General features: G+C 34.5%; 10 protein-coding genes across 14 annotated transcripts; 5 read left to right on the top strand and 5 right to left on the bottom strand.

The window, feature by feature from the left end:
- Positions 1–484: 484 nt before the first annotated feature.
- LOC133688351 (protein GAST1) lies at positions 485–1,412 on the bottom strand. The gene is made up of 4 exons (XM_062107815.1): positions 1,238–1,412; positions 1,052–1,114; positions 897–930; positions 485–794 (listed from the first exon to the last, which is right to left on the bottom strand). The coding sequence occupies exons 1-4, from the start codon at positions 1,307–1,309 to the stop codon at positions 613–615; spliced, it is 351 nt and encodes a 116-aa protein (XP_061963799.1). The 5' UTR covers positions 1,310–1,412; the 3' UTR covers positions 485–612.
- A 1,411-nt stretch (positions 1,413–2,823) lies between these two features.
- Positions 2,824–7,609, bottom strand: LOC133687789 (N-acetylglucosaminyl-phosphatidylinositol biosynthetic protein gpi1). Of its 2 annotated transcripts, XM_062107112.1 has the most exons (9): positions 7,294–7,609; positions 6,620–7,015; positions 6,376–6,516; positions 6,189–6,295; positions 5,887–6,108; positions 4,980–5,474; positions 4,040–4,461; positions 3,281–3,371; positions 2,824–3,140 (listed from the first exon to the last, which is right to left on the bottom strand). In XM_062107112.1, exons 1-9 carry the CDS (start codon positions 7,474–7,476, stop codon positions 3,005–3,007), a joined length of 2,193 nt encoding a protein of 730 aa, XP_061963096.1. In that variant the 5' UTR covers positions 7,477–7,609; the 3' UTR covers positions 2,824–3,004. The 2 variants fall into 2 exon arrangements, with proteins under 2 accessions (XP_061963096.1, XP_061963097.1); XM_062107113.1 differs by lacking the exon at positions 7,294–7,609 and having other exon boundaries at positions 6,616–6,763.
- A 3,387-nt stretch (positions 7,610–10,996) lies between these two features.
- On the top strand, positions 10,997–12,696 carry LOC133689377 (protein EARLY RESPONSIVE TO DEHYDRATION 15-like). Of its 2 annotated transcripts, none has more exons than XM_062109218.1 (3): positions 10,997–11,156; positions 11,891–12,280; positions 12,398–12,696. In XM_062109218.1, the coding sequence occupies exons 2-3, from the start codon at positions 11,908–11,910 to the stop codon at positions 12,454–12,456; spliced, it is 432 nt and encodes a 143-aa protein (XP_061965202.1). In that variant the 5' UTR covers positions 10,997–11,156; positions 11,891–11,907; the 3' UTR covers positions 12,457–12,696. The 2 variants fall into 2 exon arrangements, with proteins under 2 accessions (XP_061965202.1, XP_061965203.1); XM_062109219.1 differs by lacking the exon at positions 10,997–11,156 and adding an exon at positions 11,172–11,373.
- A 604-nt stretch (positions 12,697–13,300) lies between these two features.
- LOC133689376 (GTP-binding protein BRASSINAZOLE INSENSITIVE PALE GREEN 2, chloroplastic) lies at positions 13,301–16,849 on the bottom strand. The gene is made up of 4 exons (XM_062109217.1): positions 16,668–16,849; positions 15,198–16,567; positions 14,591–14,758; positions 13,301–14,127 (listed from the first exon to the last, which is right to left on the bottom strand). The coding sequence occupies exons 1-4, from the start codon at positions 16,846–16,848 to the stop codon at positions 13,774–13,776; spliced, it is 2,073 nt and encodes a 690-aa protein (XP_061965201.1). The 5' UTR covers position 16,849; the 3' UTR covers positions 13,301–13,773.
- Positions 16,850–18,360: 1,511 nt separating this feature from the next.
- On the top strand, positions 18,361–19,242 carry LOC133689471 (probable F-box protein At5g04010). Its single transcript, XM_062109329.1, has one exon. The coding sequence runs from the start codon at positions 18,361–18,363 to the stop codon at positions 19,240–19,242; it is 882 nt and encodes a 293-aa protein (XP_061965313.1).
- Positions 19,243–25,865: 6,623 nt separating this feature from the next.
- On the top strand, positions 25,866–31,746 carry LOC133689470 (uncharacterized). Its single transcript, XM_062109328.1, has 14 exons — positions 25,866–25,899; positions 26,010–26,114; positions 26,202–26,252; positions 26,348–26,424; positions 26,540–26,637; positions 26,724–26,775; positions 28,021–28,113; positions 28,233–28,343; positions 28,607–28,952; positions 29,193–29,686; positions 30,356–30,465; positions 30,669–30,727; positions 30,814–31,001; positions 31,248–31,746. The coding sequence occupies exons 1-14, from the start codon at positions 25,866–25,868 to the stop codon at positions 31,434–31,436; spliced, it is 2,007 nt and encodes a 668-aa protein (XP_061965312.1). The 3' UTR covers positions 31,437–31,746.
- A 718-nt stretch (positions 31,747–32,464) lies between these two features.
- On the top strand, positions 32,465–36,514 carry LOC133690300 (peptide chain release factor PrfB3, chloroplastic). Of its 3 annotated transcripts, none has more exons than XM_062110540.1 (6): positions 32,465–32,779; positions 33,884–34,101; positions 34,346–34,519; positions 34,608–34,817; positions 35,247–35,427; positions 36,218–36,514. In XM_062110540.1, the coding sequence occupies exons 1-6, from the start codon at positions 32,608–32,610 to the stop codon at positions 36,496–36,498; spliced, it is 1,236 nt and encodes a 411-aa protein (XP_061966524.1). In that variant the 5' UTR covers positions 32,465–32,607; the 3' UTR covers positions 36,499–36,514. The 3 variants fall into 3 exon arrangements, with proteins under 3 accessions (XP_061966524.1, XP_061966523.1, XP_061966526.1); XM_062110539.1 differs by having other exon boundaries at positions 34,319–34,519; XM_062110542.1 differs by having other exon boundaries at positions 32,646–32,779; positions 33,904–34,101; positions 34,319–34,519.
- A 9,238-nt stretch (positions 36,515–45,752) lies between these two features.
- On the bottom strand, positions 45,753–47,346 carry LOC133688430 (polyubiquitin 9-like). The gene is made up of 3 exons (XM_062107911.1): positions 46,738–47,346; positions 46,474–46,616; positions 45,753–46,038 (listed from the first exon to the last, which is right to left on the bottom strand). The coding sequence occupies exons 1-3, from the start codon at positions 47,086–47,088 to the stop codon at positions 46,014–46,016; spliced, it is 519 nt and encodes a 172-aa protein (XP_061963895.1). The 5' UTR covers positions 47,089–47,346; the 3' UTR covers positions 45,753–46,013.
- An 11,258-nt stretch (positions 47,347–58,604) lies between these two features.
- Positions 58,605–59,051, top strand: LOC133689469 (uncharacterized). The gene is made up of 2 exons (XM_062109327.1): positions 58,605–58,713; positions 58,804–59,051. Exons 1-2 carry the CDS (start codon positions 58,605–58,607, stop codon positions 59,049–59,051), a joined length of 357 nt encoding a protein of 118 aa, XP_061965311.1.
- Positions 59,052–59,501: 450 nt separating this feature from the next.
- LOC133688429 (pheromone-processing carboxypeptidase KEX1-like) lies at positions 59,502–61,095 on the bottom strand. Its single transcript, XM_062107910.1, has 4 exons — positions 60,609–61,095; positions 60,418–60,543; positions 60,164–60,303; positions 59,502–59,714 (listed from the first exon to the last, which is right to left on the bottom strand). Exons 1-4 carry the CDS (start codon positions 60,840–60,842, stop codon positions 59,693–59,695), a joined length of 522 nt encoding a protein of 173 aa, XP_061963894.1. The 5' UTR covers positions 60,843–61,095; the 3' UTR covers positions 59,502–59,692.
- Between the last annotated feature and the right edge of the window lie 8,127 nt (positions 61,096–69,222).

Raw genomic sequence — 69,222 nt, 5'->3', positions numbered from 1 at the left:
GTTGAGATCTGATTTAATATAACTGAATAATCTATATATATATAAACTTAAATCGTTAAAGTTTATCATTAATTTTTAAATTCCTTGTAAGAAGCCCGGAGGCCTCCGTCATCAGATTTGGCTTAAGAGATTGAATGGCCTGCATTTTCTTATGCTTCTTCCCGCATGCCTGCCTGCGTATGCTGTAGTATTAGTTTATTATCGATCATCTCGTACGGGGAAAAAAGCAGAACTTCTTGAAGTCGGTCGCACTTGACGAGTTATTTCAATTAAGTTTTTAATAACATGATTTATCCAATTAAATTTAATATAGAATAACTGGGTCAACATCAAAAACCTTTTTTAAAAAAAGATGAAACTATATAATTTTAATAAAAATAATTTATCTATGTTGACAACTCAGTGACCGATGTAAAAGCAAAAATAAATAAATAAGAAAACTATATTTTAAACCATTTTTTTTAAAAAATAAAAACTATATAAATTTTGGGTTAAACATTTTTAATGGGTGAGAGATTTATTGCTATTTTTGTTTAAACCCAGTTGGAACAATATAAATGAACAGAGGAAGTGAGGCAGAAAAGGGAGAGAGAGAATCGATTAATTAGGTCTTCAAGGGCACTTGGGGCCTCCCCTCTTGGTCTTCCAGTTGTTGTAGCAGGGACAAGATTGCTTGTTCCCATAAGTTCCAGCAGGCACACACAAGCACTTGGCACAGCACTTCTGGCAGAAGAACATGCATGGCTTCTTGAAGGCTGTCTTGGAGCATCTACCAGTGCAACGAGGTCCGCACTCTGCAAGTGAGCCAACACAGCATTTTATGTCACTTGGTTTGAAATGCGTAGTTTTTTTTTATTCAATCTGTGGAGATCATTCAGCAATAGAACCTTGATTACCTTGAGGATTAAGGCTCCCTTGAGTGGTGCCATACTAGAATTATCCACGAGAAGTTTAGATTATTAGCTCATGATTAAGACAATTAATCACACAATTTGGCCAATTAAGTTGATAAACAAATAGCATTTGAAATTATTAATTGTAGAAATCTAACCGATGGAAGGTTGCTATTTGTATTTGGTTGGGGCTGAGGGGTTGGAGCCTCTGTGATGTTAGCCTGAAAAGGTTGGCAAGGTGTGCATGATTAGTCACAAGAAGATTATGAGATAGAAATGATGTTGCCATCTTGCGCCCATTGATGAAGAAATAGAGGACATGAGACAGAAATGAGAGAGCTTACATAATTCTCTACAATCAAAAGAAGCAGCAAAACAAGGGAGAGGATCACATTAATGCTTGGCTTCCTCGACATCTTGTTTGTAAGCTGAGAGAGCTAGTACTGTAACCACACTCGAGAGCAGAGAGAGAGAGAGAGAGAGAGAGAGAGGTTTTGGTTTAATGGGAATTAGTTGTTGTCCAGGAATGGATGGATTCAAGGGTATTTAGAGGCAGTTAGATGACCATAAATCAATTCTCTGAGCAAAACTTTAGTGCTGCCTTGTACGCATGGAAAAGTGCTACATGACACAGCAGATTAAGATTCCATAATTCAGAAAAAAACAAGAAATGTAACAAAATTAATTTAGTTTATAAGTTGATTTGTATTCTTATAACCTTAGAAAAGTTCATATAGTTTAATTAGCAAGTCCATTTCTGAATTTGTTTACTCTCTAATCATCTACTTGAGATCATGGCAATAAATGAGAAAAACACAGATTTCTTCATGAATTGGATTAGTACGTGTCGTGAAACCCTCTGGCTATTTTCTATTTTTTTTTTAGAATAATATGAAAGTATCTAGTGAGTGTTAAGAGTATAAATAGCAAATCCAAATCACGGGAAAAAATTTATCAACTCGAGATTTTTAACTGATCGCATATTTATATATGATTCGAAAAATACAAGTGATAAAATTCGAATCAAGTATATTATCTCTTTCTAGTTGGCTCTTTACCACCACTTAACTATTGACAAATGAGCTACCTGCTCACTTGTATATCTAGCAGGAGAGAGAATTCATTCCCAAATCTTCTTATGATTCTGTATCCATGTGAGAAGTGCTAACATGATTGGGATATAGGAGTCTACCTTGCTTGCATGTGCATTCACATGTAAGAACATACCAAGTTTCGCGAAAGGGGCCATCGAATTCCCAACATAAACAAGTCATACAACAGATATGACAGTGATTGAAGAACTTGCAGATACCATACACACGTCTGTCGACTGTCTTCATGGGAAGGCAAAGACAGTGTAAGAGACGTTTCTGGTATTAGTCTATCCTTTTTCCCGTGACTAAGTTTGTTTGTTATACTCTTCTTTTTGTAATCTTGGAAATGTAAGACAGTGAGAGATTCTGTCTCGGCCGCCCATCCAGGCCATTTAGGTTAGGTATTTTATCTGTTGGTTATGTTAGTGTTCTCTCGTGATCTTTGCTGCTTGTTTGCTTCCAAAGTGGACACTACGTACTTGGTTCTAACATGCACGTGTGGCCAGTGTTCAGTGGCATGTATGGGGTAGCATCATGGCTTCAGTAATTGTTGAGAAATTCGTATCCCTTAACTCCTCCTCTTGCCTGAGGTAGGACCTAAATAGGCCTCGGGTTGATGAATCACCGAGTCAACTTGTCGGGTTAAACTGGCTCCTAACTATGCTTTTTACCAGTAAGATTAAACAATCAGAGATTACTATCTTGATAATTATCCTGGCCGTTGATGCAAGCGGTCTAGTCAATTAATTACAGGGTTTTATCCATCGCTAACCAAGATAAGTTCTTGCTGCTGTAGAATGTTTCTGTGGTTGGGAGTAGGACAAGAAGGCAACACATTCATTGATAATCTTAATCTTCTTCTTTCTTTCTTTTTTCATCTAATAGAACACATCTATCCTTTCCCTCGCAGAATGCACATTAGGATGAGAAAGGCTATCCGCACAACTTTTCCACACCACGGGAAAAAAAGGCAAGGAAACGATGCAGGATTCTGAGACTCAAATTAGGTAAAACAAATCATTGACATTCATTGCAATCACGTTCTTCCATGCATGCAAGAACTGAATTGCGGCAGAGGCACCAATACTCTCTTGCCGGGATAGACAACCATGGCATTGTTGAAGGCAGGCAGGTCCCCAAAGTAGATACGGTTCTGTGAAACAAATGGAAATGCGAGGAGATGAGAGAATAAAGTCTACAAGTAGATTGACATAAGCAGACAGAATGCCAGCTATTAGAAACCTGAGAGATGAGATGGATATGAATATGAATATGAACAAGAAAGTAACTCACCTTTTACCAGTAAGAGCTCCATGAGCTGATGTAATGGCAAAATCAGAAACTCCAGAGAAAACCTTTCTATAGTGAGGCAAAACTACTTGTCCTGCAACATTTTTCTCATTACAGTTGGCCCAATATAAATCATAACAAAGGCACCAAGAATTAAAGTGCCAGGTGAATGTATTTTCATCTGAGGATTTTTTTTGTTAAGTAGTTTCTACTTGAAACTTATGACCAAGTTTGTAAAATGTTAAGATCTGTAGGTTCACCCCCTTCAACTGGAGATTAATACCTGAATTTGTTGGCAAGCGAAGAAACAATGAGGCATATTCAAAAGTGGGAAGAAAAGAACTGAGAGGAAAAGAGTAGATGATACCTAAAATGAAGTGAATGGTGATTGAAATTCACATGGTTACCTAATTTTCCAGGAATATCTTAGGCTAAATGATGTACTTGGGAGAAATCCATGCCTGAATTAGGAATAACGTTCTAAATTCATGGTCATGTCATTGCAGATTACACCCTTGCTGACTTATTTACTGATTTCCACTTCCCCAACTTGGTTCAGCTACTAGACAGCTCATACAGAGTACTAACTTCTGAGAGAGCAACTCTGTCTTGAATAGAATGACCACGCATCTCTCAAAATAAGCCCAAAATATTCAGCGTGCCAATCTACTCCTACCACAACCGGAAATGCAAAGACATCCCTGCTGCTACCATGCATTAGGTGATAGTAAAAACAATTGAACAAAAAATAGACTGACTCACCTATACTTAAAAAGTTGCTGTGGAGAAATGAGACCATAATGCTGGATCTGTTTTTGCCTCTGTCGTTGTTTCGATAAGACTTCTTGGAGGAAGAACATACTTTGTCATGACGTGCAAACTCCAGAGAATCATTCTGACAAGATGCAATTTCAAACCAAATCCCAGAGGGAAATCTTCTCCGTCTCATCAACCAAAGGAAAATTTTAATATATGGTGTGCTATGAATCATGGATATTGTGACTTCAATCAATATACAAGTAAGAGCAATGGTTGTGCTCAAAATGGTGAAGAACATGTAGAAAACAGAAGTTGTTGGTAACAGAAGGAGAAGTGGAGTGAACAGAAGGGAACCCACAATATGTTGCTTCACAGTGTAGTCATAGCTATCTAATCTCTGACGCAAAGGATTCCACTTTCGACCCCTGTCAACAGTTAGAGGAACTCTGTGAGCAACATGAATCAAAGAAACAGCACAACCATAGACATATTATCAATTACATTGAGAGTCCACTGATTAAAGTATCTAAATACACAGATAAATAAACGAGATTTTCCTTCTCAGTTCCGTTGCAAAGAGTATTGGACCATAACAAGGTTATCTAGAATGATCTATTTCAATCAAATATAGCATCCACTAACCAATCTCAAATTTACTACTCTTGTTACATGTTGCATTGGAAGCTAATCAACGGCCTTTCATTGAAACCCAAGGTCAGTAACATCACATATATAACAAAGACATCAATTGCTTGCATCTGGGAATGTGCACGCATGAGAATGTGGAGATCAAGGATGCAGAGCACCTTCGCTATCGACCACATGACATGCCCCATAAGTTACGCCATCACAAATTACAGAAAACAGACAATGGTTTATTTAACAGTAACTACTTTTGGTTGACAATTGCAGATAGAATCTTCAGGGGATGGTCAAGTTTTACCTGAAAAGACGCCACAGAGCTGCTAAAGCCTGAATTTGCCAGGAATACAAAAGTGAGATTACCCAATGAAGAGTTGACACATGCAATGTTGCTATGGAAACCATATCTATGATCAAAGCAGCAGGAATAGTTGCCCCAAAAAGAATCCCCAGTAGAGCAAGTCCTTTGATGAAATAAATGAAGAGAAAACCAATAAAGATCCAAAGGGTGGACCAAATTTGTATTGCATTAAGAGAAATCATGCCAAGAACTCCTGCCAGTTCTGTATTCAACTTGAAACCTGCTGGCACTCCCATCAACCACACAGAACCTGAGCGCAATAACTCATTGGTAATGACATTGGCAAAGGTCAAAATCCATTGGCAAACAGATTCAGCATGAACTAAGAGTGCCAAGCCCATCAAATTTCCCACAAGAAGATCAACAGCTAAACTTGACCACATAGAATTCCTATGTAACGCAGCATTCTCCTTATATTCCACGCATGACTGTGACCTTCAGAGTAAAATTAAAAAAAAAATCAGAATGATGAGGAATGAATAATAAAACTTGTTCCAAAAACTCATGACAACAGGAGGTTCAGAATATCAGGTGTAAAGAGCATCAATTGCAGCCCCGGTTTCGAAAAGAAACTTTACATGCAGGTTCAACAGGTTACTTGTTCATTAAAATTCCACAAGCAAGTCAAGCAGAGGACAACTCAAGAGTGTATGAAATCAGGCCATGAGGAGGAAGATCCAACATTTATTTCCCATTAAAGAAGCAAATAATTCTTACAATTCTATATTGATTGATAAAATTGCTATTAAACTAAAAAATGTCACACCATATTCCATTTCACAAAATGGTAAAATCTTATGAGTCATGGCATTTGAAACTTAATATGACTAAAGAACTCTGCCATCACCTAAGGCCATTATCTTGAAGTACGATGGGCCAGTACAAAATCTGACAACAGCGGATTTGAATTTGTGTCCATGTAGTGCAGAACACCATCGCTGATGTAGTGTATATCCGTGTTTTTGATCCAAAACTTGAAAAATTATGGAATAACTGGAGAACAATGTAGAATAGAGTGGAAATTGTTGCCACAAAAATGGCCAATACTTGCCACATGAAAGCAATAGACCTGAAAAGACACAGCAAACTTCATAAAAAAAATGCAACCAGAGCGGGAGGTGGTGGGCAACAAAGTTTGCTAGACAGTACCTGCTGATGATGATGAAAAACCTAGAAACAGATCTCTTAAAGCCTACATGTGTCTCAAGAGCTAATTTAGCAGCTGCAGCACTGTTGATAGCCAGAATGACTGTATCCTGTTCATGAAACATGGAAATCAACTTAAGAAGCACACAAATGAACCATTTTCACAAAATGAATCTGGGAACTAGATTACCAAGTCCAATAGAGGCTGATTTTTCTCAAGTTCATTAACCCACTTGGGTTTCTTGACAGGATCTTTCACTGGCTTGGAAGACTTCCAAAGATTCAGTGAGAAATGGTGCACCCCATACACAGGAATTTCATAAACGACAACCTAAATTTGGTCAAACAATAAGAAACAAGAGACAATTAACATCACTACCAACTACAGACGAAAACAGAATGTCGCGTAGTAGAAGTAAGCATGACTTACATACGTGAACATTGCAATGAGAAACTATCTGCCCATTCCAATGCAAGTGATGCAGTTTTGGAACCCGGTGAACGTCTTTACCATATCCTTCACAAGAATCATACACCAACCCAATCCAAAGCCCGTTTTCAACACACTCTTTCCTGCATTGTTCATGCGACCCATCAAGTTCATTGCACCCACAACTACTCCCTCCATCCTTTCCATCGGACAGATCCCGGCTATTCATCACCGAATCAAAACCATCAGTAAATGAATTCCTCCAATCACCACCTTCCATTCCATCCCTCAACATTTTCCCATTACCTCTTCCATACAAAACACACTGACCCAAAAGCGAAAAGGCCGCTCTCTCCTGTAAAAACACAGGCATTTTCCCATTTACGCCGCGGAGAATCTCCTGTTTAGATAAATAACAACCCAATTAAATTTCTTTCGCACAAACCACTTCGCTACCGCTAAAATCTAACCTTTTAGTAGGATTACAACAGCTTCCAATACTACATTGACTGGAAAAAAATCAAACCTAAACCATAACTTCCTAGGCAAAAAGTTGATAACTAGCATTATTTAAATTGTTCCACAATGAAAACAAAAAAGAAGCAAAACCCAGTAAAATTTAACGTGTGTTTCATAAAAAGATACCGAGAAAAAAGACCAAAATCACTTCTTTTTTACCTGGAGAGTAGAATTGGAGTGAGAAAATGAAGCTTCGTTGCAAGCAAAGGCCACTACAACATCAACAGAAACAGAAGAACAGGAAGCAAACCAACCGAGCAAGAGATTATTCTTATTCAAAGGTGTTGCTGGTTCAGATGAAGCTAGTTGATTTGGCCACCAAATTCTTAACTTGGTTCTCATTTTTGTGAAATCGCTGCTGCGGCTACTGGGATATCATAGAAGAAGCCGAAAAGCCCCGTTGCGAAGCAATCATGCAAGTGGAGGCATGATGGGCCTCGACTCCTTTTATAACGGGCCAAACTTGATAATAATCTATCTGCATTTTCTTTGCCCAGAAACATTCTAAGCTTTAATTTTACCTCTTAGAAAAAGGTTTGGTTCCGATGATGAGAAGTCTAGCTGTCAAATTCCATTAGAGAACGGGTTTGGGTTTTGAAAAAGGATTTGGATTGTTGAATTAATTTATGATTTATCAGCTTAATTATTTTTTTATTATATTAAAAAGTTTTATCAATATAATATTTTATCATATTCAATTAAAATTTCATTCCAGGTTATATTTCATATCTTGAATTTCTCGACTTAATTTATTAAAATGAGGGTTTAAGTATGTATTTAATAATGTAATGTGTTTTTAATTAAAATAATATTTAAAAAATTTAATCGAATTTAAATGTGTATTTGATAAAGTGACGCAAAGTATTTTAAAATTAAAAATATATTAAAATAATTTTTTATTTTTTACATCAACACATTAAAATTATCAAAAAAAACTTAAAAATACATCAATTTAATATTTTTTAAAACAAAAAATAATTTAAAAATCACTTTAAAAAATAAAAATTACTAAATATCAAATAGGGAGGATAACAATTATGAAAAAAAAAATCTCAGATCTTAGATTTGATTTTTTTGTTACGTGTGTGCACGTGTGAATTTCATGAGGAGGAAACAAGAACATACTTGATTTCTTACATCTATGGCAAAAAATTACCTTAATTTTGTGTTCATAGATCATGAACTAATAACAATCCATCATCAGGAGACAAGCCTTGTTTATTGTTCTAGCAGCATAGTTAGGTTAGGTTAGATGGATCCACACATCAAGACTTGACTATGATCCACAAGCATGGTTAAAAAATAAAAAATAAAAGTTTGTTTCGTAGTATATTTTTAATTTTCTAATACAGTATAATACGTCACCGTTGTAGCTATCAATATTTTTTTTTTTCCATCATAGATGTAATGCATGGATGTTACATTTTAGAATTTTCATTTTTTTATATAATTATTTCTTAAATCATGCTATTTATTGATGGCCAGCATATACAACCGTGTAAAAATTACATAATCAATTATGATAATTTAAGCTGGGAATTTTGCTAAAATAATATATTAGAAACGATAAAATTAGCTTGATCAGAACTATAATAACAAGTTAAAGAGTTTTTTCTGTTGTGCAAAACCAGATCAAGTCAGTACTTGTATTTATCAATATTAAGTTTTTTTTTTAATAATGGTGGGTGTCCGGTTAATTTATGCACATCTTAACTAATCCCATAAATTCTGGAGTTAACGACCATGTAAGTCTCTAGTAATCATCATATTAATAATTATAGGACTTTAACATGAGAGCACAAGAGAAATAAATTTTTTAATTTCAAACACTTATTATTGTGCCACCTGTTATATGATTAATATTAAGTTTTAACATGCATCAAGGCTTGTAGCCCAGCGGCAGAGGCAAAACCTTGCCTCTGTCACCTGGGTTCGAACCCTAGCGTGCACGCCTGTCACCCCCACGGTGTTTTACATGTCTACTGGGCTTGCAGGGTGTTCAGTGGATCCGGAAATTAGTTGTGGTGCGTGTAAGCTGGCCCGGACACTCCGAGTTAAAAAAAACAAATTAAGTTTTAACATATACTGCACGTGGTAATCATGATTGTTGAGTCTTCGTGGCTTTTAAGCAACAAAAACATAGCTATTACTTTGTTTTTCTGAACAAATATGATAAGCGGGGCCGCAAGATGCATTATTTTTCTAATTAAAATACGATGGAAAAATCTTTTATCATTGATCTTTAAACCCTTAATATGGCATAATTAAATGTTGTTGTGAACATGAAATACATATTATTTCACAGACAATGATTTAATCAAATGATAAAAAAGAAAAAAAAAACAAAGGATGTGGAATCTGGACAGACATGAATTTTTTATATATTTAATTATTAGGACACCCTTTTGGATGGCATGGCGGGATCTGTAAGGTGTCATTGTAAGATCATGTTTTTATCTTACCGACCAGCAAGCCACGTGTTAAACGCGCCCAGCGGGGTGTTGGTTTACCTAATGTGGTCCCACATCCAAAGACGCGTCATCATCAAATTCCATGATCCTGGCCATTGATGATTTCAAAATTACATCGCAGCCGTTTTGAGTAGGTATCTTTTTCAACGCAACTCAATAATTGCTCACGTGGGTGGGTCCATGATTCATGTATTCTTTCTTTTTTTTCCTTGTATTTTAATTGAAAAATATACTAAATTCTTTAGATTTCTTTTATATTCTTTATATTAATATATTAAAAACTCATACAAAAAATAGTTTGGAAAACATTTATTCTATTTTAAAACACAAAATACATACTATTTGTTTTTATTATCACAGTTTTTTTAATTTTAATATAATAATTAAACGCTATCTAATATCAGTATACATACTAAAGTAGGGGAAAATAAAAGGAAAAAAATAAATATTTACACTTAACCCCAAAACAAATACTATATATTGTTTCCATGTCCCACTAGATTGACACTTAAGGCCTTAATTACCTCCCGTGTTGTTAACTTCCTTGACATTTCCTCTCCTGTCCCCATCCCCCACTAGATTGATATTTAATAGTAATTTTAATCCAAATTTTATGCATAAAAATTCAACTAAAAACATGTAAAAAAGGATTTTAAAAAATAAAAATAAAAATAAAAACAAACCTACTTATGATTTAAAATTAGACACTGTTATTGACTAACTCTGGATTACATTTAATTAGTGTTTTAAAATAAAAAAACAAATATAAAAATAATATACTGTATTTTCAAATAAAAAAATACATCTCATATTTTCTTACATTAGGACTATCCAAATTATTTTTTATTAGTAAATAATTATTATATTGATAAAATCCAATTTATTAATTAAGACTTTAAAATTTAATTCCTACAAAATCAAATAATTCCTTTATCACAAACAACTTTACACCACAATAGTCAAATTTTATTTTTTTTCTAACTTGTTTAAAGGATGTTTAAAAATGTGATATTAATTATTTTTTAAAATAATTTTACTTGAAAATATATTAAAATATTTTTTTATTTTTTATAAATTATTTTTAATATCAGCCTATTATAATAATTTAAAATATTAAAAAAATATTAATTTAAAATAACAAATAAAAAAACCTTAATTTTTTTTAAATATTTTTAAAATATAAAAACAAATTACAGGACGAGTGATACAAAGCTCGATGATGCTGCCACAGGAACCATCCTTATCTTTAAAAGTCAAAGGTCAAAAACAAACACCTGGAAACTCCGTGTTTACAACCCATTACCGGATAATAACCGGCTATTTTAAAACAATGCTGTCCAGTTAAAACCCAATCAAATCAAAATAATAAAAAAACAACAGGCTGTTTCGGTAATTCCGCACCTAAGGCTCGTAAGACCCGCACCAATCAGGTTCGGTCTAACCCGCCCTATAAATACCAACTCATTTGGCGTTTTCATCCTAACACACCCGTATCATTCGCTGTTTGGTCCTTAAGAGAAACATATATTTTCTTCTTCGTCCTCGCTTAAGGTAAGAAAAAAAAAAAAAACAATCAGGCTTTTAATTGCCCGGATCTGTTTTGATTCGCTTCTTTTTTTGCTTTCTATAGTGATTTTTTGTTTGTTTGCTGAGAAAACTGAAGGAAAATGAAGGATAAAGTAAAACAGAAGGAAATGAGAGGCTAATCGGTTTTCGAAATTTAAGATTTTGAATTTCCGTAGAGGAAAAACAGTTTTTATTTTCCTCGGTAATCAAATAGAGCTTTGCCTGGTTCATCTGTAAGATCTTGTGGTTGATTGATGTGATGTGATTATAAAGTTTGAATTTTTTTCTTGTTAGTTAGTGTTTTATTGCGTGATTAACATTTCTAATTTTGAAAAATCTTGATTGAGCTGGGTGTTAATTAGTCAATTTAACGTTGGCTTGACTTGAATTACTAGAACAGATTAATAATGGTTTTTGTTTATTCTGAGCGGACTGTAAAGGTTTTTAACTCGTTTATTGCTGCTGGATAACCTTTTTTTTTCTTTTGCTGGGTTATCATTGATTATGACAATTTTCTGTATAAATGTTGAATCTTGGCTTGGATTTTGAATGATTTGAAATTATCAATAAGTAAACAATTTTGAATGATTCTCAAATAGAAAAAGAAGTTGGTTAATGAGTTGATTAGTGTTAATAACAAGTTAGAACTTGCTTACAATAGGATAATTTGAGAGGTTGCATTGAATTGAATCTCATTTTTTTATCTTAATTTGGAGTAGAGAGCTGCAGATTTTGGATGGGAGGATTTGATTGTGGTTTGAAAAGGATGGCACTAGTTTCAGGAGGAAGATCAACACTGAACCCAGATGCACCTCTTTTTGTTCCTGCTGCTTACAGACAAGTGGAGGATTTCTCTCCTGAATGGTGGCAATTGGTTACAACGACAACCTGGTTCAGGGATTACTGGCTAAGTCAGCATCAAGATGAGAATGGATTTTATGACAATGCTGAAAATGATTTCGGATTTGATGGGAACGATGTAGCTGATTTGTTACCGGATACATTTGATCTTGATGCTGGTGATTATTTTACTAGTTTGGAAGCTCAATTTGCAGATTTCATCGAAGAAAGCTTTTCTCCTTTACCTTCCGATGGGATACTTGAAAATGGTATGTCTTGAGAATGTTGTGAAATGGAATAGGGTTAAATTTAGCATGATTACTTTGTAGAAAATTGAGAAGTTGGGATGCTGGGGCTGATAGTTTGTTTTTGCTCTATTTTTACAGGTTTTATGTTGGAAGTGGAGGCACCAAAGAAGGACACAGGTCTGAAACCCAGCGCTTGATTCATCAATCCAGATAGGCCATGACTTCGAGTTGGAGTTATCCCCAATCAGAATAGATTAATGTAGCTACTACCTTTTTTAATTCTGTATAGAGCAAGGTTGGAGCTCTTGTATTACTCCTTGTTCATTCTCGTTGTCTTTCTCTTAGTTTAATCCAAGAAACTGCTCAGAAATGTAAAAAAAGAAAATGTAAAATTTAGTCAGAAATGCAAAAAAGAAAAGGTGTTTCTTTTTGCTTCATATTTTGCTCCCAATATGTTTTACACTAGTGGTTTTGATGCTCAAGCAATTTGCGAGAACCTAATTTCAAGATGGCAATTTGGTGGACCTTGTGCTCATCAATGCTTCACAGGGGACACATGGTTAGTTCGCTGTACCAATGGCACTACTGGTTAACACGGGTGGGAAAGCAACTTGCAATAATCTTGCCAAGCACTACTTGCCTCCTGTCTCTTTCTCGGATGTATGGCCTGTGGGTAAGCAGTCAGGAACGCGGTGCCTCTTGACTGACCTAACACTTCTAATCGCGCATCACAGGGAGGGATAACTAGATAAGACAATCACTGAAATTCTAAGCATAGCAAACATTATTAAACTTACAATCTTGCAATGACGTAAAATAAGATTCGTGAGAATTTCCCCTGAAACTTGCAAATGAGATAACCTAAACCTTCAAGATGAAGGGCTTGCTTCATTGCCTGTCTAGTTCATTCATTGAACCTGACCGCAATTCTAGGGATTACACTGGCAAAAAAGGAGAGAGTGCAATATCATTACATTTGCTTGATAATCAGGAGGCGGCAAATATGGAAACTACAATTCGCTGACAAACGAGATCCACGAGTGTCGAACAAGCAAAATGTAAACTAACTTGCATTCACTGACAAGATCAAGGAGTGTGGAGTGAACAATGAGCTACAATGCCCTTTACGGACTGTAAATTGTAATTATTCAATTGACTCTAAATATGTCTCTATTTTATAAACAAAAATGTATTAATATTGTATATGCAAACGCTACCATTTTGTTTGTAAGTTACACATTTGATCCAAATGACACATTTTCACACTTCGTTCCCCTGGCTCTTCACCCATCAAGTCAAGAAAGAAACTGTCATCTAAAGCAATCTTTGCTGTACTAATCCCGGCTGCCAAAATCATGATTTGCCCAGATGGGAAGTTAACCTTACTATCAACCCATTTTCCTTCAAATACACGTCTCCCATTCCAAAAGTTGCTTTGGGAAGAGAAACAAACTGATCTTCTTTCCTACTTGAGCAGGCAACTTTGAAAGGGACATTGATCATCTCCTTCCCGTTTAAGCAGAAACCTCGGATAGAAAATCCAGACTCGATTCTTGAAGCTTTTTCCTAATTTTGGCTTCTAGTTTGGTTTGGTTGCCAATAGCATCGGATATTGCCTTAGGCAACAAAAATCCAGGTCTCTCAAGGAATGGTGCTCGGTCAAGGACCAAAGGTTCTCTCAAAGTGATCTCAATGCCATTATATGTCCACAAAGTCAGGGTTGCTTCCCCTTTGAGGCCAACAGAAAACCAGCCTAAACCAGCTATAGAAATATCAATGCTATTGGCATCCCAGCTTGTTCCACTTACTTTGATTTCCCTCTCTTCCCATTTTCCTAACTCAGAAGCTCGATCTTCGCCAGTTGGTGGCTGCAAGAGAAAGCCAGATACAGTTAGGCAGGCTGCAAAATTTATATGAGATGCAAGCCATCTTAATTTGTTAAAAACTAACAAGAAAAATAAGAAAATAAAACCCCGGCGAGTGAAATGAAATGTGCTAGTTTGAGAGTGCTTCGATAGACTGGCAGCCTGTTAATGCACTAAACTTTAAAGGGGATCAAGGCACAATTTCCCCTACAGAGAAGGAATTGCATGGTGAACTGACATCCTTTCTTTTTCTTTCCTCCAGAATCTGACCATTTGAATTTTCTACTACAAATGAAAAAACAAGCACTCTTCCATAGGAGAGTAGCAATTCTCTGCTCATAAAGAAACTGTGCAAACAATATTCTATGTGCATGAAAGCCACATGACATCCACCACCCATTGCTACATATAACCAAATTAGCAAAGTTCTATATTTGTATAATTATTGAAGAATACATAAATTTACCTGCAAACGAACACCAAAATGGTTCTTCCAAAACTCATCAGCATTTTCCATCTTCCCCATGTGCAGAGAAACATTTGGTGACGCCCAAACTGTGACATAGATTGTTTGCACAGATGCTTGATTGAGATCCAGTCGCAACAAGCCACCAACATGTATTGTCTGTCCTGCCTGCAAAAGGTCCATTGCTCTTAAGAACTCAAAGAAAAAGTATATCTGCACCCTAGGAACTATAACAGGAGCCTCAACATAGAATGCATCGAAGCCTCAGAACAGTGAGCAAATGACAAATTGAGAACGTTCAACAATATAAAGATAAGCCATTTCACCTTACAAAAAGGAACTTTAGAGCAAAAAAAATTTAAAGCTGTTCAATTTAGGAGACGAAATCCTGTAAATAAAAGTTTTGGTACTTGAATCATTACATATCAGAGTAAAAATACACACTCGTGTACCAAAACATTATTTCAGTTCATTTCCTAGGTTCACACAAACAGGCACACAGATATTGACCAGAGCAACATGATCGAATTGGTCTTAGTATGCAGAGTGCCAAGTCACACCATGATATTGAACCAAAGAGATTACAAGAAATGAGAGGAAAGCTTACCTTCACTCTATATGTTCGAGGTTGTAGCTCCTTTCGTATTTCAACCATTTTCTGCTCATCCCTATTCAATCTCATGGACATTAGATATGGATGTAGAAGACCTGGAGTGTCATACATCTTTGCCTTAGCTGATAGAATCCCTCCAATTCTCAAAATTCCAACTGTCGTCCCAGGAACTGGAGCTTCTGTAAGCTTTGTGACTTTAGCACCTCCTTTCTTGGCTAATGCATTGATTAGAGTAGACTTGCCTGCATTCTGAGCCCCAATAACCCACACATTCCCTCGAGGACCAGCCAATTCCTTAATGAATGATAACAAGTTTCTCACACCCACATCCTTACAAGAACTAACTAAGTAAACCCCACTAAGCTTAGGTGCCCCTCCAGCCCTCGCACGTTGCCTAACCCATCTATCTAATCTGGTAGGTGAAATTTGAGAAGGGAGGAGATCAACCTTTGTACCCACGAGAACAAGCTTAGGCAACTTTTTACTAGCTCTAGGGTCATCCTTGACTCCTTCCAATGCCTTGAACAAGGACTGTGCTGCCCGCTTAGGAAATGAGCCATCAAAGTCAACACAATCAACAACCATAACAACAACAGTAACATTACCACTGCCACTAGGTTTCATCAACCTAGTTGTGATCAACCTATCGAAATCGAAATCAGGTATCAAATTTTCAGCTGTTTGGTTCTTGACCTGCCCATAATTCCTCAAAGAATGACATCGAGCACACACTGTAACCTCGTCCTTTTCCTTCTTAGACTCCCTAGCCAACCTCTTCCTCTCTGCTTTGGACACCTTTTTCTGCTCCTTTTTCCTCCTTTGTTTCTCTATTATCTCCTCTGTAATGTTACCATATCCAACCCCAGCTGGACTAAAACCATCCATGTCAGAATCATCACCCTCTTCATCTTCTAAAAAGGGTTCAAATTCGTCAGAATCCAAATCAAAACCGGCCCATGTTTCCAAATTACCTTCCTTTCCATCACTTTTCTCAAGTTTACCCTCAACGGCATCCTCTAACTTCTCTTCATCACCTTCAAAACCATCTTCAAATTCATCTACAACATACTCCTCCTCACCCCCCTCTTCCACTACTTCATCTCTTTCAACAATAACTTCTCTTTTCTTATAATATCCAGGAAGGTTTGGGTCTTTATCTTGCATGAAGACCCCACAACCAGGACAAATAGGTCCGTAATTCTCATCTTCTTCTCTTCCTTCACTCAAAACTAAGTCTTTACCTCCTCTTCTAGGTCCTATTTTAGCATGACCTCTTTGTTTTGTTTCAATGCTTGTTTGATTCTTAGCAACAAAATTTACAAAACATAATCTCTTCTTGTGTTTCTTGTTCTCTAAACTCAATCCTAAACAAAAAAAAAGGGTGCCTTAAAAACATGCTTTACCGGTTAAACATTGCAAGGAAAGGAATTAAAAAGCTGCAGAAAAAGTAAAAGAAGGACTTACCAGTGAAAATATTAATTGGGATTGAAGATATTTCTTGTGTAATGCCATTGTTATTAAAAAGCTTCAATCTTGGCTTGGTCACTGCTACTGTTGACAACAAAACTGCCATTTCCTTCGAGCAAAGCTCTAAAGCAGCCAAGTTGCTCGCAGGAAAGAGTGAGCACGAGCAATGAAAGATCATGTTCTAAAGGCATCGTTTCTTGTTTCTAGAATAACTATCTTTGGGCCTCTAATTGGGCCTTCTGTTATTAACCCATCTTAAACAGTTGTATTTGTACCATTGAAGTGGGCCACTATGAAAACTATGAGCTCAGTCAATTTGTTAGAAAATGATTTATTAGATTTAGATTTCGTTTGGATCGCTCTCCTTAATTGTAAATTCAATTCAAGATTTTTTTAAAAGTTGTTTTAAAAGTTAAAATAGGATTGTTTTGATTTTTTTTTTAAATCAAATTAAATTTCATCTGATTTTTAACTTAGTTTCACTTAGGTTTTATATTAATTTATCTAATTAACCCGGTTAATTTTCAATTTAATTTAATATAAAACTTGATTCATTCTAAATTTTATAATTATGATTTTAATATGATATAAATTTATAATCTATTTATTTATAAATTTTTTCAACCACCTGAAACATGGTATTTTACTTAGGTGTATTGTTTGTTTTGTATTTAGATTGAAAAAATTATTAAATTAATATTTTTTAAGTAATTTTTGATTTTTTTATGTGTTAATATTAAAAATAAAAATATATATATAAAAAATTTCAACATATTTGTAAGTGAAGAATATTTTTTAAAAGCACTCTGTATTACAATAGCAAACACACATTTAGGGAGGTGTTTGCGAATATAGTAATGATTACCTTTTAAAATACTTTTCACTTGTAAATACATCAAAATAAAATTTTTTTAAAATTATTTTTGACTTCAGCATATTGAAATTATAAAAAAATATAAAAAAATTAATTTTAAATAAAAAGATTTAATTTTAATAAAAAACATGTTGAATCATCCAACCAAACACACCCTTGTAAGCATATTCAAGTATATTGCCTTCATTCCCTGTACTAAAAATAAATGATTACGTGATATATATAAATAATATAGAAATTTAACCATAGACAGACTTTGCCCCATCATTTTTTCGAATAAACTAAGAAATTAATTTTTCTATTAAAAAAAGCTAAATTCGATCCCAACATTCCAACATCTATTTTTTTTCTATAAATTTGTAATTTGTATTTCCTTAAAATTATTATTAATTAATTTATTTTCCAAAGAGATTAATTTATAATTAAAAAAAACTTGACAGTAAAAAATATTATCAAATCAGTTTATATATCAATTAACTCTTCCGAGGTTAGATTAATTTATACTTCTAAAATTAAATGGTGTGGTTTGTTGATTTCTTAAGAATATATGAACTCATTTATAAAAAAAGTAAATAATACAGGGGCAATTATAATTTGCTTATCTTAAAAAAAAAAAGCACCGGATTTGCCACGTAATACGTGCAACCGTATAACCTCTAGTACTCAGCGTGTGTGCAAGCTATCACGCACGTGTTAACCACAGAGGTGACGCACCCATGTAAACGTGTCCAATAAGATCCATGCGAAAAACAACCTTAAAACACGTGTTTCATTGTCTTAACCACAACGTGATTAAAACACCTCCAAATTTAACGCATGCCAGATATTGATGCAAACAATATAATATTAGGGAATCAGAAACTACGAAAACTTAGTTTGAAAATGCAACGCCAAAAGAGATTACAAGTCCAAGCTATGTCAATTAGATCTCCCAAATCTTCATCGCCGCCACCGTGGGGGGTTCTTGTTCTTCTTGCTCACCATCTTGACCCTAAATCTTTAGGGGTGGCTTCATGTGTGTCCAAGTCATGGTACTTGTCCATGGCGTCTGACCATATTTGGCAACCTTTGTGTTCGAGTCATTACCCTTCTCTTTCTAACCTTAAGATGACACATCCTTCTGTTTCTTACCACCGTTTGTATGCCATTGCATACGTTGCTGCCAAACGCAGGGTGAGAGGTCCCTCCATGCCTCAATTTTCCATGGACAGTCTCATCTTTGATATCCATATTCTGGGCACCAAGGACAATCATCCTATCGTCAAAATAGCAAAGCTTGGTAATGAATTTTGTTTTGATCATAATGGGGTGTTTAGATTTGATTTTGGAGTGAATAATTATGAGTGCTTGACGTCGTCAATGAATGAGATGCCAGAGGATGTAAAAATCACATGGAATGTGGTGTTGAAAGATTGGAGTGCGGTTTTTACCATGATGGATTATGAAGGGAAAGTGAGATATTCTCCTGGGTCCGAAGGTTGGTTTTCGCAGGAGTTACCACCACCACGGTGTTGCTCTAGTGATTCCACAAGTGGGATCGTGGCAGATTTGAAGTTGGTGTTCTATCGTAGGAAAGATGGTGGTGACAAAGTTAGGGTTGACAAGGTAAGTGTGGGAATATTGAATGTTGTTAATTGGAGATACGTGATTGTTGAGGATGGTATCAGGTACTTGCAACATTTCCTATTTCCATGTTGATTTGTATATTTTATAGCCCTTGTATGCTGGAGACTTTATTTTTTATTTCTAAGCTCATTTTATGTTCTTCAACAAGTCCACGGGTAGCTTGGTTGAAGTTCTTAATCTGCACGTCACACCTGCTGTCGCCAAGCTCTGCATTATGTATACGTTTTCGAGTACCATGTATATTTTTTTAACTGAGAAACAAAGAGATATTACATGTGTGTGTTACAATTTAGATTGCGCCTCTTCATCTGGGAAGAAATCCAGGTCTGATTATATATATTCTTTAAATTTAGATAACTTGAAAGAATAAAAAGAATTAATAGTTGAGAAACCATCTATCTGTGTCTCTATTGGTATAATTTTTGAAAGAATGAATGAGAGAATCTACTGACTGATTAGAATTCGAAGTCTATAATTGTATTTAAGGAATATTAATGTAATAAATTATGTTTATGCAGAGATTATGATATAAGAGAGCACTGATGCTTTCGATACTGTTGTTATACATCTAAGGTGGGTTCTGAGTATCTGTTGGGACTTCCCTTTTTAATTAGAAATCTCTAGCTTAAGTACAGAACATGAAAATACAGACAGCTCCAAAAGCCCAAAGTGTTTGGTAAAGTGCCATGGTCGGGCCTTTACCAGTTTTTATTCAAAAGCAAGGGTTGACATGCTTTTGCATCAAAACAAGAATACCATTGCTTTCGGCAAAACAAGGGAAAAAACCCGGACCCATTAGGCTGTTGACTTGTCTAAAATTAGGGGTAGACATGGGTGGATCTTCTCTGCCTGTAATTTTAGCCTTACCAGAGCCTTTACATCGTTTATGCGTGGGTTAATCTAGGTTTAATTAAAAAAAGATCTCTTGATTTTTTGAATTTGATCAGTTTAAAAAAAACTAGAACTTGAATTTGATCATATCAAACTTTGCTCCAGTCAAGTTTCAAGCTTCGTAATATGAAGGTAAGAAACCAGGGCAAATCGGGGACGAGAAGAGAGTAGAAAGAAGAAGAGAATTAATTTAAGAACGAAAAAAACACTTTGATTATTATCTTTTGCCTGTAGCCATACTAAAAGAAATCTAATCTGCTAATATACGCAGCTGCAAGGCATGATCCATGAAATATATGCGACCGATCGAGTATACATATAATTAGCGCACAGCCTAGTCTCGCCACATTAACGACATCATGAAGATTAATGATTACAAGCAATAAACCTCCAAACTCCTGATAACAAATTCCCCAAACGAGACTTGTCTTCAGCACTGGGCCTTTTCAACAAAAGCTGAGATTTGAGGACTTTTTCTTGGAGTGAAATACCCTCTTGGACTCTTTAAGATATTCGATGAAATCCTTAACATTCTTGAGCAGCTTCAATCTCTTGAGGTCGGGCTTGAATTCCTTATGCGCCATTCTGTACTCAGCTTCCAAGCATCCCATATCGTTTTCGAATGCATAAATCCGCTCCATGAGATTTTCCATACCATCAAGGTTTTTGCTTTTGTATTCGTTAGAGAGCAAGGTTTCAAGGTATGTGATTTGAGATTGAACGTAGACCCTATCGTTTTCGATCTTTTCGGTTACGATTTTGTAAAGGTCAGAATCGGTGTATTTGCTGTCGGCGAGGTCATGATGGGGTGGTTGAAGCTGAGATTTGAAGACTTTTTTCTTGGAGTGAAATACCATCTTGGAATCTGTAAGATATTCGATGAAATCCTTAACATTCTTGAACAGCTTCAATCTCTTGAGGTCAGGCTTGAATTCCTTATGCGCCATTCTGTACTCAGCTTCCAAGTATCCCATATCGTTTTCGACTGCATCAATCCGCTCCATGAGAATTTCCATACCATCAAGGTTTTTGCTTTTGTTTTCGTTAGAGAGCAAGGTTTCAAGGTATGTGATTTGAGATTGAACGTAGACCCTATCGTTTTCGATCTTTTCGGTTACGAGTTTGTAAAGGTCAGAATCGGTGTATTTGCTTCCGGCGAGGTCACGATGGGGTGATTGAAGCTGAGATTTGAGGACTTTTTTCTTGGAGTGAAATACCATCTTGGACTCTTTAAGATATTCGATGAAATCCTTAACATTCTTGAGCAGCTTCAATCTCTTGAGGTCGGGCTTGAATTCCTTATGCGCCATTCTGTACTCAGCTTCCAAGCATCCCATATCGTTTTCGACTGCATCAATCCGCTCCATGAGAATTTCCATACCATCAAGGTTTTTGCTTTTGTTTTCGTTAGAGAGCAAGGTTTCAAGGTATGTGATTTGAGATTGAACGTAGACCCTATCGTTTTCGATCTTTTCGGTTACGAGTTTGTAAAGGTCAGAATCGGTGTATTTGCTGCCGGCGAGGTCATGATGGGGTGATTGATCAGAAAGATAATTAGAGGATAACTTTCTGTGATAATTTGGAAGGTAAGAAACGCAGACCGAGTTAGGATTGCAAAGATTACTGCTGCTATTAGGCATCGAGCAGCGTAACTCTTGAGTCTTGCCTTCTTGCATGGAAGTATTTCTGGGGTCCGCCATTGATAGTGGTCGGGATATGCTGGTTAATTTTCTCTAAGTTTCGTTCAATCAGCCATGTATATATATATATAGGGAAAGCTTGCAGCAAATCCGTTTGCAAATAAAATTCTAATTTCACTACGAAGAGGATATTAGCTAGGTATTTTAGTTCCCTTAGAAAACGATCAAATCCCAAACTAGAAGTATTTTTGAGGTTATATATATAAAATTAGTCCAACTCACAAAAGGATTTATATTCTTACATAATATTTTAAATTTATTGACATAATTTAGTTTGATAAACTTAAATAATTTAATTTCTTTTTCCTTGTAACTAATTAATGATACATTAACTTTTAAATAACTTGAATAATATGCATGCGCCGAAATGACATGTTAGCATAGCAGGCACCACGTTATCTTAATGTATGCTTGTTCTACGTGTTGTTCTTGTATGGGCTTTTTACAATTTTCTTCTCTACGATATTAAGTTGTTTCTGTCTGCATATACTGGCTGTTAATTGTAACCCTTTTTTTTTTTCCTTCTGAGGGTGGTGGGTTCATATTTGCCTTGGGTTCCTGAGCTGTTTATCTCCCTCAGATCTTAACCAATGAAAATTCAATCGACTTTGGCACGACACAGTTGAGTGGAGATTAAGCTCGGTATGTTAACTGACATGTTTTAGTGAAGTAAATGAAATTCAAAGTTACAGAGTTGAAATTTTTACTTTGATTAAATGCTTTTTTTCAGATTCTGTCAAATTTCTTATTGGGGCTGAAAATGCTACTGATTTTATTCATAAGCATCGGATGCATGGCTATTCAAAGTTAGTATGTATCTGCACATTTGCATGAATGGAATATTTATCCTGTGTTCGGGTAAGATTTGAGCAAACTTGTTCGATTTCACCAGCAATGTCCTCATGTTTCGTTATTTGCAATATTCTTATTATCTTCCTCAGGAAAAAGAATTAATTTATATGCAATTTAACTCTGGGATTTTCATTTGAACTGTTTAATGAATTGGATCATGAAGCTGTAAGCAACGTGGTAAAGAAGATGTAAGTACAGCAAACAATGTTTTCTTTTACATCACCTATGAAGGGGCGGTTTATATTGGCAAATCCAGCATGGGAGCTCTATTTTTATTATTTTTCTATAATAATCGAGTGTATTAATTAAAAAGTAATTATTTAGAAGATGATTTTTAAAAGTTGGATGGTTATTTATAGAAAAATAAAATGGCTGTGTTATAAATAAGATAAAAAAAATATAATAGAAAAAAACAACCAAATTACTATTAGTAATGTGTATTTGTCCATATATAAATACTCAAATGCACTACAAAGGAGGAGCTCTACTATCCTCTGTTGTTTGTTAAATCATGGTTTTGTTTCTTATTTCTTGTTGTTATACTTTGGACAGACAACTTCTGACTGTTCCTCGCTTGAAGAGGATGCCCTTAGCTGATGTTCTTCATTTGCAGCAGGCGTGAATTCGCGCAGCTGTTTAAGTCTGATACAGTTGTGGAAGCCTGTAATTCTCTTATGAGCATGTATAAGTTCAAGTTCTTGTTTCAGTTCATTTTCTACTTAAACCTGTTTTAGAAACAGGAACTAGCTAGTATCTTCTAAACTCTAATAACATCAAATACAGACAACACTTGAATATGTGATGGGTCCTCTAAACTAGTATCTTCAGAACATTCTGACATTGACATCTTCATCTTCTTCATAAACTTAAATCACGTACAGTGCATCCATTGAAGGGTCCTCTAAACAAAAAAGGAAAATTGTTTTGTAGGTGTTTATCCTTCTTCTTTAACCACAGCACTGCTCATTTATCTATCATTAAAAATCCCAATCGAATAAGGTTTGCTTCAAGCTTTGTCAACTTGGATGTAGGAAATTAACCTAGGCAAATTAGAGACGAGAAGAGAGAAGAAGAAATAGAGTAGAAAGAAAAGGAGAAATAATTTAAGAATGAAAAAAATTACTATCTTCTACCTTTTTCAAAACTAATCTACTACTGCAGGACATGATCATTAATACATGCGATCAAGTTTGCATATAATTAGCGCACACAGTCTTTCCACAATAACGATATCATTAGGGTTAATGATTACAAGCAATGAACCTCCAAACTCCTGATAACGAATTCCCCACACGAGACTTTTCTTCAGCACTGGGCCTTTTCAATCCCAAAAGCTGAGATTTGAGGACTTTTTTCTTGGAGTGAAATACCCTCTTGGACTCTTTAAGATATTCGATGAAATCCTTAACATTCTTGAGCAGCTTCAATCTCTTGAGGTCGGGCTTGAATTCCTTATGCGCACTTCTGTACTCAGCTTCCAAGTATCCCATATCGTTTTCAACGACATCAGTCCGCTCCATGAGAGTTTCCGTACCATCAGGGTTTTTGCTTTTGTTTTCGTTAGAGAGCAAGGTTTCAAGGTATGTGATTTGAGATTGAACGTAGAGCCTATCGTTTTCGATCTTTTCGGTTATGAGTTTGTAAAGGTCAGAATCGGTGTATTTGCTGGGGAGGTCATGGGGTGATTGATCAGAGAGACAATTAGACGAGAACTTTCTGTGATAATTTGGAAGGTAAGAAAAGTAGACCGAGTTAGGGCTACAGGGATTACTGCTGCCATTAGGCATCGAACGACATAACTCTGGAGTCTTGCCATCTTCTTGCATGAAAGTATTTCTTGGGTCAGCCATTGATAGGGGTCCAGATATGCTGGTTAATTTTCTTTAAGTTTTGTTCAATTAGCCATGTATATATACAGGGAAAGCTTGCAGCAAATCCGTTTACAAGTAGAATTCTAGTTCCAGTACGAAAAGGAATCGCTGGGTATTTTAGTTCCAAACTACAAGTATTGGTGAGGTTATATATATATATATATATATATATATATATATATATATATAACTCCAAAATATTTGGGTATTTTAAACTCTTATAGTACTCTTCAATCGCAGATCGACAAAAAACCTCAATAATTTGTATATAAGTGCCTTTATATCTCTAATATATAATTATTTCATTCACTGAAAACAAATGCAACACTATCGATTTATATGAAAAATAAAAAAAAAACAATAAAAAAAAAAATTCACATAATCAACTATTAACAAAATGACAGGTTATTTAATTGAGATTGCAATAACTCAATGAAAAACCATAAAAAATTATGAAAATCAATAAAAAATAAATTAGATTTTAAAAGATAAAATTAAAAAAAAAACCACAAAAAAAAAACATAAGCAAACGGACCAGTGTTGCCTAGCATGCCTGTTCTTTAATAAAAAAAATAAAGGTCAATGGATCTGTTAGCGTAGGTCCATGCACCCATGCTTTCATTAAATTTTTTTATATATTTTAAGGGGTGTCACCCTAACCTTTCTTGAATGAAAAAAAATAATAGGCGATGCACCATTTACTGAGACGGATGGCATGTTGTATATTATGTCCAGGTTCTACTGATAAAAGGTCATTGGAAAGTCAAAGCAAAAGTATTTTACATCTAAAAATATATATTTTTAATTATTTTGGTTCTTTAAATATCTAAAAAAACACTTTAAATTTTTTTAAAAAATTCGCTTATACCTTTAAATAATCCAAAAAAGATTCAAAAAAAAAAAATCATTTAAAAGAGAAAATATTCAATGATGAAAAAACATTATGGATTCTTATTCTTTTAGTTTTTTTTTTTTGCAATTGTAAAGTAACAATAGGGGTAAAAATCTTCAATGATGATTGATAATAGTAGCTTGGGTAAAAATAAAGTCTAAGACACTATGTATTTTTGTATTTGAATTTGTTTTTAAGTATGTTTTAAAAATGTATTTTATTTGAAAAAATATCAAATTAATTTTTTAATACTTTTTAATGATTTTAATATATTATGTTAAAAATAAAACAAAAATATAAAAATCATTTTTAAGCCAGAGACATTTCTAAAAAGCATATGCAATGTAATGTCAAACTAAATTAACCAAGAAAATAAAACACACCAAAAGAACAAAAAAGGCCATTCGCTTTTAAACAAAATTACGAAAGCACCCTCTTCCCGCCTCTTTAAATACCCTCCCTTCCCTCTTTTCACTTCCAAAATAAATCATGGCGCCAAAAAGATCTTCTACAATCCAAATCGGTAAAAGATGAAACAATTCACAAAACCTTAATTTTCCATCAATCAAATCTTCAAATTAACGATTTCTAGCCTTGATTTTTCCAACATTCTTTTGTTTTTGTGTTTTACAGGTAATTGTGAAGTTGCTGTGGAAGCAAACAAATTTGTTATTAACGATTCAGAACCAAACAGTCTGCACATCTCAATCAATCGAAATGCAAACGTTAAAATTTCAGGTATTTTTTTATTTGAATTTCTTAGTCTAATTATTATAAGGTTTATTATTATGTGTTTAAATTGAGTCAATAATAACTTTGAAACAGTGAAGGATGAGCTTAATAATGATTTTTTGCTATCAAATATCGAAAAAAGAGGTAAATCTTTTGTTCAATTTAGATGAGAGATTAATTAGGACTAAAAATTTTGTGGCTTTCTTTGGGTTGTTGATGAATTTTTTTTTGTGCATTAGTGAAATTCGAGGATGATTATGCTTTTTTCGTCGTGAATTCAAAGGATAAAGATAGTAATAGCAAATGTTATCTTGAGGTATGTTATTGCATACTGGGTATGATTTATTTTTGATGCATTCGTGTGTTTGTGTTTGGCTGTTTGGTGAATATATTTATATGATGGGTTCTTGTTTATTAATTGATTTTTTTAGGAAGTTTTAAAGATTTATACAAGAGAACTACCTGCAATGAATTATGCTGCTAATACTGGAAAACAATCAATGTTTCTTGAAAAATGTATCTCCAAGGGGTATTGATTGCTTTTTCTCTTGTCTATTTTAGTTGTACGCCCTTCGTTGTTCTGAAATGCTTTATGTACTAACACTAATCTTGCAGGAAATACTGTACACTGCTTTTGAAATCCAAGTCAACAGAAGGTCCTGGTGAGGTAATCCTGCTTTGTCCCTCTAAGCAAAGAATCAAAAAAACAGCATACCCTGAAATCTTCTCATGCATTGCAAATGGTTTCCATGTTGAGGTGTTGCATCTTATACACGTGCTTTAGGTGGTAAACTCTAATCTACATGTTAGCTTAAAAAAACAATTTGTTATCTTGACTAGTGATGAAGTATAAACATCAGATATATTTATGGAACAAGGTTTTTTCGTGGTTGGAATATGGATTGGTTAAGTATCTCTTTAAGTAGCTCTCTCCTCTAATGTCAAGGAAAACTTTCTTGATGAATGTTTTTGAGTGCCCGCAAAAAATCCTCTTTTAGGGTGTTTGAGGACTCTCTGATGGTAAAGCCAGTAAAATTATAGAGAAAAAGGGTGATAAATGTGCTTAAAGAGCTTCAAAATTATGAAATTTAGGTTGTTTTTGTGTTGAAATTATATGCTTTTATTGTAGAAAAACTTGAATCTCTTATCTGGTAGTTCAAGGGGTATTTATAGCCATTGATCCTTGTCTTTTTCTTCGGTGGAGGGACTGAAGAGTGATTTCACCATAATAACATTTATAAGGGATAAATATCCCTTACACAAGCATTAATGAGCTTCAATGATGGATAATTATTCCTTACATAAGTATTAATGAGCATTAATGGAAATGAATATCTCTTATACAAGCGTTAATAAGGGATAGATGTTCCTTACATAAACATGAAAGAGGAAAGAAGAAAAAAGGACCGAGGTCATGTCTTTGGGCTTAAAAGGAGGTCAATATCTACCTTTTAGGGCTGGGCTCGGGTGGTGCGCTTGAGTTCACAAGGAGGGGGTTGGGCGGATGCCCAACACCTGGGCTCATGCATGCCTATCCCACTATCTGGGCTCGGGTACTCTACCCGAGCCCAGTACCCGAGCCCCTCAAAGGTGTCTTGGAAATGGATTGAAAAAAAATAGTCCCATGATTTTTATGGGTTTTGTGTAAAGAAAAAAGGGATAAAATCTTGATCCATCAACTAGGGTGCATTGTTATTAGAGAATATAGGTGGTCCTAACTTAGTTTTCCTGCTTTCCTGCCTATTTTGACTTTTGTCTCAATTGTGTGATTTCTTTAACATCCAAGCACTTCATGAAAGTGCAAGAATTTGCATTTGCATACTGTGAACAATGAATTGCATCAACGAAGAAATTTAGCTAGCATTTTTTTACAATGGCCTTGTAACTCAACTTTTTTATGTTACTAATGCAGGTCATAGCTGCAATTACGTATCAGATTATCCCTGCTGACATGCAGTATGCTGAGGTTCCTCTTGCTGCTGTTAGTGCAGTCTATCAACACAAGGTTTATTGTCTGCTTATTTACTGCTGAAACACATTGCTACTCTTCTGAACCAATGATTGATGATATGAGTCTGTTCAGGAAATTTTGCTCTGAACTTTACTGCTACTTCAATTACTCAGGGTTTTGGTCACTTCTTGTACATGGAATTGAGGAAGAGACTTCAGAATGTTGGTGTTCATACAATATACTGCTGGGGTGATAAGGGATCTGAAGGTTTCTGGGTTAAACAGGTAATGCTCAATTGAGAATGTCTTCGGATTGGAGCATGATATGTTCTTATTGATTTGAGTTACTATTCCAGATGTCTTTCCGCAATGTATAAAATTTATATAGTGAGAACAGGCCTTCTGTTTTTCCTCAACAGTAGGATTATGCAAGATGGAGTTTTCCAATAGCTAGTTAATCCAAAACAACAGTGTTTTTGTCCATGTCTTGCAGAAGTCACAATGTGATTTAAGTTTGAACTTTTGTAATATAATGAAAACGAATGCAGGGTTTTGCATCAATAGCAGAAGTGGATAAAAAAGGCAGACCTCGCAGGCTGCCTATTAAGCCCACCATCCGTAGAGCATTATGCTTTCCTGGCAGTTCGACTCTTATGGTTTCTCATCTAAACGAGGGGAATTCAGCTACCCCTGAGGCCTCTCTGCAGTTTTGTTTTCCACTAAAGCCTTGTAATAATTCCTCATCAGCTGTTTATAGATCTGCCGAGTCTGGCTTTATTGCAGAGGATTACACTACTTTGAAGTCACAAAACCAAATAACTTCCAGGATAGAAAATTCTCAACATGAAAGATTTGCAAAGGATGAATTTTCTGGAGCAGATGCCAATCCAAGTGGTAAGACGAATTCTATTTATTTATTTTTCAAACATGTGCTGCTTTTAATGCATAGTGATGTTTTTCATATTTCATTATTCTGCTTAAGCCCTGCATAAATGCTTTAGAAATATTTGAAGTGAAACATCTCTTCTATTTCTGCATCTTCAGATCCCAACTTTCCACTCCTACCCTTTCTAGCAAATTTCCATAGGTTACTAGGATAGGCTTCTACCTTCTTTTTAAATTTTTTTTCAACAGGCCTTCCTCAGAGTCCGGATTGTGGTGACTTAGCTCCTTCTGAGAGAGGGGAATGCAGCAAGATGACAACTGCTGCAGAATTAGCCAAGACTAGAGCTGATGCTGATGTCAAATGCAATTATAGCTATATACAAGGTACTAAGAGGAGGGCTTGGGAAGCTTCATTGTCATCATTGAAGACTAAAAAGGTGAAGGGAAGCCATCAAACTGACTATGAATCACATTCTGGCTGCGGTTCAGATTCAGAAAGATTCACAACTGATCCATGTTTTAGGGGGTGCTCCTTGGGAATTTCAAAAAATAACTCTTTTGGAAAAGCTACTTCTATGGATCCTTTGACTCGTAACTGCATGGAAAATAATGTGAAAGAGGACAAATCAAGTAATAGAACATCAGAGGTTCTTGTCAGCAAAGAATTTCAGTCTAAAGGAGAATGCTTTAGAATCATGTTGATGAATATTGCTGATGATGATAAGAAGACGCATCTAACGAAGGTATATCCAATGTCTGATTCCTGTTCCACATATCATATATAAACATCACCATGAATTTCTTTGTTTGGCACTTTTAGTGCTGTGATTGAAAATTGAGATATTCTGGGGTTCAGGTTATGAATCCATGTGAATGCTTTGACATCTTACTAAATCAGGACATTTTCATCCTTTCCCATTTACTTTATGATTTTACAGCGAAATGCTTTCCATGTTTTATTCCTCCCAGAAATTGTGTACAGGTGCCATGCATGTAGCTATCTTGATTAATAGCTACATAATGAGTTGTTGCTGAATATGGAATTTGAAGTGCTTCTGTGGTGCACTCAGTTAACTCCTATACAAATCATTTGTATTGGCGCTTTGCCAAATGACTTCTAAAGGATTTTGTCCCTCTTTTGTTATGAAAAGCAGATAAGGTTGAGCATGCACAAATCAATTGTGTTGGTCACTGATTTTTCTCCCAGACATAACTAGTTATTTATTTAGAATCATACGTCACTGAGTCTGAAGATAAGGTTTTGAGCCACAAGAATTATTCTTTCTAGCTTGAATACTTGATTTGATTGTTCATTCCCCTGCTAAAATGCCCATTCCTCGTGAGTTAATTGTATTGTATGGAATGTGGTTATATTTATGTGTCTTTGTTGAGAATTAGTACCTTTTGTATAGGTAATTGAAAGTCTTGGTGGTGCCGTTACTCCTGATGGAAGTGTAAGCACTCATGTTGTCACAGGGAAAGTGAGAACAACTTTGAATTTCTGCACTGCTTTGTCTTCAGGGTTAGTCTTTTCTTGATCTACCATTTTTTTTTAAAAAATTTGGATATTCTGCAATCTGTATATGCAATTGCGATGTCAAAATAGCTCAACGCTCTAGTTTAAAAACTCTCCCCATTGTTGACATACATACATTTTTGAACACGCATACATTATTATTGCTTAAATTATTTTATGCTGACCTGGACGTATCGCCCCTTAAGCAGAGCTTGGATAGTCTCATCAAAATGGTTAAAGGAAAGCTTTCGCAAAGGCAGATTTGTGGGTGAGTTGAAAACAGATTAAAGCTTGAGTGTTTTAACACACGTCTAGACAATTCTCGTTTCTCCTTTTAACCAGTCTGATGTACAGACGAATTGCCTTATATACTGTACGATGAAGATTATGTGCTGAAGCACAAAGCTGAGTTAAAAGATGCTGTTCTCAGAGCGAGAGCAAGACCCCAAGCTCTTCTCAAAGGGTATAACGTATGCATAGCAAAGCATGTCCAGCCTCCTTTTCAAACTCTATCTGCCATTGTTGAGTCTGCTGGTGGAAATGTAAGTTTAGAATCTCATCTAGTTTGACTATATGTGGTGCACATTTGTGAATGATAATTTTGTTTTTCATGGCCAATTTTTATCATCTATATCAATGTACAGGTGAGATGGGTTACAATGTGAAAACTGAAACACAGAGAATCACCATTTGTTGTAGTGGATTTTGTATAATGCGGATATAGGGACCGGTTCTGCTTCTTGATGAGAACCCTTTAATATCTGCTAACCATGGTGAAACAAATACAGGTAATTTCTGGACTAGATAAAGAAAATGAAGCATCAAAAACAATCTTTGTTGCCTGTGAAGAAGACATTGAAGAAGCATTATCAGCTGCAAAGAAAGGAATGCGGACTTTCAGCAGTGACTGGCTGATGAGCTGCATCACGAGGCAAGAACTGGACCTGGAGGCACAACAATTTGCAGAGTCCTTGTGAGGAGACTAATTTATACTCACGTATTAAGTTTGGACGCCCCTTTTTAGTTCTTGCATTTGTAAGTAGGAGGAAATTACGGTCTCAGAAAAGCAAGTGCAAGTATTTATCCACGGAGTTCTTTTTGAATCTTTCAGGTGATTACTTGAATCCTGTATATTGAACTGTTGTTATGAAACTTTACCTAGCAGGGGAGGTCAACTGCTGACCTGCAAACCTTAGTACCTGAACTATTGTTCTTTGAGTTTTGACAGTTAAAATTAGGAACCTGCCAGAGAAAATAATTCTTGTCTTTGGGTTTTTAGCCCTTCAATTTTTGAAAACCTACAACTTAATCCCTCAACTCTTGCTGACTGTTATTTTATTAGAACATCTACTGGTTTTTTCTTAGTTGCAAACCTAACATTTGACAATTCTTAGAGACAAACCAACATGGTAAAAGCTCAGAGAATAATGTTTTCAAAAGACAATGGCCAGCAATGGTCAGGAGATTGATTCAATGGTTTTCAAACACAAAGAATTAAGTCATAGACGGATTTAAATCTAGGGTTTACTCTAATTTACTCCATCTAACAATTTAAACGTCACTCGTGCACAAAAACGACATTCTTTGTCTTTGTTGTGAACAAATCCAAGTATCTGAAATTATAAATTTCATTTCGCACCCTCACTAATCCATCAACCATCAATTTTCCATTTTTATACTTAAAGCTATATTTCTCTTGATCTTACCACTATAGTCCCTGAAAAGTTTCAATAACACCGCTCACCCATAAAACTAACAAGAAATTCTATTTTTCATTTTCTTTTATCTTTCTACTCAAATCTCATAAATAAAAATCTAAAAGAAACTCAAAAATGGGAAAAAAATTCATAGGTGGGTTACTGTTAAACTTTATTAGCTGAACCATGGGGATGAGGTTGAAATATTTTAAGCTATAATGGGCTAAATGAAAGATTAATGAATATTTGGAGGCAAATATTTAATTTTTAAAACAACAAAACACAAACTCAAAGGATAAGAAAAGAGTATTTGGAGATAAGGCAGTGGACAGTGAATCCCGGAGAGAGGAGACACACATATAATAGTCCCACAGACAGAATCTCATCTCCCTTCCCAATTGACTATAGATACATACCTGGGCACTTCATTCCAGTTTCTCGAGCCAAGAAAATGGCAGCAGAACCTGTATTTGTAAGTGGAGCTACTGCTATTCCCTCAAAGTTTCAGTCTTTTACAAGAAACATCAATGACAAGTCACAAGCCAAGCTTCTTTTATACTCGAGAGTCAGAGCTTCACAAAAACATTCTATGGATGACAAAAACAATGTCTACAAACAACTGGGTTAGTTTGTTTCTCTCTGTTCTTTAGTTCTCTCTCTCTGTTTATATATATACATCTCTTGGTGTTCGTAGTTGTTAGAGGGTCTTAACCCATTAATGAAAATGAATTGGTTAGAGCTTAAATTTGGAATTTTCTGTGGTCAAATGTAGGAGAAATCGAAAGGGTTTATGTTAAAATGTCTAATTTAACTGTTTGGGATTGATTTTTCAGTTTATTTTATGTATTTTGTGGTTGGTTTTCCAAAAAAGCTCAGTTTTTTTCAGCTTTTGTAATGAAATTTTGAAAACAAGGCCATGAAGGTAAGTGCTTTTAGCATTCTGGAACTGCTTTGTTTTAGTTTTCCTGGATAAAGTTGATTTCTTTACTTGTTGTTATCTCTTGGCAAGAAAAGTAGTTTGAAAATGCTAATAAATAGCTCATTGGAAATTCAAAAACTCAACTTCAAGCATCACAATATTTGTTAAAATCTCAGGTTAGCGAGCTGATTATCCAGTAATTTTGACGACCATGTTCTTGTATTTATCCTTTTTGTTTGTGTTTAACATAATTCATCAGGTGTCAAGCTGAATCTTAGTTTCATCTCTGTTCACAAGTTTCGTTGTTGTTCACATTACCATGTGTTGAGGTTTTTTATTCTGTCATGATCGATCTTCATAGTAAAAATGTGGTGCTCGTGACGCTTGTTGAGGCTGTCTAATGACTTTAATTATTTGTTTTTCTTGACAATCTGAAGAATGGTCTAAATGAATTTTAGGAGAATAATGCAGTAGGCTAAAGCTGTAATATATTCAAGGATGAAGATTTTAAGACATGGAATTGAAATTCAGGTTAATTTGTTCTGTCATATTATATATTACTGGAGCACAGCTCATTGATGTCATGGTGTATTTTCACGTCTTGGAATGTTTGTGCCTGCTTTCAGTTGTACTAATTACCAGAGGATAGAGTTATATAAATGTAGAAGCAATTGAAATATGATCTTGAATCAGCCTTATCAGATGGTGATTGCTATTTTCCAAATGCATGTATGTCTTGGTGTATGCTGTTTCATCTGGTGCTTTCTCATAGCTGTAGTTTTCACTTCTAAGTGGTAAGTTTTTTTAGGTTTGTTTTCTTTGAAAAAGAATATTGAAGATACGGTTCTCCGTGCTGAGATGTTAGCACCAACAGCACTGGAACATGAGGAAGCAAGACGAATCAAGCAGGAAGAAATGATACATGAGTGCAACTTATGGGAAGACCCTGCTAAATCCAATGAAATCCTCATCAAATTGGGTGGTAGTGCCAAAGCGATTGATGCTCTCAAAGACTTGAAATACAAGGTGATACACGTGGAGATCATTTTCTATGAGTTTTATCTATAGAATTGACATTTATGTTTACAGGAAGCATACAACAAGACTAGGTTTTGGCTAGCCATGGGACTAAAAGCTTAGTGTAAAGCCTGCATAGGGCCATCATGAAGCATTATATTTTTCTCTGTACTAAATACTCAGACTTTTTACAGCCAAGATATTTGTAATTGTATATATTTCTTAGGCTGAAGAGGCAAAGCTGATCTCGCAGTTGGTGGAGATGGAAGCTATCAATTACCGGCTTTTTAAGCAGGCTTATACTGCATCTTTAGACGTGAGGAAGCTCTTAGATCAGTATGAGATGTCACGGCTCCTCAAGGGACCATATGACAAGCAGGGAGCTTGTGTAGTTATTAGAGCTGGATCTAAAGGACTTAACCATGAGGTTTGGTTGTGTTATTACTGTTCTGTCTGTGGTTTGAACATCGTAGCGCTCTCTGTCTAACAAAAGTATTACAAATTTCCTCACTCAGATATGGAGAGAAGAACTTCTGAATATGTATGTCAAATGGGCTGAAAAGCTAGGTTATAAAGGCAGGCTGGTTGAGAAGCATACTTCCATGCATGGAGGTATCGAGTCAGCGACTATTGAATTCGAATTTGAGTGTGCTTATGGTTATCTTTCCGGGGAGAGAGGCATTCACCATAAGATAAATTCTCAAAATGGATCTGTTCACCATGAAGTAAGCCATCCAAACTGCTCTCATCTGCCTAAATTTAAGAAAAGGACCACTTGTATTTCCTTGAAAATAATTCTTCTGATTTTTCAATTCCTGATAAGAATTAACCATTTTTTCTGACACCTGAAAATGTTGTTTTTTGTAAAATTTATACTCTCTGTTTTAAGCCCATGGCCTGAAAACTCTATTTAGTTTCTTTGATTGTTGGATTGTTTCAGCTGTGCATGTCTACTAGTATATTTGCTTGTTAGTTTGTGCAAGGTTACAAATACAATTCTGCTTCTTCTGGTTTTCCTTTTGGACATGGCCATATTATAACGTACCATGTTATACTGCTATTTCCACTAAACATATTAATCACCACCATGTTTTACAAATTGTTGTTTCTCTGGTATGCTGTAACTATTTGTTTGAAAATTGGAAACTATGCAGGTTACCACAGCATGTGTAGACGTTGTTCCTCTATTTCTTGGAACAAGTTTTGACTTTCAAATAGATGATGAGGAATTGATTGTCTCGTGTTCTCCCTCATTGCTAAGAGATGGGAAGAGCCGAACTGAACTGACAGTTTGCCTGCAGCACATTCCTACTGGCATAAGTGTTCAGTCTTCAGGTACTCAATTTTGTACCAGAATCTTGTGCATTTTATTCTAGGGCTTGAAATTACTCTGTTTGATATGGAAAACTTTCAAAGTGGAAACTTTTAGCAGCTTTGCAGTTGAAGTTTTTTTTTAGTGAAACAGGCACCGCCTGTGTTAGGGTAAAAGCTGAGATGAAAAATTCAAATGTTGAAAGGAATGCATTCTAGTTATTTTAATTTCCCTCGCTTTAAATTTTCATGGAAAAAAATGAAAAGAAAGGTTTTAAAATCCGTTGTCCAGTTAATGTGATTTTTCAGATCTTGGTCCTTATTCCTAGTTACCTGTGTGCAAACGAATAACATACAAGTGGTAACAATAATGTTTACCAGACCTCAAGATATGATTTTAATTACCAGGTTGTAGGCACAGGAAATTATGATATTCTGCTCATTTGCACTTGACATGCTAATTAATGATATAAAAAAAGAGAGAGGCGTGTGTATTGGAGGCACATATAAAACTAGTTCAAGCTTTGTCTTGAGCTCACTTTTGAAAGTGTAAGAGCTCATGATTGAAGAATTAATCACTTCTAAACCGCCTTAACCTCTGTCTTCTCTTCCAGACTTTCTCTGATGGGCACGGTTCAATTCGTGAAGTGATATTGTCGTGTTCATTTTCACATGCAAATGCCAACCAGCCAGTTCAACCTTTCTCAATGCAATACTATATATTTTGTAATTGTCTTTATTTGTTTCAGTGTGCTCTATAATTATTTAAATTAGCTTATAAGAAGGGATTAAAAATGGTTATTTTTATCTGCAGGTGAGAGGAGCCATTTTGCAAATAAGGTGAAGGCTCACAACAGATTGAAAGCCAAGCTTCTTGTGATTGCAGAGGAGCAAAAGGTCTGCGATGTGAGTAGCATCAGGAGAGCTGACATTGTGGATGAGTGGCAAAAAGAGACCAGGAGGTATGTGTCTCAACCGTACAAGCTAGTACAAGATGTAAGAACGGGCATTGAACTGCCTGACCTAAACTCTATTTTGGATGGAAATATTAATACTCTTATCGGAGCCCATATTAATATTAGACATACAGAATAATTTTGCATTGCTGTCATAGCTTTGTACTTCAATGAGACCATTTTTGTTACCTATCATGTGATTTTGATTCTTTCAAACTCTAAAATTGAGCAATATCCCCTGCCCATTTTAGGCATTGAAACAAAAAAATGGCAATCAAATATCACTGAGGATCTTTTAAGCCCGTAATTGTAAACTGCAAATTAAGGGAGAAGGGGCTTTAGTTTACAAATATTACATTGCATATCCAACAATAAAATGATCCATATGATTTGCCAACTTCATCAGATAGAAAATACTGTATTTCAAGTTTTAGCAGGATGCCTGTTAATCAACAATGAACAGCATCATGCAGTTGTTTCATAGTATATGCTTACAAGAGGAGGCAATTCGATCAAATCAAGCGTCTTTGATCTGTTAAGAAATTATGGAAGGAGCAAATTGAGAAGAAAATTACATCTCAGATGTATTTTTCAAAAGAGCCTTACATTTAGTTGTGCCCCTATGGAAAGGTTTGATGGCCCAAACCACTTTTTAGCAGTGTTATGAAATCGCTTCATATGCATAGTGAATGTGCATTTTTTTCAGGAAAAAAGACACAGTGAATCCGGTCAATTACTGTAATTGGGAACTGGTCCGTTACAGTAATATGATTCACTCTTCTATACTCTACACACATTCTCCATGATGCATCTTTCTTTTTAACCAAAATAACCGGGGAAGAGAAGGGACTGTTACTGGGTTGCACAATGCCAATATTTAACGTTCTTGCTCGAGGTTTTCGATCACATCCTTTTGACCAGGGGGGTATCGATAGGGTTTCATGTTAACCGGTTCAGAACCTTAAATACAATTCTATGATCATGATTTCTTGTAGGGGGAAATCTTCATGGTTCTTGTGATAATGTGGTCACGCAACTCATAATTAATATTAAAATCTGATTCCAAAAAACCGAAAGAAATTTGATAGGAGTGTGATACAATTATTAACATATTTCAAGACACCAGTACTATTGTAATTAAATCGTTGTAATTAAATTGAATGATGCTACAAAGCGAGTTAATATAGTTTTCTTAAGAACTAAATGATGCAAGTATCATTCTTATACGTTAAGTTGAGAAAACTTTAGAATTATTATTGATCAAAAGTTGCGGAAACTTAGGCTTATAAGAGTTTAAGTACTTTTAAAAAATTAACCATAATGGATCTATCATTGTAAGCTGAATTGAATCACTTATAAAATTAATCCAAAACTTATACTAGCAAGCCCAAATCTTGATCCAAACCAGCATTGGATCTTAACTGAAAATAAAATATTAATTAAACCCACACAAGCCTCGTGTTGCAGTTGATGTAAAAGAAATAAAATCCACAAGTCTGATTCCTATGCAACCGTGACAAGACAATAAGAAAAGAAAATGTTGCAGGTATGATATAAGACTTATTTATATCCTATAATGCTACCCTATAATCCTAGAAATAAAAGGAGAAGTTGCTGCCAAGTAGTTTCCTAGATAGAAGAGGATTTTAATTATAGCCTTGTATTTATTATTTTTTTAAAAGAAACTAGTTGTTGTCCTTAACTTTCCTTGTAGGATTAGAAAACTCCCCAAAATAACTAACAAATCTATTATTAAATACCATCAACTATTCTTTCCTTGTGTACTTAAGATGAATAATGAATCCTTATAAAAAAAGGATTTTTGAACATTAATGAGTCTTTGCCACAATTGAAAATTATGTTGTAATCCATTAAAAATCCTTATAGAATTAAATTTTTTTCAAAACAAGATGTCACATTCTTGCAAGAAAAGAATCATTACTAAGGGTATGTTTGTTTCCCGGAAAGTGATTTCCGGAAAATTACTTTCCAAATTTTTCTGTGTTTGTTTGTCATTAGAAAAGTTGGTCAACGGAAAACACTTTCTGGTCAAAGAAAAATTTGGCTTGGTTTTCAGGAAAGTGTTTTTCTTTTATTTTGGGCGGAAAACACTTTCCGGAAGTTGTGAAAAATTTAGAAATGTCATATTATTTGCTGATTATATCAAATCTGGTCCTCAAACTTTTGATTGCTATATATATTTTGTTTTGAATATTTATTTTTCAATTTCATCCCTGAGAATTTAATTTTTATATTAACTTTGATCCTTATTTTTATAATTGTTATTTGCTTTTCCCTTATTATTTTTTAATTGAAATTTTTTATTTATCAAATTTGGTCCTCATTCTTTTGATTGTTACTTATTTTATTTGAAATAATTTATAAAATGTTTATTATTATTATTTTAATTTCTTCATCTTTTAATTTTTTGTATTTTTTAGATTTGATCTGTATTATTTTTTTTATTATTTTTTTTATTTGAAATAATTTATGAAATTATATATTTTTTTCAATTTCATTCTCATTCAACTTTTTAATTTGTAAGATTTGTTCCTCATTATTTTAATAAACTTGAAAAAAATAAAACATTAATAAGTTATTTTCCAGTTTATTTTCCATGACATAACCAAACACTGGAAAATATTTTCCAACTTATTTTCCATTACACTATCAAACATCGGAAAATAATTCACTTTCCAGGAATTTATTTTTCTGGAATTCACTTTCTAAAAAAAAACTACTTTCTAGCAAACAAACAGAGCTTAAATAGAAAGTCCATAAGTTAAAAGTAAGTAAATAACAAAACTTGTACAACTTGTTCTAACCTATACCATAAGGCCTGCCTAAACTCCGTTGACCTGAAATTTTATCCCAATGTAGAATAATCTTTCGGGGAATTCTAGGTAAATTTTAAACCCCATCCAATAGTTGGATTGAAAATTATAATTGTTTCGTAAAGTTGGATAGAAGATATAATTACGCTAGAATTGAATTTTATTATTCAACCTTTTTTTGGATTGTATCAGCAGGTATAGTCTCAGTAACTTCCAGTTCAAAGCAACTCCATTTCTTCATCCCGAAGATTTAACAATTTGATTCATCTGCAACCAGTTTAGCTGTCCTGGCATACAAATTACCCTCCCTATCTCTTTATCTTCCCGAGTTCCGAACTTCTTGATATATTTTCCTTGTAATGCAAACAGCTCGTGCAAAAACCTGATGCCACTCTAACGCTTCCCCTTCTGAATGGACTGAAGCTAAATTTACTCTGGCTTCTTCAGGAGTTCTGTCAAGATCAAAGAACCTTTCGCATCTAAACACCCAGTATTCTTCTAGATCATCCCCATTAAATGTTGGAAATTCTACCCTAGATAGCCTAGTTTTAGCTTGAAATCCAAGATCTGTTCATGCCATGCTTCTACTCCATTAACATTCACATATCTACCATCTTTTTACCCGGAGCAAGGGTTTCGATTGACTCTTCCGCCTTCAAATCTCCATTTCCTTTCGCCATTGCAATCTTGTTATTTCAATCTTAAACAGGTTCCGAGTTTGCTCCGCTATTTGTTACCGGTAATAATTAAAGATCTGAAGCACACAGAGATGAATCAATGAATCTGACTTTTATAAATGACTTATGATTACAAGAAGGATAGCAGAAAGAATGAAAGGAACACAGAAGATATAAAACAGAGAGAAGTTTTACAAAATGATCCAATCCAAGACACTCTAGCTGCACAATTCTCTTCTTATACAATCTGTTACCTACTCAACTAACTCATAAAAGATTTCACAAGTACTTTTCCCGCTAATTCCTCCATCTTCACGGCTCACACGTTCACTCATTCCACACCAGCACTGTCATCTGCAACACTGCCACCTGTGCATGCCATGCCACCAGTTTGATTCTCCAGAATTTGCTCTGTATCATAGAAGTGGAAGGAGAGAGTGGCATCCTGGTGCTTTATAACTTTATAAGGGATAGTAAGGAAAGTTCCGTGTGCTTGGAATTTTCGAAAGGAGAAAGGTTGTCCCAAAGCCTGCCTGCAAGATCCATCCTGAATCCTGCTTAATGCTTGCTAGAAATGCCAGAATCAAGTCTGTAATTCCCATTAATATTTGGGTCCCCTCCCCTTAATTCGCAAGGTTACCCCTAATCCTAATCTCATAATCACCAGCCATTAGCCAATCAAAGTGTAACCATATGTATTTTTTTTTAAGAAAAAAATATCTTCCTCCTGTTTTCTCATCATATTTTTTTTTTAAAGAATTTTAATAAGCGCATGGAACACACATGAAAATCATCATTGGGTTTTTTGTGATTCAATCAATTACTTTTTGAATTATAAAATTTCGAAGTCAATAGAGATTGGTCAAAATATAGAGAAATTTAATTGGGTGTGGAAAAGGTAATACTTTTATGCCATAGTCATTGAACTTGGCTTGGCCTATCATGTTTAACTAGGAAAACTCAGGATTTGAAGCCTTACCCGAACAATTTTTCTAATTGAATTAGATAAGTTATTATCCTGGCTAAATTTATTTAATTTATCCGACCAATGCCGCGCCCACGACCACGCCCACGCACAGGTCTTGGCCCGTGATATTGATGAATATTCTGTAAAAGAAGTCATAGTTTATAAAATTGTTAGCTCAATGTTTACATCCATAGAAGCTAAAAAACTGGTCTATAATGTTCATGGGCAGGATTATACCATTAACTCTGCCCCTAGCGACGGTGATATGTCTATAATAGGAGGTTGTCTACCATTATCATCTCCCTCATCATCATCTTCCTCCTGCAAAACAGCTTGTTATAAGTAGTCAGTAAGTTATAGATTATTGTTCGGATGAGGCCAAGTACTGATCACCCGTTCGAGCCCCTCAAGTTTGACTAGACGAAGTGTATCATCGTTCTTGACCCCGCAATGTTCGAGGATATCCGTGTCGTGCAGCAACCGGCTATCAGAATATAAAGCTTGCTGCTCAATAGGTATCCCTTCTGTTTCTTTGATTTTGGCCTTGACGCTCGAGATGTTATCTGTGCTCGCCACGTCCAGAGTGATTCGTTTGCCTCCAGGTATGATTTCCACGATGATCTGCATAGCTGCTAGGAGCCTTAGAACAAAGACCAAATATAGATAGTAAATCCTGATGATTATTAGAGTAATTAGCAAATGATTTGGTTTAAATATCTCTTTTCTTGAAGAGGGATTTTAGTGCTCATGAGCTAATTTGATTGATAGAATGGATTCAGAGGCATGGTTTTTGTAGGTAGTCTGAGTATTTTCCTTGTGCTTAAGCTAGCTTGAAAAAAAAAAGAGAATTTTTAGGTCAAAAGCAATGGCATCCGATTCAAAAGAAAAGAAAAAGTTGAATCATGGCATGGAAGATACTACTCCTGATCATGTGAACAATTTCCAGTATAAATTCCTCACGTAAAATCGGGGTTCCTTTCGAAGGTTATTTGATTGATTGTATTATAGTGCACTACTAAAAAAATTATAGTAATTAGCAACTAACTACTCGTTGCAAATAACATTAAAATCCGTTGCTAAAACAATTTAGCAATGGAATCAGCAACAGCAAATATCAAAAGCAGATTTGTCGTTGCTGATTTTTAAACAACGGATTTGTTCGTTGCTGATTTCGCAGCAACGAAAATTCTGTTGCTGATTTTGTGAATGAGCAACGGATTGTCTGTTGCTGACTATATTATTTTTATTAAATTAATTTTTTTTTATTTATCAAAATGACTTTTAATTTGTTTAATTAATTATTTATGGATATTTTAAACATTGTGGAATATATATATATATAACCAACATAAATTAATATTAAAAATAATAATATCACTAATAAAAAATGGAATAAAAATAATATTCATATTATAAAAATTTAGTTAAACTTGCATTAACACAAATAAGTCGAAATACAATAAAAAGAAACAACAAAAGATACAATCATGGTGCTGGTCACGGAGACAAACCATGATATTGTGGATTGGCACAAGATGAATCAGGATATAGTGGTTGAGGTGCAGGTCGATAAATTGGTTGAGATGTGGGACCCATAGGTGTCATTATCTGGGGAGCCATAGGTGACAACGTTGATGGAGTCAAAGGTGGTGGCATACCTTAGCCAATATTTGATGTCCCACCATGGTATCTAAGATTGTTCACAAGATATTCTTTCATGGAATCCATCTGCCGTTTCATTTCAAGAATAAAATCATCTTTTTTTCTTTATCTCCTCTTCTTTATTCTTTATCTCCTTTTGCAATGCTTGATACGATGAACTGGGATATGATGACTCCACCGAGTAGGAATGTGATGAAGAGCTTGTACTAACTATATATTTTGGCATACGAGGTGCGTCATATACCCTGCCCTTTGTAACTCCTCCTGAAGCCACACACCAAGCTGCTTCATCAAATGAAGGATGATTTTCCCGATTAATTCCATACTTTGAAATCATCTCCATTTTATAATTTTCCTACAAATAAAATACATGCAATTATAAATTCATTTGAATGTTAAATAATACTTAAGTTAAATAAATAAATAATCAAATAAATACATACAACCACTTTTTTAGACTTGTTGTCAACGAAGTTACCAGACTGCTTAGTACTTTGATGCAAAACTGAAAAGACATCATCCCATGGAGGTTCTCTTCCACTAGCTTCCTCTTGCTTTCAAGATTAATAAATATTATAAAAGATAAATTTAAAAATTTTAATTCATTATCTTAAGCATAAAAAAAATAATCCTTACCATGTTAGCTTGATATGATGCAAATGACACTGTTTCTCCAGAATGAGTGCTTATTTTGCCATCTGTTTTGGTTAATCGATTTCTCCTAGCAGATTCAGACCTCCTTTGAAATTCAGGGGTGGACTAAACATCTTTGATCATTTGATTACAGTCGTCATTGTTTATCCAAGCAAGACCTTTATCAAGGCAATCTATAATATGTGTAGTGTTTTCTTTTGACATGGCTTTCTTGCGAGCTCGTGTCAATTGTTGATTCAAAGCTATCCTAGCCTTATCTTCCCAAATATTACGAACAACCGACTCATCTTCCTCAGGAAAGGAATATTTTTTCTACCAAATAATATATATACCAAGTAAAAAGAGTGCACAAAATTTCAAAGTATAGAAATAATTAATCATACTGTGTTATCTTGTTCAAAATTTGCAAGATGATGTAATAACTAAAGAAATTAAATGATATTAAAGAGTAAACAAGAAATAAGAACAAATTATAACACAAATCAGTCCCTGCTATTCAGTTGATAATTTATGGTTACAAATAACAAGGCAATTACCAGCACACTTCTATAGCTATTCAGTTGATAATTTTCATAATGCTACATTAAAGTGATCAAAATTGAAAGGAATATGGCAATTAGTGTTGGTTCTTACCTTAAACTCTTTAAAGAGTTCATCCCTGTACATTGAATCTACTTTTTCCCAAGAGTGTCATGCTCCTTTAAAATTGGACCTCAAAATATCTCCGATTGCATGTCCACACGATGCGTTATTGAACCTGAAAGTATATAATAACAAACTTTTATTAAACAAGTAATTACACAATAATAAGTAATTTTTTTCATACCTGAAAATATAACTTTAATAAGTTAGTTTTTAAAAGTTTCAACTTACTCTGTTGTTCCATATAAACAAAGCTCTTTTTTTCTTGTAATTGGATCATAGGTGTGTCAAAACCCTTCCTTTTAACACTTTGACCATAATTATATGGAGAAGATGTTGAACCGTGGTTTGATGGAACGCTATCTTGATCCTCATCACATACACCTCTCTCATTACTACCGTCTTCCTCATCTTCATCTCTAATGTTCACATCATCACCATCAACTCTCTCATAACTCCTATATGAATTATGTCCTCCATAAACAAGTTAGTTATCTTGAGAGAACCTCTTTGAGTTTGAAGCAAATCTTGAAAATAAAAGCCCTCACAATATTGATATGCTTAAACCCTTCCATAATCATGTTGAGGAGGATGTGTACTCCCCAAAGTAGGTATATAATATTCATTTGCGTTCTGATACACAAGTTAATGAAATGTGGATCCTTTGTTATTATGTCTTGATGGAGTTTGAAATGATTTAGATAAAGTGGACCTGTCACTCCTTGAAGTGGACCTGTCACTCCTAGAATCTAATATGGATCCTCGTGGAGGCATGCTAAAAACCAGAAAAAAATATATACATTATCATATGAATATATACAACATAACAATATATTAACTTATAGTTAAAGTATCAAGAACAAAAAATTCACAGATATTTTTTCAAGAGTGCCTTAACTAGAATAAAAACAAACTGTTAAATCTCTTTTTTTTTTCTAATTCAAATACATGTCTTTCAATTACTGGTGATCAATTTTTTTAAACTAACTTTATCAAAAAGTCAACCAAAAGCTCCTTTACAAGGGATAGTAATGGTTTGGAAATTAGTTCTGTATGCTTGGATTTTCAGAAAGGAGAAGCATGTTTTTCCCTGGAAAGGTGTCTGTTGATCATGGGGCTGGCTCAGGTCTGCTTTGAGAAAACGCATGGTTTATAGCTTCTGATTTGGAAAGAAAAGTACAGTCGTCCCCAAGCCTGCAAGATCCACCATGAATCTTGCTTGATGCTTGCTAGAATTGCCACTGTCAATTCTTTAATTCCAATGAACACGGACATACTATTTGGGTCCCCTCCCCTTGATTCGCAACGCAGGGTTCATTACCCCTAATCCCAACTCCATAATCACCAGCCATTAGCCAATCAATTCTCATCATTTTCTTTAAAATAATTTAACAAGCGCCTGGGATACATATGAAAAATATCCTTGGTTTTTGTCTTTGTTTTTGTTTCTGTGATTCAATCAATTATTTCTTGAATCATGAAATTTCAAATTCAATATAAAGATTAGTTAAAATATAGAGGAAGTTAATTGATCGCGGAAGAAGTAATTTTTCATATCATAGTTATTAAATTTTATCGGCCAATAAATCTAACTAGAAAAACCAATTTTTTTTTCCAGGTTAGTCCTTGGATCGGTTTTTACAACTAATTAAACCCAATAAACTCGGTTTCCATTTTTCTTTTTTTTTTTAGTTTAACGTGGGTGTTCGGGCCAGCTTGCGCGCACCTCGACTAATCCCACGGGCCCTGAAGTTAACGACCATGTAAGCCTCCAGTGACCATCATATGAGCAACCACAGGGCTGGAACCTGAGACCACAGAGGGAGCAAACCTCTTGGTCCCAAACTCTTACCACTGGGCCACCATCTAGATGGTTACTCGGTTTCCATCTTCCTGGGTAAAAACAAGGAAAAAACTCTCAACATTCATTTTACCAAATTAATTTAAGAACCGGTACTTGGGCAAATTAGAATGGCATACATATAATATATTTATTTATTGGATTCTTTTCGTTTCATAGATTAGGAATAACAAAACACACAATCTATCATTATCTCTTAATTAATCCCCCCCCCCCCCCCCCCACACACACACACACACACACACACACACACACACACACACACACACCATCTGGACTAGCTTCAGATGGCTCTTCCTGTAGCATTCCAGTACTTGAGGATATTGTTGTCCAAGCATCGGCATGCTAGTCTCTTCTTTATTGACATTTGCATTCTGGTGATCTACAAGGGAAAAAAAAAGAATTGAGCATAGAAAGCTAGTTAATTACTCAATAAATAATAATTAATATGCTTTTTTTCTCAATTTCTATTCCATGACAACCATCCCTATTTTACTAATTATAAAATACAAAAAGATACGTCCTTGGGAATTTTGTTTTATTAAGAAAATGCAAAAATATCAATTTCTTTGGGATTTTTTCTTTTCGGAACCATTTATTTGGAGCCTATTCGGTATCAATTGCTTTTTAAATTTTTCATTTATTTAGAAATGTATTGAAATTATATATTGTTTTATTTTAAATTTTTATTTTTAATATCAACTGATCAAAATAATTTTAAAATATAAAAAAATAATAATAAATAACCTATTTAGTTGGGGTCAAACAACTAGCGTAATACTAATAATTGTAGTCTAGGGAAATTCATAAAACTCACGGTGGGGGCGGCGGTGGCATTGGCGGATAAACAATTATAACATCATCTTGACGACGAGGACGAGAACGACGACGACGACGACGACGACGAGGGACACCAGTAGGGACACCAGTAGGGACACCAGTTCTCATTAGCAACACACCCTGTAAAAGAAGTCATAGTTTATCGAATTGCTAGCTCAATGCTTACATCCATAGAAGCTAAAAAACAGGTCTATATTGTTCATGGGCAGGATTATAACTCTGATCCATGCAATGACTTAACTGTAAAATGATCTTCTCTCCCATGGTCGTTGTCATCATCGTCGTCGTAGTCCTCCTCGTCGTCGTCGTCGTCGTCGTCGTTATAGATTGTTGTTGGGATGAGGCCTAAGTGATTCACCTGTTCGAGCCCCTCAAGGTTGACTAGACGAAGTGTATCATCGTTCTTGACCCCGCAATGTTCGAGGATATCCGTGCCGTGCAGCAACCGGCTATCATAATATAAATCTTGCTGCTCAATAGGAATCCCTTCTGTTTCTTTGATTTTGGCCTTGACGCTCGAGATGTTATCTGTGCTCGCCACGTCCAGAGTGATTCGTTTGCCTCCAGGTATGATTTCCACGATGATCTGCATAGCTGCTAGGAGCCTTAGAACAAAGACCAAATATAGATAGTAAAATCCTGATGATTATTAGAGTAATTAGCAAATGATTTGGATTAAATATCTCTTTTCTTGAAGAGGGATTTTAGTGCTTATGAGCTAATTTGATTGACAGAATGGATTCAGAGGCATGGTTTTTGTAGGTAGTCTGAGTATTTTCCTTGTGCTTAAGCTAGCTTGAACAAAAAAAGAGAGAATTTTTAGGTCAAAAGCAATGGCATCCGATTCAAAAGAAAAAAAATGTTAAATCATGGCATGGAAGATATATACTACTCCTGATCTGTGAAAAATTTCGAGTATAAATTCTTCACGTAAAATCGGGGTTCCTTTCCAAGGTTATTTGATTGATTGTATTATAGTGGCGAATAAAAAGCTTCTATCGGCGAGGCGATGTCTGATGGGAAAATCTATCAAATAATCATAAAAAAATTATTGTTAGGTGCAGCTGGTCACTAATGGATTTTTATATATCAGCACACTCTCGTGAGCAAACTTGATATTTAAATGGTTGAATATCTTACAGGTTTTTTTTTTTTTTTAAAAAAGTAGATTTGAGTTTTAATTAAAAGAAAAGAGATCCTATAATAGATTTTAAAAAGCTTAGTGCATAGGTAAAACTAGATACACCACACTACCTTTTTTCTACAATTAATTTTGCATAAAAACAAATAATTTGAGATATCTGAATAAATTTTTATATAAATTTTTAGATTGTTAGATATATTGGTGTTAAAAATAATTTTAAAAATTAAAAAAATTATTTTAATATATTTTTAAATAAAAAATACTTTAAATTACCATTACTATTACAATGTCAAACATAATTATAATTGCATGGAACGGATGTTAACATGCACTTCGTTTTCTTGATATTCTTGGCCGGGGATTCTCAGTCCTTGGATACTTCTTAGTGCTATATCGATATGCATGCATGTTAGCAGCTGGCTAATAAACCTCTCTTATAGGTAGTCTGAGTATTTTCCTTGTGCTTAAAGCTAGCTTGAACAAAAAACAAAGAATTTTTACGTCAAAAGCAATGGCATCTGATTCAAAAGAAAAGGAAAAAAGGCCTATCATGGCATGGAAGATACTCCTGATCATTTGAAAATTTTCTAGTATGAATTCTTAACGTAAAATCGGGGTTCCTTGCCAATTTTATTTGATTGATTGTATTAAGAGCTTCTATCTTCTGATCAGGCGATGCAAATAAGAGTTTAATAATCTTAATGGACATGCATGTCAACTACTAGAAATTCGCTATATACCAACGGATTTACCGATGGAATATTTCTGTCGGTAATTTGAGCTTGAAATTACCGACGGACACTTTTCCGTCCGTAATTCAGTCGGTAAATACCGACGGATCATTTTCCGTCCGTAATTCAGTCGGTAACTACCGACTGAACTATGGACGGAAAAGTTTACGAATTAAAAAAAAACGGGTCGCTGACGTGGAGGTTTTGGCGGGTTATTTTTTGCCGACGGATTCAAAATAACATCCCGTACAGTGCCCGTACAGTGACGTGGCCGGTTCGCCATTTAAATTGCCGACGGACTCACCGAGGGATTTGAAATGGCAGATCCGTACGGTGACATGTCGATTTTTTCGTCAGAATCACTGACGTACTCACCGACGGATTGTCCGTCGGTGAAACCGTCGGAAAAAGTTAATATATGTCAGCTCTGCCGACCCTCTCCTCCCCTATTTCTCCTTCTTCTTCCTCATCCTAACTCTCCCCATCTGCAAACAACCAGCCCCCCCTCCCCCCCCAAAAAAAATCTTCCTCATATCAGCACAACAAGTTATATTTCTTGAAGTTTTGTGGTCACAGCATTCGTGTTCTGATTTACCGATGGATTTTATCAATTTTTGTAAGTAATTTCTATCTTTTTAAATTTTAACCTTTAATTAAATGTCAATTTTATTGTTTTTTTAGTATATGTATTTTGTTAGTAGATGTACATGTTTTATTGTTATTTCTCAAACAAACTTGTAGTATATGAATGTATAATTTTATACCTGTTATGGTTTGTTTTAGATTTTGTAAGATTGTATTTGTTTGTAAATTGTTAAAACTTTATGAAACTACCGAATTACATGTGATATTTTGAAATAATTAGTAACTTGCTTAATGAGCCCGTTTAAAGTTTTATCAATGGTATTGTGGAGTGATAATTTCTGTAAATTTATATATTTTAATTCGTATGGATGTTGATAAATGATAATGAATATTTAATATTTATGAGAAGTTGTGATTGGTTTGTTGGATAATCTCGAGGTAAAGTAATATTTTTGCAAGTTTATTTACCTAACTTAGTTAATTAATACATGATGTCATCATAATTTTATAGAGGTTCGATATAAGTCATGGATGATCGTTCATGGATGTATCGAGATTCACCCCAAGGATTGCGGAGGATGGATTATTGTAACGAGGTTCAGGGTTTTATTAATTTCACAACATCTATTCCCAGAAATTTTACTGGAGGCGGTATTAGGTGTCCATGCAGGAAGTGTGAAAATAAAAAGTATTTGCATCAAGATGTTGTAATGATGCATCTTCTACACAAAGGGTTTATGGAGAATTACCAGTGTTGGTATGCACATGGAGAAGTGTTTGTTAGCGAGAGTGAGAGGAGAATGGAAGAAACGGTGGTTGGGTCTACTTCTAGTGCTAACAACGTGCATGAAGCGGCAAATGACAACACTAATCCTTACAGAAATATGGTTATGGATTCAATGAGAATGAATCAAGGTAATGGCAGTTAATGTCCAATCGTAGAAGAAGAATCTAATGCAGATGCAGCTAGGTTTTTTGATTTGTTGAAAGATTCTGACAAACCATTATGGGATGGCTGCACGAACCACAGTAAATTATCGGTCGTAGCACAAGTGTTCACCATCAAGTCAGATCACGGGTTGAGTGAGGCCAGGTATGATAAGATTATTGAATGGGCAAGAAGCATTTTACCTGAAGGGAACATACTGAAAGAGAACTTCTATGCTGCGAAGTCTATGATGAAACCCATCGGTTTAGGATACCAAAAAATTGAGATGTGCCCTAACTTCTGCATGTTATACTACCTTGAAAATGCTGAGATGACCGAGTGCATGACATGCGGGCATTCCCGTTACAAACCTAGAACTGGCAGGGGAAAGACTCTAGTGGCATATAAAAAACTTAGATACTTCCCAATCACACCTAGACTGCAGAGGTTATTCATGTCACCAAGGACTGCTGAGCACATGACATAGCACCAAGCACACCATGCGGTTGATGGAGTGATGGTTCATCCTTCTGACGGCGAAGCGTGGAAACACTTTAACAGTGTTCATCCCTACTTTTCAGCTGAATCAAAGAATATGCGTCTTGGGTTGTGTACAGACGGATTCAACCCAATTGGGTCATTTGCTGCTCCTTATTCTTGTTGGCCGGTCATACTTACAGTTTATAACTTGCCACCGGGAATGTGTATGAGGCCGGAGTTTATGTTTTTATCTATTGTCATACCCGGTCCAAGAAGCCCGGGGCGGAATATAGATGTTTGTCTTCGACCGTTGATTGATGAGTTGGCGCAGTTGTGGTCCTCCGGAGCTCTGACTTATGATATATCGAGGAAACAAAATTTCCTTATGAGGGCAGCTTTGATGTGGATTATCAATGATTTTCCAGCTTATGGAATGCTTTCTGGTTGGAGCACGCATGGGAAACTCGCATGTCCATACTGCATGGAAAACAATAAGGCATTCACGCTAGCAAATGGAGGTAAAGCTTCCTTTTTTGACTGTCACCGTCGCTTCTTGCCACTTCATCACAGGTACAGAAAGAACAGAAAAGATTTCTTTGTTGGCAGAGTTGAAAAAGATGTTGCATCCCCGCGTCTTTCTGGTGAAGAATTGCATATTTTGTCTCAGAGTACGGTGACATTGTGTTTGGCTTTCAATCAGGTAAGCAAAAGTTTCCTGGTTTTGGTTTGACCCATAATTGGGTAAAGCGAAGTATCTTTTGGGAGCTTCCTTATTGGAAGACCAATCTGCTCCCCCATAACCTTGACGTCATGCACATTGAAAAGAACATGTTTGAGAACATTTTCAACACCGTCATAGATGTGAAGAGGAAGACAAAGGACAACATCAAGGCTAGATTGGATATAGCTTCATACTGTAACCGTAAAAATATAGAGTTGGTTTATAATGAGTCACGGGTCGCAAAACCAAGAGCAAGCTTCATATTAGAGAAAAACGCACAACTGGTAGTCTACAAATGGCTTAAGAGTCTGCGTTTTCCGGATGGACATGCATCGAACATATCAAGGCTGGTTAATATAGAGGACTGCAGATTGTATGGAATGAAGAGTCATGACTGCCACGTGTTTATGCAAACACTCATCCCATTAGCTTTTTGTGATTTGTTGCCAAAAGGAATATGGGATGCACTCACGGAGATCAGTCATTTCTTCAGAGATATATGCTCTAGCAAGTTGAATGTTGATCACATTGAGAGGATTCAAACGAATATCATCGAGACACTATGCAAACTTGAGATGATATTCCCTCCATCATTTTTTGACTCAATGGAGCATCTCCCTGTACATCTACTGTTTGAGGCAAAAGCTGGAGGACCGGTCCAATATAGATGGATGTACCCATTCGAACGGTTAGATATTACAGTTGCAATGTAATTCATATATAAAAGTATTTTATATGTTTTTCTTAATTGAAAATACTTGATTAATATTTCAATGTAGGTACTTGTTTAATCTCAAGAAAAAAGTTAAGAACAAGGCTAATGTTGAGGCTTCGATATGTGAGGCCTATATTGTTGAGGAGATCTCAACATTTATCTCGTCTATTTCGAACCTCATCTGAGAACGAGAATCAATCGCGTTCCACGGCATGATGATGGCGGTGAAGTGCCTTCCAGTGGGAACTTGTCAATATTCTCCAATACTGGACGACCCACACCTAAAAATGTCGTAAGAGGAAGATATTTGTCGAAAATAGAGTTCAAACAAGCACACAACTATGTTCTATTTAACTGTGATGAGCTGAGACCTTTTATTCAGTAAGTTTATACTAATTAAACTTTGTTAGTAATATACTGTTAATTATATATTGTAATATCATACACTCATTATCACTTGCAGGCAACATCGTCAATATTTGCTATCCAATAACTCACAGCTGACCGAATCCCAGATCTTTCAATTACAAGATGAGCAGTTCGCCACGTGGTTCAGAACACATGTAAGCACTATCACAAACTCATTCTAACTTGCAAAATTACTTTACGTATGCATGTCATTACGAGATTCTCGTTCATTTACTGTTTATTGATGTACATTACATACAAGGTTTATCAAATGGGAAGGAGTGCACCTAAGTCATTGTCTTCACTAAGCCTGGGGCCTGAAAGAAAATGTAAGTGCTACAACGGGTATTTTGTCAATGGATATGTTTTCCATATTGTAGAATACGGGCAAGGAAGAAAAACATACAACAACGGTGTTTGTGTTAAGGGATCCACTAGTAGTGAGTTAGAAGTTGACTACTATGGTAGATTAGAAGTGGTGGTCGAACTGCAATATCATAACGAGTAGAATATAGTGTTTGTATTCAAATGTTATTGGTATGACACGACTGACAGAGGAATCAGAGTTGATCCGCACTATGGTCTGATCGAAATCAACTCAAAAGCTAGACTCCACAACATAAACGATGTCTTTGTTTTCGCAAAGCAATGTCAACAAGTTTATTACACATACACCCCTTCATTTAGAAAGGATCGATCAAGAGTGGATTGGTTGTATGTTTTAAAAACGAAACCCCGGGGTCGTGTCGAGGTTGTTTAGGATGAGAACGAAGACACAAGTATGTGAGATGAAGTCTTTCAAGTTAGTGAGGTGGTTGAATCATATCGAGTTGCTCCTTCGATTGAATTGGAAGAAAATTTGAATTTTCGTGTTTTCGATTATAGTCTTGTTGATGTTGACGCAGAGGAGTTGAATTTTTTTTTAGCTCTAGCGGACAAGCAAATGTCGATGAAGAAGATGATATTCATATTGAAGATTGCGATGAAGGTGATGACAATTCAGTTGATGATGAAGAAGAAGAAAATTCTGACTAACTACCAAAATGAAGCCCTATGTAAAACCCTTTTTTTCATGTAATTTAGATTATGGATGATATATTTTGAAACACAAAATATTTATTACTTGAAATAATTAGTTGAAATGCCACAATTACAAAATAATTACTTGAAATAATTATTGATCATGAATGATATATTTTGTGACATTCAATAATTACTGGTAATGCCACCAGATCACCAACGGCCACACCGACGGACCTAAGTCCGTCGGTGTTTCACAGAGAGTTCGAAAATAATTACTGGTAATGCCACCAGATCACCGACGGACCTAAGTCTGTCGGTGTTTCACAGAGAGTTCGAAAATAATTACTGGTAATGCCACCACATCACCGATGGCCACTCCAACGGACGTAAGTCCGTCGCTGTTTCACAGAGAGTTTGAAAATAATTACTAGTAATGCCACCAGATCACCGACGGCCACACCGACGGACCTAAGTCCGTCGGTGTTTCACAGAGAGTTCAAAAATAATTACTGGTAATGCCACTAGATCACCGACGGACTTAGATCCGTCGGTACTCTCTCAATTTTATCAACACAATTAGCGACAGACCGCGCGAATATCAAAGGGTTGTGCATTTAATGCATCTTTGACCGCGTCATCTTACCGACGGACTGCGAAAAATATGAAGCGCCATTAAAAAATTTGGTGCGAAATTCAAATGTTACCGACTGATTTCTAACACATCACCGATGGAATAAATTAAAATAATAATTAATTTTATATCTATCGGTGAATTCGTCGGTAAAACTGGCTTTTAACCTATCCCGACCGCCTCTTCAGTTCATTTTCTCTTCTCCTCAGTTTTTCACCATTCTTTTCCTCTCCGTTCTTCAGGCGATCTCAAGCTTTTTTTATCGTGAATCTCCATTAGTTTAAAAGGTTAGTGTTTCCTCTATTTCATTTTACTTTAATGGTTTTTTTTTGCTATTTTTTTGGTTATTTTTTTTGTTTTGGTGTATTTTTTGTAATGTAGATAAAGTGTATAGTTTTTTTTGCATAATTCATTGCTAAAGTCTATAGTTTTTTTTTTGAATTTATTGAATATTTTTTATTGTTGTATTGGCATAATTATTATTAGTTAATTTGTTGAATATTTATTGTTAATGTTGAATTTACCATAGAATTAGTAATTGAATATGTTGGAATAATTATTAATTTTACTTTATTATTGCATGATTTGTGTTTAATTTTTTTCATTTATTTTGATTGTTATGCTAGAGTTTTTTTTTAATTTATTGTTTTGTTGTATTGGCATAATTATTGAATAATTTGTTGAATTGTAATTCTTAATGTTGAATTTATCTTAGAATTAGTAATTGAATATGTTGGAATAATTATTAGTTTTACTCTATTATTGCATGCTTTGTGTTTAATTTTTTCCATTTATTTTGATTGTTATTCTAGAGTTTTTTTTTTAATTTATTGTTTTGTTGTATTGGCATAATTTTAAATAATTACTTGAATTGTAATTCTTAATGTTGAATTTACCTTAGGATTAGTAATTGAATATGTTGGAATAATTAGTATAGATTGGGTAAATTGGTTGTGGCTATTGTTAATATGTGCAGGTTTGTGGATTTGGGTAGTATCCGGTATAGGAGAGGTGCTGTTGAATTTTTTTTTTACATTTGAATTTAATTATATAATTATTTGTATCAAATTGTGTAGATGCGTAGAACGAAAACCAAAGCTAGTCGTTCAAGTGTGGTCGCAGCTAGTTTGTCTAGCAGCGATGATGATATTTCCTTAAGTGCCGCTCAAGAAGAGGCACCTACACCACCTGCGACGTCAACCGATGCTGCTGCCTCTTCCAGCGGTACTTCACAGCGCAGAGGCGGCTTGCCTTCGCAGCGGAATCAATTTAGCCGCAAGTACGAGGCACGGTGGAAGGACGACCTTTCAATGTAAGTTTGTTAAGGTTTTAGTTTTTTTTTTTAAATTACAACATAATTTATGAAGTAATCACTATTGAATTTATTTCACTTATTTTCAGGTTCACAAACATTAAAGCCGCCCGAGTAATATCATCAGCGTTTAAATCGTCGATGGAGATTCCATTGTTTCAATGGAGTCAAATATCCAAGCATCCTGAATGGATGCCTCAAATCAATGCATGGTTTGGCAGATTTCAGGTTGGTGTTAATTTATAATTTTCAGCTTATTTGTAATAAATTATTAATATAATTGTAAATAAATTATTGTTTTTATTTAAACTTGTTTATTTATACACAGCACAAATTCTGTTGGGACAGTGAGCATAACACTGTTGTGAGGAGGGTGTGGGAAAATCACGCGGCAACTAGGTAAGATCGAAAACATTACAGAATTTTTTTTAGACAAAAATTTATGTTTCGAAATGTAATTTTTGGTTGCATGAAGTAGGTTGCGTGATTTTTGGTATGAAGCACAGAAAAAGGCAAAAAAAAAACCGTGAGCGATAGGGGTTTCCAAGGATGGAACGATATTGCGGTTTGGAGGGATTTCAAACCGATATACATCCCAGAAGATATAAGGCCGCACTATCTTGAGCACGTGACGTCTGAGCGGTTCACACGACGCTCACAGTCCGGTGCTAGAAACCGGAATCGGCCAATTCATGGCGAGGTGACAACGCACACTGGCGGCTTCGTTCCGTTTGCTGCACATGCGAAACGGATGGTAAGATTAATTTAAATTAAATATATCGTTAAATTCAGTTGTTGTTAATATATCTTTTTTCATTATAGGCTGCGTCTCTTGGACGTGAGCCGAGCCTGATGGAGCTATTTGTGGAGACGCACGTGCGGAGTCAAGACCACCAGAAGGGGGCGCAACAGTTCGTTGATAACCGTGCTCAGAATTTCGTGGTATGTTTGTTTTCAACCATTTTATTTTGTAAGTTATTATGTTCATTGTATTGAATATGATGATTACTTTTTATTTTTATTTTCAGGAGACCTATAATAATCGGTTGAGGGAGAGATACGGGGATGATATTTTGACCCATCCAGAATTCGATCCGGATTTATGGATGGAGGTTGGCTCGTCAGGTGGACTCGATAAAAATCGGGTTTACGGGCTCTCCAACACTACGGTCGACAACTTGCGGTCGACCCGTAGTGTTTCAACCGTTGGGAGCTCCCAATCAATATCGAGCTCTCAATCTAAGGAGTTCGTGGCCTTGCAGCAACACACGGCTCAGCTCACCGAGAAATACGATAACCTACAAGCGGAGTACGCACAACTCAAAGCGTCTCATGCACAACAAAGAGCGGAGTCTGAGCAACTCAAAGCGTCTCAAGCACAACAAAAAGCGGAGTATGAAGCGGCTCATGAACAACAAAAAGCGGCTTATAAACAGCTTCGCGAAATGATTATGAACTTGTCAAATAGTGGAACATGTGCGCCTAATCTTTTTTGGTCGTATAACCACCAGCCTCCGCCAGGATCTCCTCCTCCTCCACCAGCTCCACCTTTATATTAATTTGTAATCAACATTATTTACCTTTAAAACTTCATTTAAAATTTTTCTTGAAACATATTCAGTTTGTAATGAATATTATTTAACTTTTTTTTTAATGTTTAATATAAATTTTATTTGCATAATTGGTTTGTATTACAATTAATTTATATAGTTTTATATTATATATCCTAAATAATTTTTTAAAAACAAATTCAGAAAAAAAAAATATTACCAAGGCTTTTACCGACGGATGAATTCGGTCGGGATTTTAAAAAATCACCGACAGACTTACCAACGGAAGTAATCCGTCGGCATTAAACAGTAGCTTCCACAAGTACCGACGAATTTACAGACGGACATATTCGGTCGGTATTTCATACACTCACCGATAGATTTATCGACGGTTTGTATCCGTCAGTAAATCACAATATCACCGACGGACTAAAAATCCGTCGGTATATTTCAAGCGGGAATCTTTTTTTTGGCACGCAACTTCCGTCTGTAAAACCATCGGCAAATGGTTTTTTTGTTTTTCCGACCAATATGGCGACGGAAATGGGAATCACCGATGAAGGTAAAGCTGACGGACGTAATCCGTCGGTGATGACGTCGGTAAAAAAATCACCGATGAACTTCTAATCACACACCGACAGAATTTTTCCGTCGGTAAAACTGTGGAATCTTGTAGTGGTCATTGTAATTGATCCACTTATAAAACTAAGTCAAAACTTATATTAATAAGCTCAAACTTTGATCCAAACAAGTTTTGAATTCTAATTAAAAATAAAATATTAATTAAGTTCAAATAAGCCTTGTGTGTGTAACTAATGTAAAAGAAATAAAGTCCATAAATCCGATTCCTATGCTGCAATGATAAGAGAAGAAAATATTGCATGTTTGATACAAGGCTTATTTATAGCCTATAATACTATGTACCCAATAATCCTAGAAACTAAATGAGAAGTTGCCATCCAAGTAGTTTACTAGATAGGAGAGGATTTTAATTATAACCTTGTATTTGTCATTCTTTTAAAAGGAAATTAATTGTTGTCCTTAACCTTCTTTATAGAAAACTCTCCAAAATAAGCTAACCAATCTCTTATGAAATACTATCAGCCCTTCTTTACTCGTGTAGTTAGGATGAACTATGAATAAGGAATCCATGAATAAGGAGTCTTTGTCACACTTGAAAAATATGTTGTAGTCCATTAAAAATCCTTGTAAAAAAACAAAATTTCCAAAACAAGCTACCACATCTTATAGGAAAAGGATCTTTGCCAAATAAAAACTCCAAAAGTCAAAATAAAATAAATAACAAAACTTGTACAACTTGTTCTGACCTATACCATAAGGTCTTCCAAAACTTCGATTGACCTAGAATTTTATTCTAACATAGAACAATATTCTAGGAAACTCTAGGTAAATTTTCAGCCCAATACAATAGTTGGATTGATAATTATGATTACTTTCGTAAAACTAGACAATTCCTAATACTTCTGAGGCATACTTATTAAATCCATTCTGGAGTTGATCTTGTCAAGAGATCAGGTTTTAGAGTATTTAAGTTGACTCAGGTCAACTCGAAAAAAATTAAAAATAATTGTTTGAGATTTTAATATTATACATGAAATAATTAAGAAATAATCCATATATATTGTAAATAATAAAATTTAAAAAATTATTTCAAAAGATTTTTATCATATGTTTGAAAAATATTATCTTTTCATTTTGAATTGAAGTATTTAAATAAAAAAAATTCTTATCTTACATTAAAAAAATACATTTTTTATCGTATGTTCTTTTGGAAGTATAGGAATTGTTGCATTTTTAAAGAGACCCTAGAAGTGGCTAGCCATCCTTTAATGGCTATTTGGGGTTTGACCAAAGACATAATGGGAGCTGGACTTCATGAGGAGTTTAATACTTTGATTCCTAAGAAGATGAATGTTGTGGGATGGAAATATCCTCCTCCAGATTGGATGCAATTAAATGTAGATGGATGTAGTAAATGCAACCCAGGTTTAGCAATGGCGGGAGGATTAATTAGGGATTACATGGGCTCTTGAATTAGAGGTTTTGCTATTAATACAGGGATTTGTACTTCAGTTCTTACTGAATTATGGACGGTGATTACAGGGCTAGAGTTGGCTTGGTATTTGGGCTTTCACAAGATTATTTTGGAATCTGATTTCTTGGTTGTGGTGGGTATGCTCCTGAAACAGTCCATGAAAGCTGATGTTAACTTTGCCTTGATTAACAGAGCTCGTGAAGCTCTAAGTAGAGATTTGGTAGAACAAGTACAATATTCTTGCAGGGAGGCGAATGTTGCTACTGATTAGCTTGCTAACTTTGAACTTTCCAAACATCTACTTTCTAGAAAGGATTCGACTATTAATGACCCTCCAGAGGGCTTGTATTGGTTTTTATACTATGACTTGATTGGAATGATGTTTCCTCGTTTAATTTAATTTTGGGTTTTAGCCTCGATTTATAACCAAAAAAATCCTGGGACTTGGAGTATGATTTAAGCCAAATTTTCAGTTGAACAAGACAATTGAATCAGTTCGATGTCTTACAAATAAAGTGCAAAACATTATTGTTTTAATAAAAAATTATTCATCCAATTACTCAACCAACCAAATTTTTTTCCCGGGTTAGTCCTCGGATCGGCTTTTACAACTAAAGCCAATAAACTCGGTTTCCATCTTCCTCGGTAAGAACAAGGAAAAAACTCTCAACATTCATTTTACCAAATTAATTTAAGAGCCGGTATTAGAATCGCACACATATATATAATATATTTATTTATTGGATTCTTTTTGTTTCATAGATTAGGAATAACAAAACACACAATCTATCATTATCTCTTAATTAATCCACACACACACACACCATCTGGACTAGCTTCAGATGGCTCTTCCTGTAGCATTCCAGTACTTGAGGATATTGTCGTCCAAGCACCGGCATGATAGTCTCTTCTTTATAGAATGAAGCATCCTCCTCTATAAGGAAAACACAAAAGAATTGAGCACAGAAAGCTAGTTACTTACTCAACAAATAATAATTAATATGCTTCTTTTTTTCCTCAATTTCTATTACATGACAATCACCCCTATTTTACTAATTATAAAATACAAAAGGATAAGTCCTTGGGAATTTTGTTTTATTAAGAAAATGCAAAAATTTCAAATTCTTTGGGATTTGTTCTTTTTGGAACTATTTATTTCGAGCCCAATACTGTGATATCAATTACTTAATAATTTTTTTATTTATTTAAAAATATATTGAAATAATATATTATTTTATTTTAAATTTTTATTTTTGATATTATCATATTAAAATAATTTAAAAATACAAAAATAATAATAATAATAAATAACTTATTTAGCTGGGGGTCAAATATGTAGTGTAATACTAATAATTGTAGTCTAGGGAAATTCATAAAACTCACTCATCTCGGGGTGGCGGTGGCGGTGGCGTTGACGTTGGCGGATAAATAATTATAACATCACGCTGACGACGACGTCGTCGACGACGACGACGACCAGGAACACGAGCACTCATTAGTACCTTATCTCTCATTAACCCTTTCTGTAAAAGAAGTCATAGTTTATCGAATTGCTAGCTCAATGCTTACATCCATAGAAGCTAAAAAACAGGTCTATATTGTTCATGGGCAGGATTATATCCATGCAATGACTTAACTGTAAAAGGAGCTTGTCTCCCATGGTTGTCGTCGTCGTCATCGTCGTCGTCGTCGTCGTCGTCGTCGTCGTCGTCGTCTTCATCGTCGTCGTCGTCGTCGTCATCGTCGTCGTCGTCGTCGTCGTCCTGCAAAACAGCATGGTATAAGTAGTCAGTAAGTTATAGATTGTTGTTGGGCCTAAGTGATTCACCTGAACAAGTCCCTCAAGTTTGACTAGACGAAGTGTATCATCGTTCTTGACCCCGCAATGTTCGAGGATATCCGTGCCGTGCAGCAACCGGCTATCAGAATATAAAGCTTGCTGCTCAATAGGAATCCCTTCTGTTTCTTTGATTTTGGCCTTGACGCTCGAGATGTTATCTGTGCTCGCCACGTCCAGAGTGATTCGTTTGCCTCCAGGTATGATTTCCACGATGATCTGCATAGCTGCTAGGAGCCTTAGAACAAAGACCAAATATAGATAGTAAAATCCTGATGATTATTAGAGTAATTAGCAAATGATTTGGATTAAATATCTCTTTTCTTGAAGAGGGATTTTAGTGCTTATGAGCTAATTTGATTGACAGAATGGATTCAGAGGCATGGTTTTTGTAGGTAGTCTGAGTATTTTCCTTGTGCTTAAGCTAGCTTGAACAAAAAAAGAGAGAATTTTTAGGTCAAAAGCAATGGCATCCGATTCAAAAATTCTTCACGTGAAAAATTTCAAGTATAAATTCTTCACGTAAAATCGGGGTTCCTTTCCAAGGTTATTTGATTGATTGTATTATAGTGGCGAATAAGAAGCTTCTATCGGCGAGGCGATGTCTGATGGGAAAATCTATCAAATAATCATAAAAAAATTATTGTTAGGTGCAGCTGGTCACTAATGGATTTTTATATATCAGCACACTCTCGTGAGCAAACTTGATATTTAAATGGTTGAATATCTTACAGGTTTTTTTTAAAAAAAAAAGTAGATTTGAGTTTTAATTAAAAGAAAACAGATACTATAATAGATTTTAAAAAGCTTAGTGCGTAGGTAAAAATAGATACACCACACTACCTTTTTTCTACAATTAATTTTGTATATAAATTAAAGTTCGAGGGTTCAGATACCTTTTATATTCTTGAATATGACCAACATATATATATATATATATATTCTAGATGTTTTTATTGGAAAATTGTCTCGTGCTTTCAAGTGGACAGTACTATGAATCAGATTCGGCCGCCATAACACATGAAAGAGAGAAGGGTGTCTAAATCAGAATCTTGTTTCAAGTGGACAGTACTATATATGCATCAGCTTCGGCCATTATAACATCTGAAAGGAAGAAGGGTGTCTAAGTCAGAACCAGATTCATGTGTTTATATAAAAGTTTCAGCTGGAACCCCTTAATTTTTCAGGTACTGTGTGCTAGGGAGCGCGGTGTAAACCATATTTTTTAAAAGTTTAAATTTTTTTTCACTTAAAATAATTTTTTATATATTTTTTTAAATTATTTGATGTACTGATATTAAAAATAATTTTTTAAAAATAAAAAAAACTTTACTTTAATATATTTTTAAGCAAAAAATATTTTGAATTGCCACCACTATTATAATGTCAAACATATTATAAGTGTATAGAACGGATGTTAACATGCACTTCGTTTTCTTGATATTCTTGGCCAGGGATTCTCAATCCTTTGATACTTCTTACTGCTATATCGATATGCATGCATGTTAGTGGCTGGCTAATAATTTGGTATTGTGGTAGCTGTTGTGGTTGTGGTTTGAAAAAAATTGTTTTATAAAAAGTATTTTTAGTTGAGGTTGGTTTGAAAAAATATATATTTGGTTAAAACTGTAGTTCAAATTGAGGTTGAACAAAAAGTAGTTTAATGTGTTTGGTTACATGAATAATTTTCAAATTGAGATTATAAAATAACTAAAAAAAAATTATGATTTTTAATTTAAATATTGTAAATTTAATTATTGGTATTATATTATAAAATAAATAATACTTAATATAAAATATTTTTTATTGGTTCATTAAATTATATAAAAATCTAAACATTTAAAACTACAAATTGTTTGATCTTTTGTTGTTTTTTTCGAAAAATCACAATCCCTGGTTTGTTTTCAATATGATCATTGTTAGGAATACTATTTACTGCACTTTGGACCCTTTCATTGGCTCAAACCTTGGCATTGATATTGAAAATATCGTCATCCACAGTGGACCCATATCAAATTGGTTTGAAGAACATGAGAGAGCTTTCACTTCTCTTTCACTCCCTGACAAAAACTTCACTGGTTGCCACGTAGACGCAGGTAAAGCAGCATGGAGCTGCTTTCAACAGTACGTAGACGCGTCCGAAATTTTGGTAGGTCCCATTAACAGTAAACAATGGTTTATCATTTATCAGACAATTGATACCTGCGGTTGTAACTAAACGTGGAAGCTACCACGCAGCCAAACGCTTTCTAAACCTCTCTTATAGGTAGTCTTGAGTATTTTCCTTGTGCTTAAGCCAGCTTGAACAAAAAACAAAGAATTTTCACGTCAAAAGCAATGGCATCTGATTCACAAGAAAAGGAAAAAAGGCCTATCATGGCATGGAAGATACTCCTGATCATGTGAAAATTTTCTAGTATGAATTCTTCACGTAAAATCGGGGTTCCTTGCCAATTTTGTTTGATTGATTGTATTAAGAAGCTTCTATCTTCTGAGGAGATGCAAATAAGAGTTTAATAATCCTAATGGATATGTCATTGTAATCTATCCATTTATAAAACTAACCCAAAACTTATATTAATAAGTCTAAATTTTGATCCAAACAAGTTTTGAATTCTAATTAAAAATAAAATATTAATTAAGTTTAAATAAGCCTTGTGTGTGTAATTGATGTAAAAGAAATAAAGTCTATAAATCCGATTCCTATGCTGCAATGATGAGAGAAGAAGAAAAAAAATATTATAGGTTTGATACAAGGTTTTTTTATAGTCTACAATACCATCCAATAATTCTAGAAACTAAATGAGAAGTTGCCGCCCAAGTAGTTTACTAGATAGAAAAGGATTTTAATTATAACCTTGTATTTGTCATTTTTTTAAAAGGAAACTAATTGTTGTCCTTAACCTTCCTTATAGAATTAGAAAACTCTCCAAAATAAGCTAACCAATCTCTTATGAAATACCATCAGCTCTTCTTTACTTGTATGGTTAGGATGAACTATGAATAAGGAATCTATGAATAAAGAGTTTTTGCCACACTTGAAAATTATGTTGTAGTCCATTAAAAATCCTTGTAGAAATACAAAATTTTCAAACACAAGCTACCACATCGTTGTAAGAAAAGGATCTTTGCCAATAGAAACTCCACAAGTCAAAATAAAATAAATAACAAAACTTGTACAACTTGTTCTGACCTATACCGTAAGGTCTTCCAAAACTTGGATTGACCTAGAATTTTATCCTAACATAGAACAATATTCTAGGAAACTCTAAGTAAATTTTCAGCCTAATATAACTATTAGATTGAGAATTATGATTATTTTTGTAAAACTGGACAGTTCCTAGTACTTCTAAGGCATACTTATTAAATCCGTTCTGGAGTTGATCTTGTCAAGAGATCAGATTTTAGAGTATTTAAGTTGACTCGGGTCAACTTGAAAAAAATTAAAAATAATTGTTTGAGATTTTAATATTATACATGAAAAAATTAAGAAATAATCCATATATATATTGTAAATAATAAAATTTAAAAGATTATTTCAAAAGATTTTTATCATATGTTTGAAAAATATTATCTTCTCATTTTGAATTGAAGCATTTAAATAAATAAAATTCTTATCCCACATTAAAAAAATATATTTTTTTATGAGAACATAATATATATATATATATATATATATATATATACTCTTCTTGAACATAATATAAATACATTAGAAAATATTTTTTTTCTTTCAATTATTTCACAATTAAAAACAACATGCATTTACCAAGAGCAACCTATCTAGTGCGAACCAAATCATGCTATGAATTCCCCTTGGGTTTACAAGAAACATAAATAATTATATTGGACATATTTTATTACGCAAGATTACGAGCCGCCGATCTGGGTCTGAATATTATAGATTTCGGTCTTTTGTGATTTTTGGGTTTTTTTTATCAGTTTTGTTAGAAGTTTTATGGGATTAACATGGTAATTAAGAAGGTTTGTTTATTTTTTAAATTTCTTGAGTTTAAATTTTAGAATCAGTATGTACAATAATTATTAATTTTATAATGTATCAAATGTAAAATCATCCGATGAAAAACTTAAATAGTTTTAATTAATGCGTAACTGTAATCATTAAAAAAACTTTCTTTGTTAGAAAATGCGCGCGCGCGCGTGTGAGCCTAGCAACTTGTTCTGCCCTAGAATGTTTGACTAATTGCTTGTATTAAAAAAATACATCAATTAAAGCACGTGATTAACAGACATTATTATTGCTTGATAAAATAACAAAGATTATGACCAAAACAAATAAAAGGGACATAAATAATAATAATAACAGCAGCAATATCGTTTAATTTTAGTGTTTATGAAATTAATTAAATTTCAAGCAAGCTGACCCGAACACTCATAAAAAAAATAAAAAAACCAGGGGAGAGGAAATTAAGATCATGTGATTTTTCTATTAAATTTAGTTCCAAAAATAAAATTCCACAATTCAAAGTATATTCATAATTGTTTTTGCTTTTTATTTTTTTTAATGAAAAATTGAATAACATATTCATACGTGGAGATCAAAGAGAAATTTTTCAACAAAATAAAAACATCAAGACTATAACTATTTTTTCATAAAAAATAAAAATAAAAATTGATAGTAGTCTGTCTTATGATAATTGAATTATAAAATATTTATTTTACTTTATTTAAATGAAAAATTATCATGAAAAAGTTATGTTGTTAAATGAAAAAAGAGAATATTTATATTAGATTTATTATAAAAATTAGATTTATGGTTAACTAAATATGAAAATATTTTATATTACCAACAAATATTTGTATATAAAAATATTATATTTTTCATGTTTGTCTTCATTTGAGAAACTATTGAAAACTTATAAAGAAAAACCGTGAAAAATCTCTAAAATATCTTTTTCATAGGCAGTACAAATCTGAAAAACAAAAAGAAATTAGTTTTTCAGTTTTTTAATGGAGAAATATTGTATTTGAATATGGAGTGACATTTTTAAAAAATTCAATTTTTCAGAAAATCAAAATATTAATTTGTTTCTATTTTTCTTCAAATTGATGAGCTCATTTTTTTATTCATCTTTTCTTCCCAGCTAATCTCCCTCGTTTTTATTGGTATGAAACGTAGCTCTGATCATGGTGGGAGAAGCAGGACCACTGGAAGGTAGGGTTGATGACTTGAAGCACATTTCAAATGCTGATTATGAGAAAGCGATTGCAGTAGGCAGGATTTTTTTTTCTCACTTATGGACAGCAAGATATAAGTTTTATTTTGCAAATTTTTATTCGGGATATATAGATTTAGTTTGGTGCATATAAGTTGGTCGAAGATATTTTAAATATTTGTTTTTAAAAAAAAATTGCTCCAAGAGATATTGATAACAGGTGAAGGGTATGTGTTTGTAGATCCTGTTTATTTTTATGTTTTAAAAATACTTTTGAAAAAATTTAATTTTTTTTTATTTTTTATTTACTTCAAATAAATATTTTTTTAGTATTTTCTAATATTTTGATATGTAGATTTCAATAAAAAAAAACTATTTAAAAAATAACCGTATCTACATTCTTAAACGAGCTCAAAGCAAACTATTGCTTTCAAAACAGCTACGATCAAGCTCTTAATTTTTTTTTAAAAAAATCATCTAAAAAGTGTTTTTTGTTTCTATCCCAATTATGAGGAGGAATTGATATTCTTGTTTCCATTTTCTAAAAAATGCTCTTTTTAAATATTCTATATAAAATATTTCATCATCAACCTTTATAATCTAATTGATTTCATATCACTTAAATATCATTCAATTATCATCTTTACCGCTCTCTATTGTCATCGTCATCTCATTATTGAGGACGTTTGTCTATGCAGTTGTGGCTGTGTTTTATTTAAAACGCAGTCCATAGCCATTTGATAATAATAAAAATTACTTTACTGTGTATGGGGTCCACGTGTTTTTTGCGTTTAAAATGCTGGAAAGGAAAAGCTATGAAAACCTGCTTTGCATGCACTGTAGCGGATTAAAAACCTGGGGACAATGCAATTCACTGCACTGTTCACTAGTGAATTGCACTGTTCACGTGAGCAGTGCAATTCACTTGCACTGTTCGCAGGTTTTTATTTTTATTTTTTTAAGTGTGTTAATTGTATTAATTTTTTTAAAAAAAAAAAAAACTAGTTGAGAGAATTATATTTATTCGCGATGTAAACAATATTTTTTTTCTCGAAAAACTAGTATATAGTGAATTAAATTCACGCGCATAGTAATATCAATTTTATTTCTGATAATATTTTATCTAATTTTATTACACGCTCAAAAAGTTATGAAAACTGTAGTTCTTATCGGATGAATTTTAGACGTAATGAAATTATAAATAGTTTAATGGAATAATAAAAAATATTTTATATAAAGTATTATTTTTTTCATGATGTAATAAGAGTAATTAATTTTACAATATTTAAATTTAAAACCATCAATAGTAATATATTTTTTAAAAAATTATTTTATAACTTTAATTTCAAAAGCCCCTCAAGTTTGACTAGACGAAGTGTATCATCGTTCTTGACCCCGCAATGTTCAAGGATATCCGTGTCGAGCAGCAACCGGCTATCATAATATAAATCTTGCTGCTCAATAGGAATCCCTTCTGTTTCTTTGATTTTGGCCTTGACGCTCGAGATGTTATCTGTGCTCGCCACGTCCAGAGTGATTCGTTTGCCTCCAGGTATGATTTCCACGATGATCTGCATAGCTGCTAGGAGCCTTAGAACAAAGACCAAATATAGATAGTAAAATCCTGATGATTATTAGAGTAATTAGCAAATGATTTGGATTAAATATCTCTTTTCTTGAAGAGGGATTTTAGTGCTTATGAGCTAATTTGATTGACAGAATGGATTCAGAGGCATGGTTTTTGTAGGTAGTCTGAGTATTTTCCTTGTGCTTAAGCTAGCTTGAACAAAAAAAGAGAGAATTTTTAGGTCAAAAGCAATGGCATCCGATTCAAAAGAAAAAAAATGTTAAATCATGGCATGGAAGATATATACTACTCCTGATCATGTGAAAAATTTCAAGTATAAATTCTTCACGTAAAATCGGGGTTCCTTTCCAAGGTTATTTGATTGATTGTATTATAGTGGCGAATAAGAAGCTTCTATCGGCGAGGCGATGTCTGATGGGAAAATCTATCAAATAATCATAAAAAAATTATTGTTAGGTGCAGCTGGTCACTAATGGATTTTTATATATCAGCACACTCTCGTGAGCAAACTTGATATTTAAATGGTTGAATATCTTACAGGTTTTTTTTTAAAAAAAAAAGTAGATTTGAGTTTTAATTAAAAGAAAAGAGATACTATAATAGATTTTAAAAAGCTTAGTGCATAGGTAAAACTAGATACACCACACTACCTTTTTTCTACAATTAATTTTGCATAAAAACAAATAATTTGAGATATCTGAATAAATTTTTATATAAATTTTTAGATTGTTAGATATATTGGTGTTAAAAATAATTTTAAAAATTAAAAAAATTATTTTAATATATTTTTAAATAAAAAATACTTTAAATTACCATTACTATTACAATGTCAAACATAATTATAATTGCATGGAACGGATGTTAACATGCACTTCGTTTTCTTGATATTCTTGGCCGGGGATTCTCAGTCCTTGGATACTTCTTAGTGCTATATCGATATGCATGCATGTTAGCAGCTGGCTAATAAACCTCTCTTATAGGTAGTCTGAGTATTTTCCTTGTGCTTAAAGCTAGCTTGAACAAAAAACAAAGAATTTTTACGTCAAAAGCAATGGCATCTGATTCAAAAGAAAAGGAAAAAAGGCCTATCATGGCATGTAAGATACTCCTGATCATTTGAAAATTTTCTAGTATGAATTCTTAACGTAAAATCGGGGTTCCTTGCCAATTTTATTTGATTGATTGTATTAAGAGCTTCTATCTTCTGATCAGGCGATGCAAATAAGAGTTTAATAATCTTAATGGACATGCATGTCAACTACTAGAAATTCGCTATATACCAACGGATTTACCGATGGAATATTTCTGTCGGTAATTTGAGCTCGAAATTACCGACGGACACTTTTCCGTCCGTAATTCAGTCGGTAAATACCGACGGATCATTTTCCGTCCGTAATTCAGTCGGTAACTACCGACTGAATTATGGACGGAAAAGTTTACGAATTAAAAAAAAAACGGGTCGCTGACGTGGAGGTTTTGGCGGGTTATTTTTTGCCGACGGATTCAAAATAACATCCCGTACAGTGCCCATACAGTGATGTGGCCGGTTCGCCGTTTAAATTGCCGACGGACTCACCGAGGGATTTGAAATGGCAGATCCGTACGATGACATGTCGATTTTTTCGTCAGAATCACTGACGTACTCACCGACGGATTGTCCGTCGGTGAAACCGTCGGAAAAAGTTAATATATGTCAGCTCTGCCGACCCTCTCCTCCCCTATTTCTCCTTCTTCTTCCTCATCCTAACTCTCCCCATCTGCAAACAACCAGCCCCCCCTCCCCCCCAAAAAAAAATCTTCCTCATATCAGCACAACAAGTTATATTTCTTGAAGTTTTGT

The sequence above is a fragment of the Populus nigra genome, chromosome 3, assembly GCF_951802175.1.
Source record: "Populus nigra chromosome 3, ddPopNigr1.1, whole genome shotgun sequence".
NCBI lineage: Eukaryota > Viridiplantae > Streptophyta > Magnoliopsida > Malpighiales > Salicaceae > Populus > Populus nigra.
The sequence above is the reverse complement of the archived record's forward strand: the minus strand, read 5'-3'. Positions and strand labels throughout refer to the sequence as shown.

Bases quoted from the DNA above. Each gene is read 5' to 3' on its own strand.
- LOC133688351 (XM_062107815.1), bottom strand. From the start codon at position 1,309: ATGTCGAGGAAGCCAAGCATTAATGTGATCCTCTCCCTTGTTTTGCTG. The intron at 1,115-1,237 runs GTAAGCTCTCTC...CAACCTTTTCAG, and splicing joins TTTTGATTGTAGAGAATTAT to GCTAACATCACAGAGGCTCC. The intron at 931-1,051 runs GTTAGATTTCTA...GGATAATTCTAG, and splicing joins CAAATAGCAACCTTCCATCG to TATGGCACCACTCAAGGGAG.
- LOC133687789 (XM_062107112.1), bottom strand. From the start codon at position 7,476: ATGAGAACCAAGTTAAGAATTTGGTGGCCAAATCAACTAGCTTCATCT. The intron at 6,517-6,619 runs GTATGTAAGTCA...GACCAAATTTAG, and splicing joins TTTCTCATTGCAATGTTCAC to GTTGTCGTTTATGAAATTCC. The intron at 3,372-4,039 runs GTGAGTCAGTCT...AAAATGTTGCAG, and splicing joins CAGCAACTTTTTAAGTATAG to GACAAGTAGTTTTGCCTCAC.
- LOC133689377 (XM_062109218.1), top strand. From the start codon at position 11,908: ATGGGAGGATTTGATTGTGGTTTGAAAAGGATGGCACTAGTTTCAGGA. The intron at 12,281-12,397 runs GTATGTCTTGAG...CTATTTTTACAG, and splicing joins CGATGGGATACTTGAAAATG to GTTTTATGTTGGAAGTGGAG.
- LOC133689376 (XM_062109217.1), bottom strand. From the start codon at position 16,848: ATGATCTTTCATTGCTCGTGCTCACTCTTTCCTGCGAGCAACTTGGCT. The intron at 16,568-16,667 runs GTAAGTCCTTCT...TTTTTTGTTTAG, and splicing joins CCCAATTAATATTTTCACTG to GATTGAGTTTAGAGAACAAG. The intron at 14,759-15,197 runs GTAAGCTTTCCT...GACCTTTTGCAG, and splicing joins CTCGAACATATAGAGTGAAG to GCAGGACAGACAATACATGT.
- LOC133689471 (XM_062109329.1), top strand. From the start codon at position 18,361: ATGCCAGATATTGATGCAAACAATATAATATTAGGGAATCAGAAACTA.
- LOC133689470 (XM_062109328.1), top strand. From the start codon at position 25,866: ATGGCGCCAAAAAGATCTTCTACAATCCAAATCG. The intron at 26,253-26,347 runs GTAAATCTTTTG...TTTGTGCATTAG, and splicing joins ATCAAATATCGAAAAAAGAG to TGAAATTCGAGGATGATTAT. The intron at 26,425-26,539 runs GTATGTTATTGC...TGATTTTTTTAG, and splicing joins ATAGCAAATGTTATCTTGAG to GAAGTTTTAAAGATTTATAC.
- LOC133690300 (XM_062110539.1), top strand. From the start codon at position 32,608: ATGGCAGCAGAACCTGTATTTGTAAGTGGAGCTACTGCTATTCCCTCA. The intron at 32,780-33,883 runs GTTAGTTTGTTT...AAGTTTTTTTAG, and splicing joins CAATGTCTACAAACAACTGG to GTTTGTTTTCTTTGAAAAAG. The intron at 34,520-34,607 runs GTTTGGTTGTGT...TTCCTCACTCAG, and splicing joins CTAAAGGACTTAACCATGAG to ATATGGAGAGAAGAACTTCT.
- LOC133688430 (XM_062107911.1), bottom strand. From the start codon at position 47,088: ATGCAGATCATCGTGGAAATCATACCTGGAGGCAAACGAATCACTCTG. The intron at 46,617-46,737 runs GTTAAGTCATTG...CTTCTTTTACAG, and splicing joins GGAGAGAAGATCATTTTACA to GGTGTGTTGCTAATGAGAAC. The intron at 46,039-46,473 runs GTGAGTTTTATG...TTTCCCTTGTAG, and splicing joins ATGCCACCGCCGCCCCCACC to ATCACCAGAATGCAAATGTC.
- LOC133689469 (XM_062109327.1), top strand. From the start codon at position 58,605: ATGGGAGCTGGACTTCATGAGGAGTTTAATACTTTGATTCCTAAGAAG. The intron at 58,714-58,803 runs GTAGTAAATGCA...CTATTAATACAG, and splicing joins GCAATTAAATGTAGATGGAT to GGATTTGTACTTCAGTTCTT.
- LOC133688429 (XM_062107910.1), bottom strand. From the start codon at position 60,842: ATGCAGATCATCGTGGAAATCATACCTGGAGGCAAACGAATCACTCTG. The intron at 60,304-60,417 runs GTTAAGTCATTG...CTTCTTTTACAG, and splicing joins GGAGACAAGCTCCTTTTACA to AAAGGGTTAATGAGAGATAA. The intron at 59,715-60,163 runs GTGAGTTTTATG...TTTTCCTTATAG, and splicing joins CCACCGCCACCCCGAGATGA to AGGAGGATGCTTCATTCTAT.